The 72,089-nt window shown below is 43.9% G+C and overlaps 1 protein-coding gene across 1 annotated transcript; it reads right to left on the bottom strand.

Annotated features, from left to right (window-relative positions):
- Positions 1 to 23,186: 23,186 nt before the first annotated feature.
- LOC311137319 (RNA-binding protein, mRNA-processing factor 2a-like) lies at positions 23,187 to 47,490 on the bottom strand. The gene is made up of 8 exons (XM_084171755.1): positions 47,343 to 47,490; positions 32,398 to 32,475; positions 32,128 to 32,205; positions 31,807 to 31,869; positions 31,175 to 31,325; positions 29,997 to 30,133; positions 24,551 to 24,623; positions 23,187 to 24,287 (listed from the first exon to the last, which is right to left on the bottom strand). Exons 1-7 carry the CDS (start codon positions 47,397 to 47,399, stop codon positions 24,561 to 24,563), a joined length of 627 nt encoding a protein of 208 aa, XP_084027881.1. The 5' UTR covers positions 47,400 to 47,490; the 3' UTR covers positions 23,187 to 24,287; positions 24,551 to 24,560.
- Between the last annotated feature and the right edge of the window lie 24,599 nt (positions 47,491 to 72,089).

Below are 72,089 nucleotides of genomic sequence, written 5' to 3' on the forward strand. Positions count from 1 at the left end.
TGGCATCTCGTCCTGGTTCTCTCCATGACCCCTCAAGACAGTCCCTCCTTTCACACCTCCAACACCTTTGTATAATAAAAAAAAGAATAATAATTTTAAAAAAAAAGAATTGATAATGATTATAAGAATAATATAACACTATAATGAAGATCGAATCCTAGACATATGTCCTCTCCATGTCATTCCCTCCCAACTACTCCGCAGTTGGTGTTTGCCTCGTCGGTGCAACCTTAAGCCTGGATGCATGTATCCACTGTGGTTGACCTCCGACCTTAACCGCTGTACATGTTACCAGAAGAACCTGCGTTGGACATCCATAACGAGGCTCTCCTTGAATAACCACAGGTTTTAAACTTCGTACCAGTACATCATCTCCTGGCTGAGGGAAGGGAATCAATTACCTGTTGAGAATATTTGGAAACAAAAGAAAACAAATGTTGAACATAATTTTGTTGCAATTCCTGTAGCTGTGTTATATCCCCCACAGGATACTCTTTCATCAACGCACCTAGAGGAAAAGGTCTAGCCATTAATACTTCATGAGGAGACAATCCAGTACACGCATTAGGCATTGCTCTTATGGATAAGAGTACTAAAGGTAAGGCTTCAAACCAATTCATCCCTCTCGATAGTTGTATTTTCATAATCTTATCCTTAATCATCCTATTTGTCCTCTCAATTTGAGCAGAACTCTGTGGATTATAAGGAATGTGAAATGTCCAATTAATCCCCAACACTGCGGATAACTGTCTCGTTATTCTGGACGTAAAAAGCGTGCCATTATCTGAATCAATACCAATAGGAATTCTGAACCTAGGAATAACGTGTTCCATTAAACACTTCACTACTGTTTGAGCGTTCTCTTTTCTTGTCGCAAAAGCTTCTATCCATTTAGAAAATCTATCAACAATTACCAGAAGATATGAATACCACCTACACTTCGGCATATGCGTAAAATCAATTTGTAATTGCTGAAATGGACCCTCCGGCTTTGGTAAATGTTCCCTTTTAGGTGGATTGAGGCATGGATCAGATCTAGCACAAATTAAACATCTTTGGATAAATTGTCTAACTGGTTTTTCCAAACCTATCATAAAAAACACCTTATTTATATAAGCTGTCACGCCCTTGCACCCTACATGTGTTACTTCATGAACATAGGATATAACAGAATCATAAGCCCACTTTGGTAACGCAATTCTATCATCAGTAAATTTCCACAACCCTACATCCTCCTTCTTACAACACTTAATTTCCATAATCTTAATTCATATTCAGTCGCTTGATTCTGAAAAGACCGTAAATTGTCACAAGTGAACGGAGGATCCGCTTGACCAGTTAGTTGTACAGATACCAGTTCCCTTTCCATCCATGGTGGAAAAGATCCATTCAAAGCTGCATACTTTTTATTTATTTTTTATTTAACCAGGCAAGTCAGTTAAGAACAAATTCTTATTTACAATGACAGACTACACCAGACAAACCCGGACGACGCTGGGCCAATTGTGCGCCGCCCTATGGGACTCCCAATCACGGCCGGTTGTGATACAGCCTGGAATCGAACCAGGGGGTCTGTAGTGATGCCTCAAGCACTGAGATGCAGTGCCTTAGACCGCTGCACCACTCGGGAGCATATTTATCTGAATCTCAGAATCTTCCCTAGAATGACCTTTACATTTCACAATAGCAATGTTAGCTGGTAACATCATTGCCTCAATTAAACTCATTTATTATAAAAAAAATAATTTGGGGGGGGTAGATCAGCTTAATATTGCAGATAGATTGTTACTTCCATCAATGTAATTGTCTGCATCACTTCCAATCCCACATGTTTATACACTGCTCAAAAAAATAAAGGGAACACTTAAACACAATGTAACTCCAAGTCAATTACACTTCTGTGAAAGCAAACTGTCCACTTAGGAAGCAACACTTATTGACAATAAATGTCACATGCTGTTGTGCAAATGGAATAGACAACAGGTAGAAATTATAGGCAATTAGCAAGACACCCCCAATAAAGGACTGGTTGAGCAGGTGGTGACCACAGACCACTTCTCAGTTCCTATGCTTCCTGGCTGATGTTTTGGTTCATTTTTGAATGCTGGCGGTGCTTTCACTCTAGTGGCAGCATGAGACGGAGTCTACAACCCACACAAGTGGCTCAGGTAGTGCAGCTCATCCAGGATGGCACATCAATGCGAGCTGTGGCAAGAAGGTTTGCTGTGTCTGTCAGCGTAGTGTCCAGAGCATGGAGGCGCTACCAGGAGACAGGCCAGTACATCAGGAGACGTGGAGGAGGCCGTAGGAGGGCAACAACCCAGCAGCAGGACTGCTACCTACTCCTTTGTGCAAGGAGGAGCAGGAGGAGCACCTCCAGAGCCCTGCAAAATGACCTCCAGCAGGCCACAAATGTGCATGTGTCTGCTCAAACGGTCAGAAACAGACTCTATGAGGGTGGTATGAGGGCCCGACATCCACAGGTGGGGGTTGTGCTTACAGCCCAACACTGTGCAGGACGTTTGGCATTTGCCAGAGAACACCAAGATTGGCAAATTCGTCACTGGCGCCCTGTGCTCTTCACAGATGAAAGCAGGTTCACACTGAGCACATGTGACAGACATGACAGAGTCTGGAGACGCCATGGAACGTTCTGCTGCCTGCAACATCCTCCAGCATGACCGGTTTGGCGGTGGGTCAGTCATGGTGTGGGGTGGCATTTCTTTGGGGGGCCGCACAGCCCTCCATGTGCTCGCCAGAGGTAGCCTGACTGCCATTAGGTACCGAGATGAGATCCTCAGACCCCTTGTGAGACCATATTCTGGTGCGGTTGGCCCTGGGTTCCTCCTAATGCAAGACAATGCTAGACCTCATGTGGCTGGAGTGTGTCAGCAGTTCCTGCAAGAGGAAGGCATTGATGCTATGGACCGCCCGTTCCCCAGACCTGAATCCAATTGAGCACAACTGGGACATCATATCTCGCTCCATCCACCAACGCCACGTTGCACCACAGACTGTCCAGGAGTTGGCGGATGCTTTAGTCCAGGTCTGGGAGGCGATCCCTCAGGAGACCATCCGCCACCTCATCAGGAGCATGCCCAGGCATTGTAGGGAGGTCATACAGGCACGTGGAGGCCACACACACTACTGAGTCTCATTTTGACTTGTTTTAAGGACATTACATCAAAGTTGGATCAGCCTGTAGTGTGGTTTTCAACTAATTTTGAGGGTGACTCCAAATCCAGACCTCCATGGATTGATACATTTGATTTCCATTGATAATTTTTGTGTGATTTTGTTGTCAGCACATTCAACTATGTAAAGAAAATATGTATTTAATAAGATTATTTCATTCATTCAGATCTAGGATGTGTTATTTTAGTGTTCCCTTTATTTTTTTGAGCAGTTAGTCAGCCACCAATTGTGCAAGTTCTCCCACTTAAAAAGTTGAGAGAGGCCTGTAATTTTCATCATAGGTACACGTCAACTATGACAGACAAATTGAGGAAAAAAATCCAGAAAATCACATTGTAGGCTTTTTAATGAATTTATTTTCAAATTATGGTGGAAAATAAGTATTTGGTCTCCTACAAACAAGCAAGATTTCTGGCACTCACAGACCTGTAACTTCTTGTTTAAGAGGCTCCTCTGTCCTCCACTCGTTACCTGTATTAATGGCACCTGTTTGAACTTGTTATCAGTATAAAAGACACCTGTCCACAACCTCAAACAGTCACACTCCAAACTCCACTATGGCCAAGACCAAAGAGCTGTCAAAGGACACCAGAAACAAAATTGTAGACCTGCACCAGGCTGGGAAGACTGAATCTGCAATAGGTAAGCAGCTTGGTTTGAAGAAATCAACTGTGGGAGCAATTATTAGGAAATGGAAGACATACAAGACCACTGATAATCTCCCTCGATCTGGGGCTCCACGCAAGATCTCACCCCGTGGGGTCAAAATGATCACAAGAATGGTGAGCAAAAATCCCAGAACCACACGGGGGGACCTAGTGAATGACCTGCAGAGAGCTGGGACCAAAGTAACAAAGCCTACCATCAGTAACACACTACGCTGCCAGGGACTCAAATCCTGCAGTGCCAGACGTGTCCCCCTGCTTAAGCCAGTAGATGTCCAGGCCCGTCTGAAGTTTGCTAGAGTGCATTTGGATGATCCAGAAGAGGTTTGGGAGAATGTCATATGGTCAGATGAAACCAAAATAGAACTTTTTGGTAAAAACTCAACTCGTTGTGTTTGGAGGACAAAGAATGCTGAGTTGTATCCAAAGAACACCATACCTACTGTGAAGCATGGGGGTGGAAACATCATGCTTTGGGGCTGTTTTTCTGCAAAGGGACCAGGACGACTGATCCGTGTAAAGGAAAGAATGAATGGGGCCATGTATCGTGAGATTTTGAGTGAAAACCTCCTTCCATCAGCAAGGGCATTGAAGATGAAACGTGGCTGGGTCTTTCAGCATGACAATGATCCCAAACACACCGCCCGGGCAATGAAGGAGTGGCTTCGTAAGAAGCATTTCAAGGTCCTGGAGTGGCCTAGCCAGTCTCCAGATCTCAACCCCATAGAAAATCTTTGGAGGGAGTTGAAAGTCCGTGTTGCCCAGCGACAGCCCCAAAACATCACTGCTCTAGAGGAGATCTGCATGGAGGAATGGGCCCAAATACCAGCAACAGTGTGTGGAAACCTTGTGAAGACTTACAGAAAACGTTTGACCTGTGTCATTGCCAACAAAGGGTATATAACAAAGTATTGAGAAACTTTTGTTATTGACCAAATACTTATTTTCCACCATAATTTGCAAATAAATTCATTAAAAATCCTACAATGTGACTTTCTGGATTTTTTTCTCTCAATTTGTCTGTCATAGTTGACGTGTACCTATGATGAAAAGTACAGGCCTCTCTCATCTTTTTAAGTGGGAGAACTTGCACAATTGGTGGCTGACTAAATACTTTTTTTCCCCACTGTAGCTGTACCATGATATTTGCATTGTTACTAAGTATCCCTTCAATTGTTCTCCACTAATTCCCCCGCTAAAGCCCCTCCCCATTCCAAGTCATCCCAGTGATCGGCATCCCACCCACATCCCTCCGGATCCCTAAGGGCCCCGAGAGGCCAGGACCCATCCATCAAAAACAGCACACAGTGCCACGCTCAAAACAGAAGCAGATAAACCGCCAAAAGCATTTCCAATGCTGTCACCTCTATATATAACTATTTAAAAATATATATCTATTCAAATATCTTGCATATCTTATTTTCCATCATTATCAATTAATATGCGTAATAATTAAACTTAACTAAATCGGCATGCTGAATATGTTTCTCTGCAGTCATCACAAAACCTCTATTTTCCCAGATTTTACTAAAATCATGTGCCACTGAAAAATATATTTAGAACCAGTGTATATTGTGACTGTTTTATTCGCCGCATAAATACATGCCCTAGTTAATGCAACTAATTCCGCAGCCTGAGCTGATGACACTGGTATTTTATATGCTTCAATGCATTTTACTTCATTATCCACGACTGAAAATCCTGATAATATAGTTCTATCATCTGGTCTCATCGCTGAACCGTCACAATATAAAACCAGATCATTATTCTCTAATGCCTTCTGTTGTAAATCAGCCCTCACGCTAGATGTGGAATTAATGACTTCCATACAATCATGAGTGAGATCTTCATTATCTTGGTCATGCTCAACCCCATGTAATAATGCTTTTAGATTTAAAGCCGGGTTCATATGTGTTGCAGTAGAAATAGTCACATTTTGAGTTCCAGTCAAAATATGTTCGTAATTGCTACGCCTCTGGCTTGTCATGTGTTGTGTTGTCATATTCAGCAAAATTATATGCACTGTGTGTGAGGTGTGTAATATAATTGAATGCACTAACACAATAGTTTGGGATTTCTCTACCATTAATGCATCAGCAGCCACCGCCCTCAAACATGGTGCCATACCTTTAACCATTAATGGTAACATCTTACTATAATACGCAACTGGTCGCATGCCTTCCCCATGCATTTGAGCTAGAACAGCTGACACAACACATCCATCGTCGGTCACATTAGATGGTATGTTCGATTGTAATCCGGTAAACCCAGTGCCAGAGAATTGCATAAAAGATACTTGATGTGACGAAAAGAGTGTTTCATTTCATCAGTCCACAGAATATCCTCAGTAGCATCCTTCTTCGTTGCTCTGCGCAGTATCGAATCATACACTGCGTATTCAGCCAACCAATGTCTGCAATAATTCACAAGTTCGTCTTATTTCTTGGCCTGTCAATGTCTTTGATCGCTTTCACCCTGTCCGGTGACAAAAATCGGCATCCATTTCGCAGTATGTAACACAGATAATTGACAGCCTCCTTACAAAACTGTAGCTTGGTGAGGGACGCTCTGTGACCCCCATTAGCCAAATACGTGAGTAGTGCTATTGAATCCTGAACACACTCGTCCTCGCTTATAGAAGCCACTAGTATGTGATCAATGTACTGTAAAAGCGTGGAATTGCATGGGAGAGACAATTGAGCCAAATGCCTATTTACAGCTGAACTATAGACTGCTGCTGAATCAATAAATCCCATTGGTAGACAACGGCAAATATATTGTTCCCTTCGAAATGTAAAAGCAAACAAAGGCTGTGTGTTTTCGTGTACAGGGATGGAGAAATAGGCAGAGCATAAATCAACAACAGTATACCATTTAGAATTAGCAGGCAATGCCGTTAATATCGAATTAACATCTGGCACAATCGGTGATATCGGTATTATGGCCTCGTTAATTTTCCTGAAATCCTGTGTAAATCGATATTTCTTACTGCCTGGTTTTAAAATTGGGTTTATAGGGATATTATTTGGTGACATGCGATTGCAATTGTGGGGCTGTAGCGTCCCTGGGTGGGCATCCTCGTCGCCATTAATGTAGTGTCGAGAACTATGCTGAGATGCTGTGAGAACAAGAAATCCGCTGACACTGTCCTCGATTATAATTATTGATTACATTGAAGATCTCAGCGCCAATTTACAGACTTCTGCAGACATCTGGAGAACAACGGCCCAATCTCTTAATATGTTGTTCTCCCCTCCTTTGTCCCAAACCATAGTATATATATCCTATGTAACCTGATATGGGTGTTTTCCCCTACAGACCAATCCCAGGACTCCACATAACAGACTTCCTCTGTTTTAGGGTGCCCCTATAGAAATGCTCTCCAGATGCTTCCTCAAGCTGAGTCAACGTCCTCTAAGACACCATTTGCAGACGTCAGCAAAGTCATAAATTGTTTAGATACTACAGGGCATTAATCATGTATTTAATATTCTCCTCACTTATCGGTGTTGTATGTCGTTGTCCCCATAATAGATTATCTGGAGTCTCTTCTCTAGGTTTTTTCCGGGTATTAGGGTGCGGTTGTGCAGGACCACAACCACAAAACTACTGACCACAACTTCTGAACCACACCTACTAACTATAAAACTTCTGACAACTACTGACCAAAACGAATAACCACAACCACTGATCACAACCACACAGCTACTGACCACAACTACAGACCACACAACTACTGACCTAACCTACTGACCATAACCACACAACTACTGACCACAACTACTGACCACAACTGTTGACCACAACCACACAACTACTAACCACAACCACATAACATCTGACCACAAAACTACTGACCACACATCTAATCACCATAACCACTAACCACCACAACTACTGACCACAACAACAAGGCCACAAATACTGACTACAATTATGGACCACAACCACACAACTACTGACCACACAACTACTGAACCACAACTAAGGAACACATAACTACTGACCACAATTACTAACCACAACGACTTAACCATATACCTACTTACTAAAACGACTGACCACAAAACTACTGACCACAACTACTGACCACAACCACATAATGTCTGACCACAACCACACAACTGCAGACCACATCTAGTGACCACAACTACTAACCACTACCACACAACATCTGCAAACAACCATACAACTTCTGACCATATACCTACTTACTAAAACGACTGACACAAAACTACTGAACACAACTACTTAACCACATAACTACGGACCACAACCAAACAACTACTGACCACAGCTACTGACCACAACCACACAATGTCTGCATACAACTGCTGACCACATCTAGTGACCACTACCACACAACTACTGACCACAACCACACAACCTCTGACCCCATAACTACTGACCACACATCTAGTCACCAAAACTACTGACCACAACTATTGAACATAACCACCTGGCAACAACTACTGACCGTAATTACTGACCACAACTACTGACCACTATTACTGACCACAACCACACAACTACTGACCACAAGCACAAACCTACTTACTAAAACCACTGACCACTACTGACCACAACAACTGACCACAACTACTGACCACAAAGACAATAATACTGACCATAAATACTGACCACAACAACACAACTACTGACCACAACCACACAACGACTGACCACACAACTAGAAACCACATCTAATGACAACAAAGCTACTGACCACTACTGACCACAACAACTAACCAATACTACTGATCACAATTACACAACTACTGACCACACAGCTACTGACCTAACCTACTGACTACAACTACACAGATACTGACCACTACTACTGAACCACACACCTACTTACATAAACTACTGACCACAACTATTGAACATAACCACCTGGCAACAACTACTGACCGTAATTACTGACCACAACTACTGACCACAATTACTGACCACAACCACACAACTACTGACCACAACCACACAACGACTGACCACACAACTAGAAACCACATCTAATGACAACAAAACTACTGAACACAACTACTAACCAATACTACTGATCCCAACCACACAACCACTGACCACACAACTACTAACCTAACCTACTGACCACAAATATACAGCTACTGACCACAACTACTGATCCACAAATCTACTTACTAAAACTACTGACCACTACAGACCACAACAACTGACCACAACTACTGACCACAAAGACAATAATACTGACCATAAATACTGACCACATAACTACTGACCACAATCACACCACTTCTAAACACACATCTAATAACAACAAATACACACATCTAATCACCACACATCTAATAACCATAACTACTGACCACAACTTCTGAACCACACCTACTGACTATAAACTTTCTGACAACTACTGACCAAAACTATAACCACAACTACTGATCACAACCACACAGCTACTGACCACAACTACAGACCACACAACTACTGACCTAACCTACTGACCACAACCACACAACTACTAACCACAACCACACTATTACTGACCACACAAGTACTGACCACAACTACTGACAACAACTATTGACCACAACCACACAACTACTAACCACAACCACACTATTACTGACCACACAACTACTGACCACAACTACTGACCACAACCACACAACTACTGACCACAACCACATAACATCTGACCACACAACTACTGACCACACATCTAATCACCATAACCACTAACCACCACAACTACTGACCACAACAACAAGGCCACAAATACTGACTACAATTACTGACCACAACTACTGACCACAATTACTGACCACAACTGCACAAATACTAACCACAACCACACAACTACTGACCACTCAACTATTGACCACAACTTCTGACCACAACCACACAACGTCTGATGACAACTACACAACTACTGACCACAACAATATAACTTCTGACAAAATAAATATTGACCACACATCTAGTCACCAAAACTACTGACCACAACAACTACTGACCATAACCACCTGGCAACAACTACTGACCACAATTACTGACCACAACCACTGACCACAACAACACAACTACTGACCACAACCACACAACGAATGACCACACAACTTGAAACCACATCTAATGACAACAAAGCTACTGACCACTACTGACCACAACAACTAACCAATACTACTGATCACAATCACACAACTACTGACCACACAGCTACTGACCTAACCTACTGACCACAACTACTGAACCACACACCTACTTACATAAACTACTGACCACTACTGACCACAATCACACAACAACTGACCACAACCACACAACTACTGAACACACAACTACTGAACAAAACAACTGACCACAACCGCAAGGCCACAACCACAGGTCACAATAACTGACCATAACTATTGACCACAATTTAGGACTGCAACCACCCAACTACTGACCACATCCACCTGGCCACAATTACTGACCACAACTACTGTTACAATAATGACCACAACCAAACAACTACTGACCACATCTACTGAACCACAATTATTGACCACAAAATTACTGACCACAACTACTAAACACAACTACTGATCACAACAAAACAACTACTGACCATAACTACTGACCTAACCTACTGACCACAACTACTGACCACAAAGTCAAAACTACTGACCGCCACTACTGACCACACAACTACTGACCACACAACTAACTACTGACCATATCTACTGACCATAACTACTGGGAACTACTACTGACCACAACTCCTGACAACAACTACTAACCACAACCACTCAACTACTGACCTCAACTACTGACCACAAACTCACAACTACTGTGGTCCTCTGTAGCTCAGCTGGTAGAGCACGGCGCTTGTAACGCCAAGGTAGTGGGTTCGATCCCCGGGACCACCCATACACACAAAAAAAATTATGCACGCATGACTGTAAGTCGCTTTGGATGAAAGTGTCTGCTAAATGGCATATTATTATTATATTATTACTGACCACAACCACAAAAATATTAACCACACAACTACTGAACCACACAACTACTGACCAAAACCACAGAACTACTGAACACAAACACAACTACTTACCACCCAACTACTGATCACAACACAACTACTGACCACAACTACTGACCATAACTGCTGAACACAACTCCTGACCACAACTAGTAACCACAACCAAACAACTTCTGACCTCAAATACAGACCACAACCACACAAATAGTGACCACAAAAATACTGACCACAACCACAAAAATGGTAACCAGACAACTACTGACCACAACCACACAACTACTGACCACAATTACTAACCATAACCACACAACTACTGACCTCAGCTATGAATCACTCTTCACTTCATCTGTCAGTCCGATGGACAAATCTGGGTTTGGCAGATGCCAGGGGAAAGATACCTGCCTGAATGCACAGTCCCAAGCTTGGTGTAGGAGGAATAATGGTCTGGGGCTGTTTTTCATGGTTCGGGCTCCTTTGTTCCAGTGAAGTGAAATCTTTACGCTACAGCAATGACATTCTAACAAAATACTGTGCTTCCAATTTTGTGGCAACAATTTTGAGAAGGCCCATTCCGGTTTCAGCATGACAATACCCCCATGCACAAAGTGAGGTCCATATAGAAATGGTTTGACGGGATCGGTGTGGAAGAACTTGAATGACCTGCACAGAGCCCTGTCCTCAACCCAACGCCGACTGTGAGCCAGGCCTAATCGCCCAATACCAGTGCCTGACCTCACTAATGCTCTTGTGGCTGCATGAAAGCAAGTCCCCGTAGCAATGTTCGATCATCTAGTGGACAACCTTCCCAGAAGAGTGGAGGCTGTTATAGCAGCAAAAGGAGGACCAACTCCATTTTAATACCAATGATTTTGGAATGAGATGTTCGACGAGCAGGTGTCCACATATTTTTGGTCATGTAGTGTATCTAATCACCATAACTACTGACCACCACAACTACTGACCACCACAACTACTGACCACAACCACCTGGCCAAAACTACTGACCACAACCACACAACTACTGACCACACAACTACTGAGCACAACTACTGAACCACAACTACTAACCACTACTGATCACAAACACTAATCTACTGACCACAACTACTGACCACACAACTACTGACCTAACCAACTGACCACAACCACACAACTACTGAACAATACACATACTGACCAAACAACTACTGAACACAACTACTGAACACAATTACTGAGCACAACCACACAACTACTGACCACGCAAGTACTGAGCACAACTACTGACCACAATTACTGGCCACAACAACACCACTACTGACCACAACCACAAAATTAATCACAACACAACTACAGTACTGAAGACAACTACTGGCCACAACTACTAACCACAACCACACAACTACTGACCTCAACTACTGACCTTGTGGAGGGCAAAATAAATGAAGGATCCAGACAGTTAAAGTGGTAACTAAACTACTATAGTAGCTACGTGTACAAAGTTAACTAGCAGCGACAAACCCAGACAGAGCTAAACATGTCAGCATTCAGTAACGTTGCATTGCTGGTTGCATAGTAGTCTCGTATAGACATACCTCCAAATCACGTTGTTTTCACGCCTCCCTTGGGGGTCTGGAGAATTTCAGATGACCAGAAACGGCTAGAATGGTCCAACATTTCATTGGATTTCATGAACCCTCCCCCACATGGGTGCTGTGCTGTCACTGGGTGTTTCTTAATATGCATACTACCGTGCTCCACACTCCGAGGATGTTCTGTTGAGTACGTTCTTGTGAGGATGAGAGTGTGGCGAACGCATAAAAATGTACATTCCCATGCTACTGCATTACCTTTGACTAATACAGACGAAACAACATAACTATTACTGAACAAAAAAATAAACACAACATGTAAAGTGTTGGTCCCATGTTTCATGAGCTGAAATAAAAGATCCCAGACATTTTCCATACGCACAAAAAGCATATTCCTCTCAAATTTGGTGCACATATTTGTTTAAATCCCTGTTAGTGGGCCTTTCTCTCTTGCCAAGATAATCTCCTTTGCCAAGAATGTCCACCAGAGCTGTAGCCAGATAATTTAATGTTCATTTCTCTACCATAAGCCACCTTAGAGAATTTGGCAGTACGTCCAACCGGCCTCACAACCGCAGATCACGTGTAACCATGCCAGACCAGGATCTCCACATCCGGCTTCTTCACCTGTGGGATCGTCTGAGACCCAGCCACCTGGACAGCTGATGAAACTAAGGAGTATTTCTGTCTGTAACAAAGCCCTTTGTTGGGAAAAACTAATTCTGGTTGGGTGGGCCTGGCTCCCAAGTGGGTGGGCCTATACCCTCTCAGGCCCACCCCATGGCTGCACCCTGCCCAGTCATGTGAAATCCATAGATTAGATGCAAAAATGAACACAGTATGTATTTATTAACGTATCAATACAAATGTTGTAGTCAGGCAACATATGAGATGTGAGTGGGCAACTTTTCAATCAGAAGTCAGACTAATTTTTTTCTTGCTTCATGTTGTCGTGGAAATACATATCAAAGATATCTCTCAGACACTGGAACTTGTGAATTCAGTATAGACTTTTTTACAAAGTAACAAGCCGAGCTGGTCCATGAAGCAACTGCCCATCCTGACTCGGCGCTCTCCTTTTATACAGTTTCATTCTTATACAACATACATAGTCACTCAGGTTTCCCCCGAGCCAGCTCGAATTTGGCCCTAATTTTAAGTGCCAAGAGAAACGAGGCTAGAGTGTTTGGGGAGCGGTTCCAGTTTCATGGTCCACAGTGTGTTTGGGGAGTGGTTCCAGTTTCTGTTCCACAGTGTGTTTGGGTAGCGGGTCCTGGTCCACAGTGTGTTTGGGGAACGGTTCCAGTTTCTGTTCCACAGTGTGTTTGGGGAGCAGTTTCTGGTTCATAGTGTGTTTGTGGAGCGGTTCCAGTGCCTGCTTAACAGTGTGTTTGTGGAGCGGTTCCAGTGCCTGCTTAACGGTGTGTTTGGGGAGCAGTTCTGGTTTCTGGTCCACAGTGTGTTTGGGGAGCAGTTTCTGCTCCACAGTGTGTTTGGGGAGCAGTTTCAGGAGCACCATTAATAATTTCCTGGGCCTCTCTGGTCTTCTGGTGGTGCAGTGGTGTAGTGGTAGTCTTAGCTGTGGTCTTGGATAGCTGAAGGGCCACACTGTGTATAGGGACTGGTTCCTGGGCCGGCGTTTGAATCATTTCCTGGGCTCATTTCCGCACTGCCACTTGCTCGCAAAAGATGCCACCCTATGTGTGCAATATTGAAAAGTAATTTGGTTGCATATGTAACTGGGCATAATTGGCTGAGTGGTAACTCTCCCTGTTCACTACACATATCGACTCCCTATCAGAGACCCAGGTTCAATCCCTGATTTGACCCTTACAATTTTCTCCCCTCTACCTTTGTATCCCCTTGTAATTTATAATCTGTCTAAATAAAAGCTTGAAAATATGTGAAAGTGGAATTCCCCTCACCTAAATTATTTTTGTTTGGGGGGTGGGGGGATGTAAATAATTAGGCTACACATTTTGAATCCATAGGTGTCACCTTGTGTGAACATAAAAATCTCTATGCAACTGGCTTCAGTGAGATAATTTAGCTGCAAAAATGACTGGCCTGCTTTACACAATAGAAATAGAATTTCAGTCAATGAGCATTATGGGTAATGTAGTCATTTTACAGATTCAAAATTGGCCTACAAATGCTTACATATGCATTGTGTATGTACATTTTACATTTACATTTTAGTCATTTAGCAGACGCTCTTATCCAGAGCGACTTACAGTTAGTGAGTGCATATTTTTTTTTCATTCTGGTCCCCCGTGGGAAACAAACCCACAACCCTTGCGTTGCAAGCGCCATGCTCTACCAACTGAGCTACACGGGACAATATAAACACTAGTTGACTGACAGGGGGCGCTGTTTTGAAACCACTGTGCCACCATTTCTACCCCTCCACCATTGTTTAAAAGGTTTCAGATTATATAGAAAGGCATTTATTAATGTGTAAAATAATTTTTGCCAAGTATATTCTATTACAGACACCTTGGCCTAACGCAAACTGAACAAATGTAAATAGTTCGGGTGGCCATTTGATTAATTGTTCAGCAGTCTTATGGCTTGGGGTACAAGTTGTTAAGGATCCTTTTGGTAATAGACTTCGTGCTCCGGTACCGCTTGCCGTGCGGTAGCAGAGAGAACAGTCTATGACTTGGGTGACTGGAAAAAATGTTGGGCCTTCCTCTGACACCGCCTAGTACATACAGTTGAAGTCGGAAGTTTACATACACCTTAGCCAAATACATTTAAACTCAGTTTTTCACAATTCCTGACATATAATCCAAGTTAAAATTCCCTGTCTTAGGTCAGTTAGGATCACCACTTTATTTTAAGAATGTGAAATGTCAGAATAATAGTAGAGAGAATGATTTATTTCAGCTTTTATTTCTTTCATCACATTCCCAGTGGGTCAGAAGTTTACATACACTCAATTCGTTTTTGGTAGCATTGCCTTTAAATAGTTTAACTTGGGTCAAACGTTTCGGGTAGCCTTCCACAAGCTTCCCACAATAAGTTGGGTGAATTTTGGCCAATTCCTCCTGACAGAGCTGGTGTAACTGAGTTAGGTTTGTAGGCCTCCTTGACCGCACACGCTTTTTCAGTTCTGACCACAAATGTTCTATAGGATTGAGGTCAGGGCTTTGTGATGGCCACTCCAATACCTTTACTTTGTTGTCCTTAAGCCATTTTGCCACAACTTTGGAAGTATGCTTGGGGTCATTGTCCATTTGGAAGACCCATTTGCGACAAAGCTTTAACTTCCTGACTGATGTCTTGAGATGTTGCTTCAATATATCCACATAATTTTCCTTCCTCATGATGCCATCTATTTTGTGAAGTGCACCAGTCCCTCCTGCAGCAAAGCACCCCCACAACATGATGCTGCCACCCCTGTGCTTCACGGTTGGGATGGTGTTCTTCGGCTTGCAAGCAACCCCCTTTTTCCTCCAAACATAACAATGGTGATTATGGCCAAACAGGTCTATTTTTGTTTCATCAGACCAGAGGACATTTCTCCAAAAAGTGTGATCTTTGTCCCCATGTGCAGTTGCAAACCGTAGTCTGGCTTTTTTATGGTGGTTTTGGAGCAGTGGCTTCTTCCTTGCTGAGCGGCCTTTCAGGTTATGTCGATATAGGACTTGTTTTACTGTGGATATAGATACTTTTGTACCTGTTTCCTCCAGCATCTTCACACGGTCCTTTGCTGTTGTTCTGGGATTGATTTGCACTTTTAGCACCAAAGTACGTTAATCTCTAGTAGACAGAACCTCCTTCCTGAGCGGTATGACGGCTGCATGGTCCCATGGTGTATATACTTGCGTACTATTGTTTGTACAGATGAACGTGGTACCTTCAGGCATTTGGAAATTGCTCCCAAGGATGAACCAGACTTGTGGAGGTCTACAAATTTTTTTCTGAGGTCTTGGCTGATTTCTTTTGATTTTCCCATGATGTCAAGCAAAGAGGCACTGTTTGAAGGTAGGCCTTGAAATACACCACAGGTACACCTCCAATTTACTCAAATGATGTCAATTAGCCTATCAGAAGCTTCTAAAGCCATGACATCATTTCCTGGAATTCTCCAAGCTGTTTAAAGGCACAGTCAACTTAGTGTATGTAAACTTCTGACCCACTTGAATTGTGATACAGTGAATTATAAGTGAAATAATCTGTCTTTAAACAATTGTTGGAAAAATTACTTGTGTCATGCACAAAGTAGATGTCCTAACCGACTTGCCAAAACCATAGTTTGTTAACAAGACATTTGTGGAGTGGTTGAAATGATGACTCCAACCTAAGTGTATGTAAACTTCTGACGTCAACTCTAGCTAACAAACAACTGAGAGACAAGCACTCAATGTGCAAATTTGTGACCAACCGGCTCAATTCGGTCTTATGTAGCAAAATCTGAAATTGTGTTTTTTACATTGGATAAAAGTAGAGACTCAGAGCTAGAAAATGGTATATCATGCACTACAGTTGAGGAACAATGGGAAAGTAATTCTGCTTTGAAAGTTGATAAACTTGTAACCTCACTTTTGAGAAAATGGCCTTTGAATGTTTTGGTACTAGTACTGGAGAGCCCATATTTGTCTACACCCATTCAGCATCGTTCACACCCTCTTAAGTTTAACCCCACCCATTTCTTTAAGGGTTGATCCGAGTGTTCTGTCCTAACAACAGCAGTCAAGCACCCAAGCTAACTGACTAACGTTGGCTAGCTTGCTAGCTACTTCCAGACACAAATGAGAGAACAGCTCACTGACCATTTTACTCGCCCTAGCAGAGCTGGTTAGGCTGTTTTTATGTTATCCAGAGCGTTGGTGACGGCATCTGTGCTTCTGGAAAGAATTTACTCTTTTTTGCCAACATTTACTGACACCAGCCATATTCAACAGGTGTTGAGCGTTTGTAAATTCATCAGTTATTATGCAAATGTACCAGCTATCAGCAGTTTTTGCAGTGACATCATTAACATTCTATTGAAAAGGTTACTTGCATAGTGGAGTATTTGTTAAGATACAGTGGGGAGAACAAGTATTTGATACACTGCCGATTTTGCAGGTTTTCCTACTTACAAAGCATGTAGAGGTCTGTAATTTTTATCATAGGTACACTTCAACTGTGAGAGACGGAATCCAAAACAAAAATCCAGAAAATCACATTGTATGATTTTTAAGTAATTAATTTGCATTTTATTGCATGACATAAGTATTTGATACATCAGAAAAGCAGAACTTAATATTTGGTACAGAAACCTTTGATTGCAATTACAGAGATCATACGTTTCCTGTAGGTCTTGACCAGGTTTGCACACACTGCAGCAGGGATTTTGGCCCAATCCTCCATACAGACCTTCTCCAGATCCTTCAGGTTTTGGGGCTGTCTCTGGGCAATACGGACTTTCAGCTCCCTCCAAAGATTTTCTATTGGGTTCAGGTCTGTAGACTGGCTAGGCCACTCCAGGACCTTGAGATGCTTCTTAAGGAGCCACTCCTTAGTTGCCCTGGCTGTGTGTTTCGGGTCGTTGTCATGCTGGAAGATCCAGCCACGACCCATCTTCAATGCTCTTACTGAGGGAAGGAGGTTGTTTGCCACGATCTTGCGATACATGGCCCCATCCATCCTCCCCTCAATACGGTGCAGTCGTCCTGTCCCCTTTTCAGAAAAGCATCCCCAAAGAATGATGTTTCCACCTCCATCCTTCACGGTTGGGATGGTGTTCTTGGGGTTGTACTCATCCTTCTTCTTCCTCCAAACACGGCGAGTGGAGTTTAGACCAAAAAGCTCTATTTTTGTCTCATCAGACCACATGACCTTCTCCCATTCCTCCTCTAGATCATCCAGATGGTCATTGGCAAACTTCAGACGGGCCTGGACATGCGCTGGCTTGAGCAGGGGGACCTTGCGTGCGCTGCAGGATTTTAATCCATGACGGCGTAGTGTGTTACTAATGGTTTTCTTTGAGACTGTGGTCCCAGCTCTCTTCAGGTCATTGACCAGGTCCTGCCTTGTAGTTCTGGGCTGATCCCTCACCTTCCTCATGATCATTGATGCCCCACGAGGTGAGATCTTGCATGGAGCCCCAGACCGAGGGTGATTGACCGTCATCTTGAACTTCTTCCATTTTCTAATAATTGCGTCAACAGTTGTTGCCTTCTCACCAAGCTGCTTGCCTATTGTCCTGTAGCCCATCCCAGCCTTGTGCAGGTCTACAATTTTATCCCTGATGTCCTTACACAGATCTCTGATCTTGGCCATTGTGGAGAGGTTGGAGTCTGTTTGATTGAGTGTGTGGACAAGTGTCTTTTATACAGGTAATGAGTTCAAACAGGTGCAGTTAATACAGGTAATGAGTGGAGAACAGGAGGGCTTCTTAAAGAAAAATTAACAGGTCTGTGATAGCCGGAATTCTTACTGGTTGGTAGGTGATCAAATACTTATGTCATGCAATAAAATGCAAATTAATTACTTAAAAATCATACAATGTGATTTTCTGGATTTTTCTTTTAGATTCCGTCTCTCACAGTTGAAGTGTACCTATGATAAAAATTACAGACCTCTACATGCTTTGTAGGAAAACTTGCAAAATCGGCAGTGTATCAAATACTTGTTCTCCCCACTGTATGTAACTAGCTAGCTAGCTAGCTAGCTAAACAATTAACCATAATCCCAACTCATGACATTACTACCCTGCATGAATCTGCAGGTAGCTAACCAACCAGGTCCAATGTTAGCTAGCTAACATTAGGCTATAACTAGGAAAGCAAATGGCTCTGAGATACGAATAATATTACTACACAGATCATACACGTAACGTTAGCTAGCGAGCCAGCCAGCTAATGTTAGCTAGCTAGCTAACAGTTCACTTTAACTTGAAATGAAAACCACTTTCTGACTAAATTAGAAACATGTAATATATGAAATTGTAGCTAGCTAGACTATTTTACCCGTATACATGGACGGACGCTTCTCACTCTCTGTCACAGATGCCATGGTTGCCCTTAGTTTGAAGATGTAATCCGAAGACAGGTGTTTTCTCCATCTCCTTAGCTATCATACTCTAATTCCACTGATTTCAAAACTCGGTCCTCCAGAAAATTGAGAGCAACACTTATGCAGTTCTACTATGCAATATATATTTTTTAAAAGCCGCATTAGACAGGATTACCTACACATACTGACCAGCTCAAATAGACAGAAGCATGCAACATGGCAGACCAATCCGAACTCATCTCTCGGCATGTCCAGCCCACTCATTATCTCAGCCAATCATGGCTAGCGGGAAGGTTGCTGTCTTTTTCTGTGGCTAAACCAACTAGGCTAGTAATTTAACAATTTTATTCGTATTTACAGATGGCATACAAGTTTGTTATTAAGGCACATGAAAGTTCACGTTCCAGAAGGCATTTCTGCCAAAAAATGAATTTTACGTTCAAATGGCTCTCTTCTCACATTTATTGATGTTTTCAATAAACATTGGAGACGAAATGTAGCTTACATGTTGTCAACAATCTAAGCCAAACCCATCTGTTTTGCCCCATAGTTGCATACCCGTCTATGGGCTGCTCCGCTCCACAGAACCTCACAGTGAACCAATCAGACCTTCAAACAGTACGGGACAAACCATTCATACGCAAACAATGGGGGATGTGTAACTATTACACTATTACTGGTTGAGTCATTCATCTGGGTTAACCCTGGTTGTGGTGACAATTTTGTCATTACGTGTTGTGTAGGCCACCAGTAACCATGAAGGAGGAGCAGTCCCTTGAAAGGAAGAGAATGCAAAGATTCAGTGCAATGTTGTCGTTTGGTAAACTCCCTGTATGGCCCTCTTGTGGTTATAGAGGTGTACCACATAATTAGTCCATGAATTCCCAGTAAAATAAAACAGCTTTAACGTGCATGTAAAATCTGCCTTATGTATCACATGACATATAAATTATGAACCATCTACTCTACTCTACATCTACTATGTCAGAGATACTGTGTACACAAATGTAATGCCATAGGAAAACAACAAGAAGGCCCTAGACTTAAGTCAGCTGCAGAGTGATGTCAACACTAAAATGTATGGTGGAGAAAAGCCAGATGGCTGAGCTAGTGGGTCACTGTGAAGGTTATGCAAACGTTATATCCTTACCCATCTATCCTCATCGCTTCCCAAAGTTCTATGTCATAATACCAAGGCTGGGGTCAATTCGAATTGAAGGCAGTCAATTCAGGAAGTAAACTTAAACAACAATTAAACATTTGAAAAAACTGCATCTATTTTCAATGACTTCTCAATAAACTGAGTAGAAGCTATACATTTATTTATTTATTACTTCCTGAATTGACTTCCTTCAATTCGAATTGATCCCAGCCCTTGGCATTTTTCCTATTTTGATGCCCTACAACCTGGAATTAAATTGGATTTTTTTGGGTGTTTGTATCATTTGATTTACACAACATGCCTACCACTTTGAAGATGCAAAATATTTTTTATTGTGAAACAAACAAGAAATAAGACAAAAAAACAGAACACTTGAGCATGCATAACTATTCACCCCCCCCCCCCCCCCCCCTTTTGCAGCAATTACAGCTGCAAGTCTCTTGGACTATGTCTCTATAAGCTTGGCACATCTAGCCACTGGGATTTTGCCCATTCTTCAAGGCAAAACTGCTCCGGCACCTACAAGTTGGATGGGTTCCGCTGGTGTACAGCAATCTTTAAGTCATACCACCAATCAATTGGATTGAGGTCTGGGCTTTGACTTGGCCATTCCAAGATATTTAAATGTTTCCCCTTAAACCACTCGAGTGTTACTTTAGCAGTATGCTTAGGGTCATTGTCCTGCTGGAAGGTGAACCTCCGTCCCAGTCTCAAATCTCAAGTCTCTGGAAGACTGAAACAGGTTTCTCTCAAGAATTCTGAGCAGTTTCCCAGTCCCTGCTGATGAAAAACATCCCCACAGCATGATGCTGCCACCACCATGCTTCACTGTGAGGATGGTGTTCTCGGGGTGATGAGAGGTGTTGGGTTTGCGCCAGACATAGCGTTTTCCTTGATGACCAGAAAGCTCAATTTTAGTCTCATCTGACCAGAGTACCTTCAGAGTCTCCCACATGGCTTTTGGCGAACACCAAACGTGTTTGCTTATTTTTTTCTTTAAGTAATGGCTTTTTTCTGGCCACTCTTTCGTAAAGCCCAGCTCTGTGGAGTGTACGGCTTAAAGTGGTCCTATGGACAGATACTCCAATCTCCGCTGTGGAGCTTTGCAGCTCCTTCAGGGTTATCTTTGGTCTCTTTGTTGCCTCTCTGATGCCCTCCTTGCCTGGTCCGTGAGTTTTGGTGGGCGGCCCTCTCTTGGCAAGTTTGTTGTGGTGCCATATTCTTTCAATTTTTTAATAATGGATTTAATGGTGCTCCGTGGGATGTTCAAAGCCCCTTGCTTAGTGGTGTTGCAGACTCTGGGGCCTTTCAGAAAAGGTGTATATATACTGAGATCATGTGACAGATCATGTGACACAGATTGTACACAGGTGGACTTTATTTAACTAATTATGTGACTTTTGAAGGTAATTGGTTGCACCAGATCTTATTTAGGGGCTTCATAGCAAAGGGGGTGAATACATATGCACGCACCACTTTTTCGTTATTTATTTTTTTAGAATATTTTGAAACAAGTCATTTTTTTCATTTCACTTCACCAATTTGGACTATTTTGTGTATATCCATTACATGAAATCCAAATAAAAATCAATTTAAATTACAGGTTGTAATGCAACAAAATAGGAAAAACGCCAAGGGGGATGAACACTTTTGAACGGAACTGTCCACACACGGCATGGTTTTATTTCAGCTCCAAAACCCTACCCAATGAGCGCACAGATCTTACAGCACAGGTATAGGAATAGCTTTGTGAGATATGGTGATGGCGCCACCTCAGACTTCACTCTCCAAAGGGAGCTTCCACCGTGGGGCTTTAATACTGTAAAATATAGCTTGTGTGCTACAGTATTTCTTTACACTACACAGATGTAGAAGAGATAAATTATTAAGAGGATGAGCTTTCACAGTCAAATGGAGGTCCATGTTGGAACAACATCTTGAGATTTGACTTTGGAAACTGTGCAAAGCAGACAAAATAAACCTTTTTTAAATGAAAAGGGTAATGGGATACTTGTCTAATTTGGCATGAGGAGATAGAAGCAGGATTTCTCTCAGGTAACGCAGCACATGAAAATCCCCAAAAATACCAACATGCGCTTGAATGGTTCAGTCAAACCAGCACAATCCCCATATTTCAATTTTCTATTGCACACGAACAAAGTGGAAAATCACAATACAGGTTGGTCCAACCTAAGTGACTGAAAAATAAGAAGATGACACTATTCTTGAATTTTAACAGAATTAAGAACTTCCAAAGACTTGATTTATGGCAACAAAACTGGATTTGAATACATATGTTTATCAGAACAAACATTTAGTTGTACACTTTAGTTCATGTACATCTTCACTGGGAGGTCCAGAGCACTACAACCGCTCCTAGTCAGTTTTGGCATGCATTATAAAAAAGGCTGGATGGAAAGAAATACAATCCAAGGACATCTTGGGGGCCACCAAAAGCGCCAAAGTCAAAGTGTTAATTTATGCTAAGATCCATCATGTTCTATCATTCAGTTTTCAGAGGTAACATTTAACCATAGTTCCATCATCACAGTCCCTTGTAGTGTTAAAAAATACACGGCTTCAGATCAATCTGTTTATTAACCAGTTTTACATTTTGTTTTACAGCAATCTCATATTAGTATCCATGTACACTAGCAGTTCTGACTGCCACTGTCAGAATAGTTCAGTATTTAACACCAAGCCCCAAAAATAATAATATATACACTTCAAAAAGGATATTATAGACAGAATTTAACAGCCATCAAAAATAACACCAAATAAAAGCACAAGGGCAGACTAAACATCAATTTATACAGATGACTTATTTAATTGCACAAACATGCATAAATATTCATTATTACAAAATGTACAAAAATACATGTACTCACTTTTTTTTGTGTTTAAATATACTCTGAACAGACAGATATTTTGGCAAAACTGGGTAATTAGAGGATGCATTCAAAAGTTAGAGGTTACAGACAGCTTCAGCCATCTTGGACAGGTTTACAGATCAGAGAGGAAGGAAAAGAAAGCCCAGTGCATACACTATCCATTCCGAACAACAACAAAAAAACAGCAGAAAATGAGAGAAAATAAAATGACTAAAAAAGTAACAAGACTACTTCACAGGTAACATGGTAAGCAACTCAAACCAGGGTAATCTTCACAGAAGCGAGACAAAAAATTATGAAAACATACGTTAGGTGTCCACCAAGACCTTTCGCTATTATGACAACACAAGCGCTATGAAACGAGGACTCAACTTTTTGTTTTGCATTCTAATTCATGCCGGATACCTCAACATGCATATCGATTGATTGATTTTCTCAAGTCTCGCCCACCCTCCCTCCCACACCTAGGAGAGCAGCTAGATCGTTTTCTTCAGCATAGAGTTAGGTCCACTTCGAGTGAAGTCGGCTTGCACACAGTTTAAATAAATAAGTGCAGAGGCTGTAATGTCAAAGGTCAAAAGGTCAGCCGTGGGGAGGCCTCAGCTTTAGATTGTAGTATGTAAGATGTTTCCATGGTCTCAATATCCTCCTCTCCATTTTTCTGTGAGGAAAGCAACATCGGTAATGCACCTTAATGTCCATTAAATAAACCAGATTTAAATTAAATTGTTGAGTTCAGAATACCTTTACTCTGCTCAGAGGGAAAAACTTTCAGGTACTGAATGGCATCTGGGGAGAGCAAGAGTTAATGGATTAAAACATAACCATTAATTGTTTTGCAAGTCCATACAAATTAGCCAACTGAAGGCATCACGTGAAAGCTCAGGAAATAATGTCATGGGCTGAGTCTGAAAGGGCACCACATTCTCTATTGTGCACAAATTTTGACAGAGCCCTATGTAGGCCATAGTCTAAAGCAGTGCAATATATAAGTAATAGGGTTTCAGATGCAAACATGGTTAGCTAGGCTTCTTGGGGTGTGGCATACTTACTAAACACTTTTCAGAACTGACGGGATTTCCATCCTGGTTGTGAAGTTTCAGACGCGGATGGGTACCAACGCATCTGGGGAATACAAAGCAAACAGAGAGGGCACTCCAGCAGAAAAGCCCATGCTTGGGTCATGTTCAGTGTTGAGTGTTTCTTATTGAAAAAGGTAGTCCCTCCCTGTTTCTGTCAGTTTTCTTCCATTTGATGCCTAATGAACACCACCCAGGTGACATACTGGCCTAGTATTCTGCTTGTCACCTTCCCAGTTAGACAGTAAATGACTTTCAAAGATACCAAATGCTTGATTATGCGAATATTACTTCATAAGCTTTACAGGCATTTAATTGTTTCAGAGTAGCCACAAAGTATTGTGCTACTTTGAGCCTAAAAACAGGGGGATCCATTCTGGTGGATCTCCAAGTTTAAACAATGGTTTAAAAAAGTTTGGCTATACTTTCACTGACAATAAACATTGAACATGCAACTCCACACGTAGACAGCATTAGTGTCAGTATACTCTACAGACCACTGAGCTATACAGGAAAGCTACTGTATTCAGACCCAATTTCAATATCTTTCACCACATAGCCATTAGTCGTTTTCCTGTCCTCACACATCAGACCTTTATGTTCCAGCCAAGGGCACAGGGAGGAGAACACTGGACAATGCATTTGGCACTTCCATACCCTGTGGTGGTGTTGCATTCTATTCTTTCCCCCGGAACACGTCTAGCCAGAATGCCCCACATTCCTTGGGCCCCGCAGGGCTTGGGAAATAGACTTAACTATTAGTAGGGCAAATGCAAAATTAACCCAAGATCAGCATCCAGGTGCAACTTCACCCAATACCTAGCCACAGTAAGGGATGTGGTTTTACTAGAGTGGTTTTACTAGAGTAAACAGAGCTACAGGGTGTGCAGGCTTTTGTTTAAGCCAGCACTAAAAACTGCTGATCTACAATCAGTTTTGTCTTTTAAATCAAAATGAATAAGAGGGACCTGGTCCTAGATCATCACTCCTATTCTGAGACACGTTGTGATACGGGCACAGCACAGGAGGTTGATGGCACCATAATTGGGGAGGACGGGCTCGTGGTAATGGCTGGAGTGGAATAGGTGGAATGGAATAAAATACATCAAACACATGGTTTCCATGTGTTTGATGCCATTCAATTTACTCCATTCCAGCCATTATTATGAGCCGTCCTCCCCTCAGCAGCCTCCACTGCGGCACAGATACAATTTGGCTGACCCGGGTGTTTTGGTGCTTGGCTGGAACAAAAACCTTACGAAAACCCATATAGTTCTCCAGGACCAAGGTTTTTGACTACTGCGAAAATACAGCAAGGCACACCATCTTGTAAATCAACTTGTGGAATTTGGGGGCTTAGCTCTGCAGGTGCTGCACGTGACATAAAAGGGCCGTTGACCTCCCTCAGACTATATGATTACCTATGACCCTTGAGGGGAGTGACTGATGTATGGATCCCCACATTCATCTCTCTGGAACTGTACTGTTAGCAGTTAGTGAGATTTGACTGCACATTAACCATGAAGTCTCTTTTGCAACCACAAGGAGTGTGAGCATTCAGCCATCGACATGATATACTGTGGTTTCCAGGAAGGTTTCCAATTGGTGTGAATACTACAACTATTAAGGAAATAGTTGGTGAAAACCTCAAGCATTTGCATCACCAACAAGTCAACAATGCCATGGAACAATGCCATGGAAAAACTGGGATTGAATATGTGAGTGAGAAAAGACAACTTAATTCCCTTAACCAGAATATATCGAATAACAAAGGGAACAACTACAGTAACACATCAACATACCCGAGACTTCAGGTACACTGTAGCCCTGCAGTACAGCACAGTAGAGTAGGTTAACAGGTGTATAAAATCGAGCACACAGCCATGCAATCTCCATAGACCACCATTGGAAGTAAAATGGCCCGTACTGAAGACCTCAGTGACTTTCAACGTGGTACCGTCATAGGATGCCACCTTTCCAATGTCAGTTTGTCAAATTTCTGCCCTGCTAGAGCTGCCCCGGTCAAATGTAAGTGCTGTTATTGTGAAGAGGAAAAGTCTAGGAGCAACAATGGCTCAGCCGCGAAGAGGTAGGCCACACAAGCGCATAGCGCGTAAAAATGGTGTGTCCTCTGTTGCAACACTCACTACAGAGTTCCAAACTGCATCTGGAAGCAACGTCAGCACAAGAACTGTTCGTCAGGAGCTTCATGAAATGGGTTTCGATGGCTGAGCAGCCGCACACAATTCCAAGTGTCAGCTGGAGTGGTGTAAAACTCGCCGCCATTGGACTCTGGAGCAGTGGAAATACGTTCTCTGGAGTGATGAATCACGCTTCACCATCTGGCAGTCCGACGGACGAATCTGGGTTTGGTGGATGCCAGGAGAACGCTAATTGCCTGAATGCATAGTGCCAACTGTAAAGTTTGGTGTAGGAGGAATAATGGTCTTGGGCTGTTTTTCATGGTTCGGGCTAGGCCCCTTAGTTCAAGTGAAGGGAAATCTTAACACTACAACATACAATGACATTCTAGATGATTCTGTGCTTCCAACTTTGTGGCAACCGTTTGGGGAAGGCCCTTTCCTGTTTCAGCATGACAATGCCCCCGTGCACAAAGCAAGGTCAATACAGAAATGGTTTGTCGAGATACTGGCCTGCACAGAGCCCTGACCTCATCCCCATCGAACATCTTTGGAACGAATTGGATCGCTGACTACAAGCCAGGCCTAATCGCCCAACATCAGTGCCCGATCTCACTAATGCTCTTTTGGCTAAATGGAAGCAAGTCCCCGCAGCAATGTTCCAACATCTAGTGGAAATCCTTCCCAGAAGAGTGGAGGCTGTTATAACAGCTAGGGGACCAAAACCATATTAATGCCCATGATTTTGGAATGAGATGTTCGACGAGTGGGTGTCCAAATACCATGTAGTGTTTGTGCTGGGAGGCAGAACACGGTCAACCCCTTTACCTCTTTGACCTTTAGCACACATTGAGTTATTGCCATGGCAACTCGCATGAATGCCAGAGCCAGCCTGTGGATTGGTCTGCCCAGAGGGTTGGTTCTCAGGACAACCAGTCACAGCCGATTAAAGGTTTAGAATGAACAGCATTAAACATTTACAGTCATACCACGCTAGTCACCAGAGTGATGGGCCACATTCTTATAGGGCCACATTCTTATACTATAAGAAAAATAGAAAATATGATAGAATGCATAATATTTTACTTGAGACAAAGCCTGATAAATGCCTCAAGATGCATATCCAGAGGCCTTGAAAGCAACTTCATTTCAAGCATCAGATGGGCAGCCGCTGATGGGGATCCTTAATAAATACAAATACACCAGAAACAATGTGAGACAACACCCTGTATTTAATGAGATCTCCCATAACTCCATGTCTCATAGGGTCAGAGTTAATTGTGAATAAAACAAAGCTCTAACTGAGCAGTGCTGTCAAGACTGTCCTTGATCGATACTCGTTTTAAGAGGTTATAAAAACAGCAAAAACAGTGGAGGCTTGGCTAGCGTTTAACTGGACTTTATGGGCACCTGACCAATGCATAATCCAACCTGAGAGCCAATTAAAAACAGCTTCTCTCTGTTGTGATCTCTTAGCAACGATTCCCACACACAATTTTGAGGAATTTTACAATAGGAGTGAAGTGGACGGTGGTTGGACACATATTTTACGCCATTGCTGTGGTTTCTGACAGTATGCAAGGCAGGCATGTCTGTTGGCTTGGCACCAAGCCCCACACATGCACACAGAATGGATCCCCTTTGTAATGCTGACTGATAGTGTCAGGTTGTGCATCTTTAAGGATGTATAAGCACACTACTGGTGATTTGCCACATGCGCCGAATACAACAGGTTCAGACATTACAGTGAAATGCTTACTTACAAGCCCTTAACCAACATTGCAGTTTTAAGAAAAATAAGGCCAGTCGAGGCAATTGAGGTAATATGTACATGTGGGTAGAGTTAAAGTGACTATGCATAGAAAATGAACATAGAGTAGCAGCAGCGTAAAAGAGGGGGTGGGGTGGGGGGTGGGGTGGACAATGCAAATAGTCCGGGTAGCCATGATTAGCTGTTCAGGAGTCTTATTGCTTTGGGGTAGAAGCTGTTAAGAAGCCTTTTTGACCTAGACTTGGCGCTCCGGTACCGCTTGCCGTGCGGTAGCAGAGAGAACAGTCAATGACTAGGGTGGCTGGAGTGTTTGACAATTTTGAGGGCCTTCCTCTGACACCGCCTGGTATAGAGGTCCTGGATCGCAGGAAGCTTGGCCCCAGTGATGTACTGGGCCGTACGCACTACCCTCTGTAGTGCCTTGCGGTTGGAGGCTGAGGAGTTGCCATAACAGGCAGTGATGCAACCAGTCAGGATGCTCTCGATGGTGCAGCTGTAGATATTTTTGAGGATCTGAGGACCCATGCCAAATCTTTTCAGTCTCCTGAGGGGGAATAGGCTTTGTCGTGCCCTCTTCACAACTGCCTTGGTGTGTTTGGACCATGATAGTTTGTTGGTGATTTGGACACCAAGGAACTTGAAGCTCTCAACCTGTTCCACTACAGCCCCATCGATGAGAATGGGGGCATGCTCAGTCCTCTTTTTTTTCCCTGTAGTCCACATTCATCTCCTTTGTCTTGATCACATTGAGTGAGAGGTTGTTATCCTGGCACCACACAGCCAGGTGTCTGACCTCCTCCCTATAGGCTGTCTCATTGTTGTCAGTGATCAGGCCTACCACTGTTGTGTCGTCGGCAAACTTAATGATGGTGTTGGAGTCGTGCCTGGCCATGCAGTCATGGGTGAACAGGGAGTACAGGAGGGGACTGAGCACGCACCCCTGAGGGGCCCCCGTGTTGAGGATCAGTGTGGCAGATGTGTTGTTACCTACCCTTACCACCTGGGGGCGGCCCGTCAGGAAGTCCAGGTTCCAGTTGCAGAGGGCGGTGTTTAGTCCCAGGGTCTTTAGCTTAGTGATGAGCTTTGAGGGCACTATGGTGTTGAACGCTGAGCTATAGTCAATGAATAGCATTCTCACGTAGGTGTTCCTCTTGTCCAGGTGGGAAAGGGCAGTGTGGAGTGCAATAGAGATTGCATCATCTGTGGATCTGTTGGGGCGGTGTGCAAATTGGAGTGGGTCTAGGGTTTCTGGGATGATGGTGTTGATGTGAGCCATGACCAGCCTTTCAAATGATTGTAGTTCCATTTCAATCAGGTACAATCAATTTAGGATAATATTTTTATTGTGATTGATCCCAATCCTGATGTACGTTGTGCGTTGTGTATCCATGCATGTTCCTGCTTGGTTTGTGATCATATGCTATACTGGGAGCAAGGCATGGTGAGTGAGTGAGAGAGAGTGAGAGAGAGGCTGAAGAGGCGGCAGACCCACCGGTTGGTCCCTCACCTGGGCATGGAGGGCTGCGGCGGCAGCGGCCGGGTAGGTGAAGGCGGCGTGGGGGAGCCCGGGGGCCAGCTCTGTGGTGTACAGGGGGTAAGGTGCCCACGCTTCGGGAGAGGCCGGGATCAGTGCTGTCAGGTCATCTATATGAAAAATGATATGCTCAAATACATACTCATAGTACAGTAGTAGTAGAAGTACTTCTACTTTATTGATCTCAACTTGGGAAATGAATTTAATGCCACAAGCACCAGCAATACACAATGTACAGAGACCGGACAAAAGTCATCAACATACACATGGACAATGTTAAAAGACACAAAGGGTGGTTGGATATGGGTCAAATGTAATGTCTACTGCTCTGAGTTGGGGAGGGGGGTCATGTTCACTAGGCCACAGGGTATCAAAAATGTTTTGGAAATTAAAAGGACAATTTCAGGTAGTATCTCACCATTTTAAAGCATGTTCTCCCTTTTGATGCCTATTAAACATGCCCCAGGACTACAGTCATGTTTAAAAAGTTGGAAAATGTCACTTTCCCTCCGGATTAGTGATTTAACAGAATATGATGCATGAAATCAAGTTCACCACCCAATTGCTTACACCTGTGCAAATATGTTAGATCAGTGATCCATGAAGAAGGGCAGAAGGATGTACTTGTCAAATATTCAAAAACAGGGTCCATGTCCCGCTACTCTGAAGTGGCTCCTATCCCTGTGCCTTACTTCTCGATTAGTGGGGACCCGTCATGAAGGACAGGAACCGATATTGTTTCAAGTGTGGATTTCACAGTGTTTTTGGGGGAGCAAAGTGCAGATGCATGTGTGTTTGTGTTTGTTTGATTAAAAACCCTGGAGCTGCAGACCAATCAGTGCCGACGAGGACCCCTCTGTAAGTCCTGGGTCCGGCAATCGTGTTGAATTTAATTGGAAGTGGAACATTGTGCACTACATAGTTGTGCCTGACCAGCCTAGACAAACTACAGGGAACTGAAGAAAGCAACAGAACAGAAAAAAATCTACTTGAGGTGTAGAGGGGAATTAGTTGATTCAACATTGTCTGTAGGGTATATTCTAGAAGGAAAGGGAAAGCAAGAAAGAAAAATGGAGGGGGAAAGAGAGGACGGGAAAGGGTTAACCTATGTGCGCGTGGTGAGTGTTTCTAGGGTGCAGCCATACACTTACATGGGTCCCGTGCAATGAAGTGTGCTCCTAGAGCTGGGTGGATATTTGTGGGGTTCGGTGTGGCCATCAGCTTACTCTTTGCCATCTTCGTGTTGGCTTTAGCGAATTCTAAGCGCAGGGTCTGGGGACTCTCGGGGTCAAAACGGATCCCCTAGGGAGAGACGGGGAACACCGTAAGGGGAGTTGAGGGGACGGTGGAGGTGGGTGGAGGGACTATACTCTGCGAAGAGGTGCAAAGTGCTCTCTAGTATGTGCTCACATGCATGCGGGTAAACCCACTGTACCATGGTAACCCTTCACTAGAGCCCCATGAAGAAAGCGCATGGGGAGAGTGGGAGGGGTGTGTAGCGCTTCTGAACAATATGGAAAGGGAGGGCTTTCGGGTTGACCTGACTACATTAGTTGAACCATAGAGGTCAAATATATCACAGCAAAACAGCCATCCTGTCGCATTTCAACTGCATTATGATAAGTAGACAATTGAGTCGTCTTCCTTAGTGGGCAGTTGGGACCCAACAATCTTGCATATTGAGGTCACGTTCAACATTCAGTTCTTATGTAGAGGTTGAAAAGGACTAATAATTAAGTTGTAGCCCCCACGTCCGCCTACTGACGGCTGGATGGCTGCTTACGTTTAATGCGTTTTTCGCTGCTTCCGCGCCGGTCCGGTTGTCAAAGGAAACAAACCCGACAGGCTGGAAGAGAGAGAGAGAGAGAGAGAGAACAGAGCATCAGAGACAGTAAAGGGTAAGACAGATGGCCCTTAGGTTGGCTAAAGGGTATACTCTGTTACATTTCTATATTCAAACAACCTTAGTCTGTTAGTCGTAGTAATTAAGTAATAACCAAAGAAAAAATATAATATTTAGAGTAAAACATAATTTTAAAGGTCTGAAATGGCAAGTCTACGATATGTACAAACAACTGCAAGCATCCTGACCATCCTGACTTACCTTGTACCTCTCATACCTTGGATATGGACATAATCTCACCTGCTTTGATGTCAACTTGATGAGGGACCCTTCATAACCCTGCAAATGCAAGTCAAACCCAAAAACGGCTTGTAAGTCACCATAGAAATAGCAAGAAGGTAGTACAATATGAACACCAAGCTTGACAAGATGGACACTTATTGAGCATGTCAATAAGGTGCATTAGGAAAAAAAGATACACTAAACAAATCGTTCACTGACATTTCTTGACAATAAGAGATGATGGTCTACCTTGAATGGTCTGAAGAGTAGGTAGAGTTCCCTTGGCTTGATGTCAACAGGAAGGCCGCTGACAAAAAGTGTTCGTACCTTGAAACGAAAAAATGCAGACTTTGAGATGCATGCTACTAAAAAGGTCCAATTAGGTTAAGATAGTAGGGCATTAAAACCCAATTTTATTCAAATGTGAGAGAAGACTGGTTAGTTTATATAGACCGTAGTTAGTCAGTCAAGAATGTCCTTTAAAATGTATTTGTTTCGCCCAATATGAGGTCAAATCAAAGTTTATTGGTTACATACACAGATTTGCAGATGTTATCGCAGGTGCAGCTAAATGCTTTTGTTTCTAGCTCCAATACCTAGCAATACACACATAATCCATAAAGTAAAAAATTAAGAAATTAGGAAATATCAGAACGAGCAATGTCAGAGTCCAAAATAGAAATATATATATGATGGTGTGTATAGACAGTACGGACAGTATATTAATAGAAAAGGTGTGTACTGCACTAGTTATATAGAATGAGCCATGACTAGAATACAGTATAGACATACAAAGTGGGTAAAAAAGTATATAAACATTATTAAAAAGTGACCAGTGTTCAATGACTATGTACATAGGGCAGCAGTCTCTAAGGTGCAGGGTAGAGTACCGGGTGTAGCCGGCTAGTAACAGTGACTAAGTTCAGGGCAGGGTTCTGGGCAGAGGCCGGCTTGTGGTGACTGTTTAGATAGAAGCTGTTTCTTGATAAAAAAGAGTATAACAAAAATGATAACAATGACAGCCTGATTCAAATATTAATTCAGAATGATTCCATTATGACCAACGTGATGGCATGTGCTACCCAAATCCGCCTCAAAATGCCCACAGACAACGTGCCTGCTAGAATGCGCAGAACCGCAGCCCTCTATCGCCACACAATGGAGACCAAAGTCGTGACACCCGAAGCAGGAGAACTCAGGTGGATTTGCAAATTATTTTACGCAGTGGATCTGGTGTAATCAGAAGTGGAGAGAAGATTCGACCAGGAAGGACTAGGAAACACAACTCAACTGGATGCACAGTCCTTTGACCAACAAGCTCTGTCTCACTGCAGCGTTAAACGTTCATCCACGTTCTCCAAAGTTGCTCCAAACATCAAATTTCATGTTTTTGTTGCTCCTGCTCTGTATCGTTCAATTTTTCCAAGCGTCAAATTAAGGTTTGAGTTTAGGCACTCATTACGAATGGTTAAGGTTTGGGATAGGGTTAAAACGCCCCCCCAAAAACAATGTCCATGACTGGGATCAAATACGTAACCTTTTCATCCAGATTCATGGGATTACGTCTATCCAGGTTGCTTCAACTCTGGCCCAACTTCACCCACAAACGAGAGGTCTCTTCAGAGAAGAAACCCTTATCAAACGGTGTCCCTGTCTTCTCGGAGAGGACGTTCTCCACCCTTCGCCGCCTTTTACATTCCTAAAACAATCTTTCCTACGACATCCTTGTCAGATTGGCATACAGAAGGAGGCAAATTCATACATCTCAGATTTTTTTTAAATAAAGATGAGCATTATATTGTTAGATTATACGAGTAACTCTGATAGGCCTAAAACATTCTTCCTCACCTCAAGTTCAACTGTCAGAGTCAGGTAGAGCAGGGTTTCCCAAACTCGGTCCCCCTCGAGATATAATGGGACCCAGCAGTCTAACTTAGGAGAGTTCGAGCGCATAAGAGAGCAGCCAGAGATACAAATATGGTGCAAAATTACGGTTTTTATTTACACTGCACTCCAGTGAAAATAGTGCAGGTGAATAGTTCCAGAAATTGCACGGAATGAATCCAAAAAATAACGTTCAGGTAAGTTGTCGAACAAATGGACAAAAATGACAAACAGCAAAACAATAAAATCAGTAGCAAAAAGAAGCAACCAAATAGCTACAAAAGGAAGGCCGCTTATAAAGCATGTAACAGGCTATAGAAAAACTCTGCGAATTTGTTGGAGAACTAAGTAACACATGTTACCTCAGACAGCTCTACAGATTATGACAAAGAATGGGCATATACTGTATATACCCACAGTATCAAGAGCACCCAATTTAGGGGAAACCATACCAATGCGCACTTTCAACAGGCGCATCAATTGATCATTGTTTTAGACTAACGTAGACACAGGGAGTCTGGAAGCAAGTGCAGCGTGAGTTTAATGAAAAAGAACATGGAATGAATACAAAACAAGAGAAGCGTCTAACAAGGAAAACATAACCAATTCTACCTGAAGAGTGACGCTAGGGAGTGCTGGATAAAGGGGGAGTAATCAGGGTAGTGCTTGTGTCCAGGTGTGCCTCATGAGGCGCAGGTGTGCGTAATGAGAGTTGCCAGGTGTGCGTAATGGTGGGTTGCCAGGACCGGTGGTTAGTAAACTGCCAACGCTGAGCGCCGGAGAGGGGGAGTAGACATGACAGAATGTCGTCCAACGGAAAACACCACTCCTCTGGACCGTACCCCATCCAGGCCACCCCACCAGGTACTGGAGCCGACCCCCACGACGTTGGGAGACCAGAAGGGATACGACGGTATAGGCGGGACCTCCCTCGACGTCCAGGGGAGGCGGAGGGGTGTCGTGGGGGACGGCCTCAGCCAGAGACCAGGAACCACCGGCCTGAGGGAGACTCGGTAGTTAGTGGGGAGCTGTAATCTATATGTCACCTCGTTGACCCTCCGGAGAACCTTGAACGGCCCCACAAACCGGGGACTCAGCTTCTTACAGGGCAGGTGGAGTGGGAGGTTCCTGGTGGAGAGCCAGATGCGATCCCCAGGATGGATCACAGGAGCCCCACTGCGGTGGCGATCCACCTGCTCCTTCTGGCGGCGGATGGTGCGCTGGAGCCTCATGTGGGCATCGTTCCAAACTTCTTCTGTGCGCCTGAACCACTCATCCACTGCAGGAGCTTCGGTCTGGCTTGGGGTTCATGGAGCCAAGGCCGGCTGACAACCTAGAACACACTGGAAGGGAGTCAGCCCGGTGAAGGAGTGACGCAATGAATTCTGGGCATACTCCGTCCAGGGAAGGAATCGGGCCCACTCCCCTTGCCGGTCCTGGCAGTGACTCCTCAGGAACCTCCCCAGCTCCATCCTTTCCACCTGCCCATTAGACTGAGGCCGGTACCCAGAAGTAACGCTGACATTGACCCACAGCTTCTCCATGAAGGCTTTCCATACCCGTGACGTGAATTGGGGGCCACGGTCGGAGACGATGTCCTCCGGAAGGCCATAGTGCTGGAAGACCTGCTGGAACAGTGCCTCAGCGACCTGGAGAGTGGTAGGGAGACCAGAGAGGGGGATAAAACGGCAGGATTGAGAGAATCTGTCCACAACCACCAAAATGGTGGTGAAACCAGAGGAGGGGAGATCAGGGACAAAGTCTATGGACAGATGTGACCAAGGCCGCTGAGGCACGGGAAGGGGAAGTAGTTTAGAGGGCTTGTGGTAGAGGGCCCTCTGCTATTTGAAAGTGAATCCTCTCGAGTGTTGTCGAGGTGGTGGAGGACCTCATCCATAGTCGCACACAGTTGCGCCAGCTGATCGTGGTGTTGGTGGAGTAGGTGTCCCTGTTCGCGGACCGTCTGGTGTATAGGTATGTCTCTCTTCTGCTGCTTCCATATTTTTGAGGTAGTATTCTGTTACGTAGACACAGGGAGTCTGGAAGCAAGTGCAGTGTGAGTTTAATGAAAAAGAACATGGAACGAATACAAAACAAGAGACGCGTCTAACAAGGAAAACATAAACAATACTACCTGAAGAGTGATGCTAGGGAGTGCTAGATAAAGGGGGAGTAATCAGGGTAGTGATGGAGTCCAGGTGTGCCTCATGAGTCGCAGGGGTGCGTAATGAGGGTTGCCAGGGGTGCGTAATGAGGGTTGCCAGATGTGCGTAATGATGGGTTGCCAGGACCGGTGGTTAGTAAACCGGCGATGTCGAGCACCAGAGAGGGGGAGCGGGAATAGACAATGAAAGGAAATCAAATAGACAGACTTCGACACACTAAACACACCAAAATTGCTCCAGTTACTGGCTAAGCAATACAATTAATAGTTTCAGAAATATAATAATTAATCAGAGGGGGAACTAACCAATGCAATGACAAATTGCGCAATATGCAGGGAGGGGGGATGGGCGTGCGTTCTAGAAACACTGCGCGCCCGACACCGACAGAGCTCTCAAACAAACAGGTATTGTAATTCATGAAACTCGTAAAATAAAGCACATTATTTTATAAACAAATGAAATAATCCTTGAGTCTGTATTGCCGTTAGCAGTACAAACAAATGGTGCACTCAATGTTAATGCAAAAGCAGTAATGGAGTTTAGACATTTACATTTTTTAAATTGCCGCACATGGGGAATGGAGAACGGTGGTTTGACATGATGAGAGAGCAGTAGAGAGCTGCATCATCGCACAAGCCATTGTTTATAGGGAAAATACGAGCAGGATATTATTTAAGTGATAATGCCCGAGAAGCTGTTGTTTGAAGGATATATTGGCATGGGTGTTGTTAGGCCCGAGACGAAATCCAAACACCGCCTTCAAGGGCATTATCACTTTTATACAACGGGTTACCAACATATTCAAATAATGATTGACATATTTTCATTAAAAACTTTATTTTGATAAATCTATTCATACCATTTCATCCTTCCACAAGATATAGTCCCGACACTAATCTAGAGTTGCTACCCAAACCGGCTGGTCGTTCATTCTATAGGTTCAGTTACCAGAGACGTGACCCAGTCTTTCAGTCTATTTGTTCTGTATCTATGGACAGATACAGTCGTTCGTTCTAAATGTTCCATTGCCATACTGGCTGGCAACATTCTTATCCCTTGCTTGCTAGCTAGACAACTATGGCTAACTTACAGTCACGTTAAAAAGAATAACAGCAAAGTAGCTGCATTTGCTTAAGCTGTTTTCTAGTGACATTTACTTGGATACATCCATAACAATGAGCTAATGAGGCGCAATTTTGCCTGGCATAGAAAATGTGCTCACTCATCAGGACACTGTAATTCAGAGGAGCTAGCCAACAACACAGCTACAGTGACAAAATCACTTCAAACTGAAGTTGGAAAGACTGCAAACTAGCTGCCTGCCTGTCTGTCTCGTCCCAACACGTTCATTACTATGGGACAGCAGGAGATCGAATTTGAATATTGAAACAATGTTGCAAATGTCGGAGAGACATATAGCAAGGTTTATACAAATCTCCGCTGTTGAAAACTAAATGTTAGTCTAAAAGAAATGTGAGATAATGTCTAGATGCTTTTATAATGGAGATCAAGTTTATAAGTTGCCTGGCTGGGCTGATGAGACAGTGGATTACGCAGTCAGATGGAACAGAGTAAATAGGCATTTTAATGTCATAGATTTAGCCGGTGGTAACTTGTGGAATAGACACCAGCTGGAATGTGTTTTTAACCAATCAGCATTCAGGATTAGACCCACCCGTTGTATAATCACGGCAAACACAACATTACAGTTGGAACTTAATTTGGCCAAAGAAAATGGCTCAACAGAATGAAACTTAACACCTGCGAACTGGTTTAAACATTCACAAAAGTTTTGAATAGGCTATATTGCAGCAATTACCAAGAAATGCTAGTGCCTACCTTACCCAACAAATGACAGCAATTATAGGCTAATAATGTTTATTTTACAACAGGCCTACTTTATATACCATGTTAAATTTGGTAGTGCCAACGTTCCTCATCTTTGTCCATACAATATTAAAACTTGTCCATATGGAGGACATTCCCCTTGTAGGCTTTTCACTACAGGCCTATTCTCCAACATTTGTTTTAATTCAATGAAATAAACAATGAGTATACCAAACATTAGGAACACCTTCCTAATATTGAGTTACGCCCCCCTTTTTGCCCTCTACTACCATACCCTGTTCAAAGGCACTTGAATATTTTGTCTTGCCCATTCACCCTCTGAATGGCACACATTCATACAGTGAGGGAAAAAAGTATTTGATCCCCTGCTGATTTTGTACATTTGCCCACTGACAAATAAATGATCAGTCTATAATGTTAATGGTAGGTTTATTTGAACAGTGAGAGACAGAATAACAACAAAAAAATCCAGAAAAATGCATGTCAAAAATGTTATCAATTGATTTGAATTTTAATGAGGGAAATAAGGGGAGTGCTCCTAATCTCAGCTTGTTACCTGTATAAAAGTCACCTGTCCACAGAAGCAATCAATCAATCAGATTCCAAACTCTCCACCACGGCCAAGACCAAAGAGCTCTCCAAGGATGTCAGGGACAAGATTGTAGACCTACACAAGGCTGGAATGGGCTACAAGACCATCGCCAATCAGCTTGGTGAGAAGGTGACAACAGTTGGTGCGATTATTCGCAAATGGAAGAAACACAAAATAACTGTCAATCTCCCTCGGCCTGGGGCGCCATGCAAGATCTCACCTCGTGGAGTTGCAATGATCATGAGAACGGTGAGGAATCAGCCCAGAACTACACGGGAGGATCTTGTCAATGATCTCAAAGCAGCTGGGACCATAGTCCATGCATTTGTTACTTCTAGGTTAGACTACTGCAATGCTCTACTTTCCGGCTACCCGGATAAAGCACTAAATAAACTTCAGTTAGTGCTAAATACGGCTGCTAGAATCCTGACTAGAACCAAGAAATTTGATCATATTACTCCAGTGCTAGCTTCCCTACACTGGCTTCCTGTTAAGGCAAGGGCTGATTTCAAGGTTTTACTGTTAACCTATAAAGCGTTACATGGGCTTGCTCCTACCTATCTTTCCGAGTTGGTCCTGCCGTACATACCAATACGTACGCTACGGTCACAAGACGCAGGCCTCCTAATTGTCCCTAGAATTTCTAAGCAAACAGCGGGAGGCAGGGCTTTCTCCTATAGATCTCCATTTTTATGGAACAGTCTGCCTACCCATGTGAGAGACGCAGACTCGGTCTCAACCTTTAAGTCTTTACTGAAGACTTATCTCTTCAGTAGGTCATATGATTGAGTGTAGTCTGGCCCAGGAGTGTGAAGGTGAACGGAAAGGCTCTGGAGCAACGAACAGCCCTTGCTGTCTCTGCCAGGCCGGTTCCCCTCTCTCCACTGGGGTTCTCTGCCTCTAACCCTGTTACAGGGGCTGAGTCACTGGCTTGATGGTGCTCTTTCATGCCGTCCCTAGGAGGGGTGCGTCACTTGAGTGGGTTGAGTTACTGACGTGATCTTCCTGTCTGGGTTGGCGCCCCCCCTTGGTTTGTGCTGTGGTGGAGACCTCTGTGGGCTATACTCGGCCTTGTCTCAGGATTGTAAGTTGGTGGTTGAGGATATCCCTCTAGTGGTGCGGGGGCTGTGCTTTGGCAGAGTGGGTGGGGTTATATCCTTCCTGTTTGGCCCTGTCCGGGGGTTTCTTCGGATGGGGCCACAGTGTCTCCGGACCGCTCCTGTCTCAGCCTCCAGTATTTATGCTGCAGTAGTTTATGTGTCGGGGGGCTGGGGTTAGTTGGTTATACCTGGAGTACTTCTCCTGTCTTATCCAGTGTCCTGTGTGAATTTAAGTATGCTCTCTCTAATTCTCTCGTTCTCTCTTTCTCTCTGAGAACCTGAGCCCTAGGACCATACGTCAGGACTACCGGGCATGCTGACACCTTGCTGTCCCCAGTCCGCCTGGCCTTGCTGCTATTCCAGTTTCAACTGTTCTGCCTGCGGTTACGAAACCCCTACCTGTCCCAGACCTGCTGTTTTCAACTCTTAATGATCGGCTATGAAAAGCCAACTGAGAGACCTGAGCCCTAGGACCATACGTCGGGACTACCGGCCGTGGTGACTCCTTGCTGTCCCCAGTCCGCCTGGCCTTGCTGCTATTCCAGTTTCAACTGTTCTGCCTGCGGTTATGGAACCCCTACCTGTCCCAGACCTGCTGTTTTCAACTCTTAATGATCGGCTATGAAAAGCCAACTGAGATTTATTCCTGATTATTATTTGACCATGCTTGTCACTTATGAACATTTTTGAACATCTTGGCATGGTTCTGTTATAACCTCCACCCGGCACAGCCAGAAGAGGACTGGCCACCCCTCATAGCCTGGTTCCTCTCTAGGTTTCTTCCTAGGTTTTGGCCTTTCTAGGGAGTTTTTCCTAGCCACCGTGCTTCTACACCTGCATTACTAGCTGTTTGGGGTTTTAGGCTGGGTTTCTGTACAGCACTTCGAGATATTAGCTGATGTACGAAGGGCTATATAAAATAAAATTGATTGATTGATTGATAGTCACCAAGAAAACAATTGGTAACACCCTACGCCGTGAAGGACTGAAATCCTGCAGCGCCCGCAAGGTCCCCCTGCTCAAGAAAGCACATATACAGGCCCGTCTGAAGTTTGGCAATGAACATCTGAATGATTCAGAGGAGAACTGGGTGAAAGTGTTGTGGTCAGATGAGACCAAAATCGAGCTCTTTGGCATCAACTCAACTCGCCGTGTTTGGAGGAGGAATGCTGCCTATGACCCCAAGAACACCATCCCCACCGTCAAACATGTAGGTGGAAACATTATGCTTTGGGGGTGTTTTTCTGCTAACGGGACAGGACAACTTCACCGCATCAAAGGGACGATGGACGGGGCCATATACCGTACTGATCATGTCTTTGTCAGGGGGCAAACGTACAAAATCAGCAGGGGATCAAATACTTTTTTCCCTCACTGTAATCCATGTCTCAATTGTCTCAAGGCTTAAAAATCCTTCTTTAACCTGTCTCCTCCCCTTAATCTACACTGACTGAAGTGGATTTAACAAGTGACATCAATAAGGCATCATAGCTTTCACCTGGATTCACCTGGTCAATCCATGTCATGGAAAAAGCAGGTGTTCTTAATGTTTTGTATACTCAGAATTCAATGAATATATACTGTATATTCCTCCTAATATTGTACAATCTGTGTCTTTTCATTGACCTGGGCTATTGTTTACATTAATAAAGAACATGTGGTTTGTATTGCTCATATTTTGTCACTGTCAGAGTAGCCACTCATTTCGGTCAGTTGTGTCATATAAAAAAAAGTTTAATAACACACAGACCCTGCTAAAAAAAAAAATCCCCATGTGTGTAAATCGTAAAAATGCGTCTGCTCAACACGCAAATGCGATTATAGATGCATGCAATGCTTTATTATGAAGGGGATTTTTTCTCTCTCACCCCAACTCAAAACATCTTCCCGCAGCCATGAATGTGTAATGCTGAGGTGGTAAAGTAAAATACATATGATCTCATTGCGGTTTGTGAATACATTTTACAAGTGATTGGTATGTGCAATATGGTGAAACTTTCACCTAGCAGGTGGAGCTATTACAATTTCTTACACTTGTTAAATCCTCCCAGATCTCCACAAGTGCGTAAGGTCTAGGGGTCAATTTGGGATTGGCCCGTGGTAGACTACAGGTACTGAAGCCTTATCGAGATTGTCCCCCACTCTACAGGTATTTACAACAGTAAGCCCAATCAAACAAGAGCAGTAACACTGGCTGACTTCATAGCACCTCTTCAGGACAGGTCAGAGGATATAATACATTATCACAGGAATACGGAACTTTGTTTCACCATTAAAACACAAGCATAATGAACTGAAATGTAGGTCTTAACTTTGAAGTAAGAACATGAAACCCACACCAAAATAAAGAGTTGTATTCATCCAATTATTCTATAGTCACTACATTGGCTTTTGACACAAAGATCCAAAATGCATATAGGGCCTATAACATTTATTTGAGCAATGTTGCAACAGCTTCAGCACAAGCGGTAGCTTGGACTCAAGCTGAAAACAACAACATTGTTATACTGCCTAATACTGGAGCAGTGGTATTCAAACTTTTTCACCAGGGACGGCATTTTTTTAACCAGAATTTCTGGGGACCCAGTTTTTTGGGCCAGAATTTCTGGCAGCCCATCCCACCCCAGATCTAAACAATCTTAATATGTACATTTTGATTTTAACATGAACAAATAACCTTTAATTCATTACATTTTTATAACTTTAATACCACTGTACTGCAGAGCTGCCATTGGTCCAAAGCAGCGCAGTTGTATCACTGTAGGTTATACGTTCAATGGCCCAGACCGGGCAGTAAACAAGCTGATTAAACAATGGTACATTTTTTACCATAAATGATCCCCCCTCTGCTAGATATATATATATATATATATATCCCCCTTACTGTCATATCACATTAAAGCCACCATCTGTAATTCATTTTTATCCAAACACAAGTCGCACCACTTTTATGCTATACAGCTGAGGAATGGGGCTGGAGAAACTACTCAAATTCATAGATATAGCTATGGATGCAAGCACTGATAGTCCATGAGGTCATTTTGAAGCTATATATTTATATAAAATGTTACTAAGGCAATGTTTACAAACAATGGAGTAAAAACTTATAGTCCAGTTTTTCATGGGGTAATAGTTGTACTATTTTAAAGCTCATGAGGCACACAAATTATATTATTCAAGAATCGATGGGTATATTTTTTCCCCCAAAAGTGCAGTAGCCTCGAAAATCCATAAAATATGCAGTATGCAGCCAACTCATGCTTTAAAATGAAGTAGGGAAATCAACATTCAGCAATTAAGCTCTCAATTATGAAGGGAAGACTGAACATCCCACAAAGGATATCGAAATCCAACCTTTTTTTCTGGAAAGATCCAAAGGTCAAAGGTGACGAGTAAATCGATGGGATTCACACAGAGCCCTACTGTTTGTAAACAAGATTGTATCTCATTAAGAGACAATTAAGTACCTTACTGTAATAGATTTCCATTTAAATAGGCAAAAATTGCTTTTTACCAAATCAAATTTTATTTGTCACATGCACTGAATACAGTAAAATGCTTACTTACAAGCCCTTAACCAACAATGCAGTTTTAAGAAAGAATACCACCAAAACATTTAAATAAAATAATACGACATAAAAGTAACAAATAATTGGTAAAGCATGGCGCTTGTAACGCCAGGGTAGTGGGTTTGAACCCCGGGACCACCCATACGTAAAAATGTCTGCACACATGACTGTAAGTCACTTTGGATAAAAGCGTCTGCTAAATGGCATATTATTATTATTATTATTATTATTATTATTATAGTAAAAATAACAATAGCGAGGCAATATACAGGGGATACCGGTACCGAGTCAATGTGCGGGGGCACCGGTTAGTCGAGGTAATTGGGGTAATATGTACATGTAGGCAGAGTTATTAAAGTGACTATGCATAGATAATAAACAGAGAGTAGCAGCAGCGTAAAAGAGGGGTGGGGGGGCAATGCAAATAGTCTGGGTAGCCATTTGATTAGATGTTCAGGAGTCTTATGGCTTGGGGTAGAAGCTGTTTAGAAGCCTCTTGGACCTAGACTTGGCGCTCCGGTACCGCTTGCCATGCGGTAGCAGAGAGAACAGTCTATGACTAGGGTGGCTGGAGTCTTTGACAATTTTTAGTGCCTTCCTCTGACACCGCCTGGTATAGAGGTCCTGAATGGCAGGAAGCTTTGCCCCAGTGATGTACCCTCTGTAGTGCCTTGCGGTCGAAGGCCGAGCAGTTGCCATTCCAGGCAGTGATGCAACCAGTCAGGATGCTCTCGATGGTGCAGCTATAGAACCTTTTGAGGATCTGAGGACCCATGCCAAATCTTTTCAGTCTCCTTAGGCGGAATAGGTTTTGTCGTGCCCTCTTCACGACTGTCTTGGTGTGCTTGGACCATGTTAGTTTGTTGGTGAAGTGGACAGCAAGGAACTTGAAGCTCTCAACCTGCTCCACTACAGCCCCGTCGATGAGAATGGGGGCGTGCTCGGTCCTCTTCTTTTTCCTGTAGTACACAATCATCTCCTTTGTCTTGATCACGTTGAGGGAGAGGTTGTTGTCGTGGCACCCACAAGGCCAGGTCGATGACTTCCCTATAGGCTGTCTCGTCGTTGTCGGTGATCAGGCCTACCACTGTTGTGTCGTCGGCAAACTTAATGATGGTGTTGGAGTCGTGCCTGGCCATGCAGTCATGAGTGAACAGGGAGTACAGGAGGGGACTGAGCACGCACCCCTGAGGGGCCCACGTGTTGCGGATCAGCGTGGCGGATGTGTTGTTACCTACCCTTACCACCTGGGGGCGGCCCGTCAGAAAGTCCAGGATCCAGTTGCAGAGGGAGGTGTTTAGTCCCAGGGTCCTTAGCTTAGTGATGAGTTTTGAGGGCACTATGATGTTGAACACTGAGCTGTAGTCAATGAATAGCATTCTCACATAGGTTTCTGGGATAATAGTGTTGATGTGAGCCATGACCAGCCTTTCAAAGCACTTCATGGCTACAGACGTGAGTGCTACGGGTCGGTAGTCATTTAGGCAGGTTACCTTAGTGTTCTTGGGCACAGGGACTATGGTGGTCTGCTTGAAACATGTTGGTATTACAGACTCAGACAGGGAGAGGTTGAAAATGTCAGTGAAAACACTTGCCAGTTGGTCAGCGCATGGTTTGAGTACACGTCCTGGTAATCCGTCTGGCTCTGCAGCCTTGTGAATGTTGACCTGTTTAAAGGTCTTACTCACATCGGCTACGGAGAGCGTGATCACACAGTCATCTGGAACAGCTGATGCTCTCATGCATGTTTCAGTGTTACTTGCCTCGGGTATGTACGTACAGTGACTGTGGGGATGACGTCATCGATGCACTTATTGCCAGTGACTGATGTGGTGTACTTCTCAATGCCCTCGGAAGAATCCCGTAACATATTCCAGTCTGTGCTAGCAAAACTGTCCTGTAGCTTAGCATCTGCTTCATCTGACCACTTTTTTATTGACCGAGTCACTGGTGCTTCTTGCTTTAGTATTTGCTTGTAAGCAGGAATCAGGAGGATAGAATTATGGTCAGATTTTCCAAATGGAGGGCGAGGGAGAGCTTTGTACGCGTCTCTGTGTGTGGAGTAAAGGTGGTCTAATGTTTTTTTCCCTCTGGTTGCACATTTAACATGCTGGTAGAAATGAGGTAAAACGGATGTAAGTTTCCCTGCATTAAAGTCCCCGGCCACTAGGAGCGCCGCCTCTGGAAGAGCGTTTTCCTGTTTGCTTATGGCCGTATACAGTTCATTGAGTGCCGTCTTAGTGCCAGCATCGGTTTGTGGTGGTAAATAGACAGCTACGAAGAATATAGATGAAAACTCTCTTGGTAGATAGTGTGGTCTACAGCTTATCATGAGAGACTCTACCTCAGGTGAGCAAAACCTTGAGACTTCCTTAGATGTCGTGCACCAGCTGTTGTTTACAAATATACATAGACCGCCACCCCTTGTCTTACTAGAGGCTGCTGTTCGATCCTGCCGATACAGTGTATAACCCGTCAGCTGTATGTTATTCATGTCATCGTTCAGCCACGACTCGGTGAAACATTAGAAATTACAGTTTTTTATGTCCCGTTGGTAGGATATTCGTGCCTGGAGTTCGTCCATTTTATTATCAAGCGATTGTAAGTTGGCCAATAGTATCGATGGCAAAGGCAGATTCGCCACTCGTCGCCGGCTCCTTACCAAGCACCCCGATCTCATTCCGCGATATCTCCTTTTCTTTCTACTGTGAATGATGGGGATGAGGGCCCTGTCGGGTGTCTGGAGCAAATCCCTCTCGTCCGACTCATAAAATAACAATTATTCGTCCAGTTCAAGGTGAGTAATCGCTGTTCTGATGTCCAGAAGTTATTTTAGGTCATAAGAGATGGTAGCAGCAACATTATGTACAAAATAAGTTGCAAACAATGCGAAAAAACACACAAAATAGCACGGTTGGTTAAGAGTCCATAAACCGGCAGCCATCCCCTCCGGCGCCAAAAACGATCAAGCAAGAATTTTGCTAGGACTGTCTGGGCGTGGTCTGTGTGGGGAGGAGAATACTGAAAACTAGCTGTTATTGGCAGGGAGGTTTGGAACTCTTTCTTATTGGTCTATTAACCAATTTACCGCATGGTGATGTCACCATGGAAAGCCGAAACTTCCGCCCTTGCAAACCTGCTGATTAGAAGGTCCCATTTAGATTGTATTTTCAACCAGCAACTAACAGGAAATAATACTGATAAAAATTTTTCACACTTTTACAGTGTTAGTTTCGTCAGCTGTTGTACAATATGATACAAAACACAGTAAAACATTGAATTTGGATGCACTGGTCCTTTAAGTATTGTTGCCTTTACAAGATGGGTAAATTGTAACTCACATTGAAGCAATTTAGACAATATTTGGAGTTATTGTGCACGCCTTTCCCAAAAGGTAGGTAACAACAGGTGTGTCAATCCACTGACAGCCCTAAACAAATGTGATTCTAAAAGTCAACACGCTTTAGGTTACTTGCTCAATAATATCGTTATCCAATACTGACCTGATCAAAAATAAATAAACATCAGGCTTGTGTTAAAGTGTGTGAAGAGTACGTTCTGAGCAAATCAAGAAAAAAAACGTAGCTTCATTGCCTACTATCTAAACCAACATTTGGATTTATATCGCAATATGCCAGGCATACAGAAGTCTTGTTTTCAGAAGTTTCACTTTTTATTATGGCACAACAATTTACACGACTCGGAAGGCTTTAGAAAATAGTGGGCAAAGGTATGCCCAATGGCCATGACGCATGAACCTGATATCCGCAAACTCTGGGATATAATGAATATGAAGACAGGACCTCGCAGGCAAGTTTTTACAATTGAACAAACTATATAGAATGCAAAGTAGCTGGGCTACAAAGGAAGATCCATGCGTTACAAGTTTACACCCTATGCAAAACATCAAAGTCTGAAGTTTTAACATGTAATGTAACTTCTTGGAATCCTCAGACCTGGACAAATAAATCAATGCCACTGACACGCTCAATAGAAATGTGTTTAACAAAACACCAAGGACTAATCTTCCCCTTACCTCCTCTTCCAAGGATACAACATTGTTGTTCGGCTCAGAATCAGATTTGAGATTCATTGTGTCACTTTTGCGCTTCTTTGTATAATAAAAATTTATGTTTTCCCTGTCGGTGGATTTTCCCCTGAAGTGCTTTAAAGTGGCAGAAGAAATCTTGGTGCCGTTTCCTGAGACTTCAGAAAGGGCTGGCCAGGTGAAGCCGTGCTTGAATGCCAAAAGTATCCGAGGAGGTACTACAAAATAAAAGTAAATAAACTAAAGGTGAAATAGTGGATGGGTGCACTGTGAAGGTGAGAGAAAGGGAAAAAATAAGTGCTCTTGTTTCCCACTTGCTCACATCAGGCACATTTGAGTTTAAATGAAATAAGGAGGAAAATAATTGACCTAGTAAAAATGTAAAGGTGAGGCATCCACGCAGTTGTCCTCTGCTTTCCAATTTGCTCATCAATGACATGAAAATCCAAAGAGAATGAGTTGCAATCATTTCTGATAGCTTTCAGCTGGTCCAAAAAAGCCCAACCCCCTCTACGACTTCATCCCCGTCTCTATGGGAAACCTCCTGGCCAATCCAAACTGTTGTCCAAATTTCACTCAGGTTTTATTGAGATTTCATGTCTTTTCATCACTTGGTTCAAGTAGAAACTTGAATAACGCTTATCATTTCACTCATACTGTGTTTTCAAAGCCTACACATGGGATAAGGCCTACAAATGTTTACTGAATGATGCCAAAATTATAATCAATCATTGGGCTACTGTGAGCTTTTTTTGCACAAAATGATGAAATGCTTCATCCAAAATGGGAAAATAATCATCTCTCCTATATTATTGAATACTATTACCAATATTATAACAAATGAATATTTACTGTAAATAATAATGATAATTATAATGTTGATATTAATATTTTAGACAACTAACTACTTTGTGCTGAATTGTTAAATTGTCCCCTTTCTGATGGCAGAGTAGGCCTTTGTAATATGTGTATGTGTTCCTCTTAAAAAGAATAGCGCTTAGATTTAAAGAATACTGTAGCTAAATTTAAGTTTTATCTTTTGCAATTTGTTTTTAATGCTATTCACAAAAAGTAATGCTCTAATTGTATAATTCTATACTATGTTAAGAGGAATTTGCCCAAGAATATTAATACATTTTTCTCCCCTATTTATTAAAAAAGACTAACATATCAGTTAAGAGGTTATAATTGCTGCCCCATATTTTCTTTGCCTGTGATTAACCCTGTCCTGGGCTGTGCCCTGCATGCTGCATTGTGCAGAATTAGCTGCTAATGAAGCAATCAAGGGGAGGCTCCATTTCTGATGACGAATGCCAGACATCCGGAGGACTTGAGACGGAGCAAAACAATGGCTCGGCCAAAAGGGGGGAGAAGAGAGAACTTCTGCCCTGCGTTACCTCCCTCCACTAATCTCATGTTCTCCCCAATGCTGGCCCCTGGCCCTGCCTCAATTCCCTCATGTGTCGATGATTTCTGCACAGAGCTCTGCCCGGCCCGCTGTATCTCTGCAATCTCTGATGCAAGCCGGAGCGCTCATCGTAAACTGCCCTAGTTCCTCAATTAAAGAAGAATGCCACAGAATGTTACAGAAACAGGCGGTCAAATAACATTATTCGGAGAGTTTATGTTTAATTAAAAGGAGAGATTAGCCTATGTTTTCGGCATCAGAGAAATGGGAGGCCTTGTTGTTTTAGTGTGTGAGACCCCGTTGGAGGCTGTCCGTTGATATATAAAACAGTGTTCTTCTCAGAAGTGTGGAGCTAGCTTGTCTTCACAAGCAGACCGTTTCCTGACTTTGTGTGGGAACACAATTAGGGAAAGGCCGGACTCTCGAGCGGGGGAGGCTCTGGAAATATTTGGTTATTTTGTAATCATTGACCCAATGTTGTTTTATACAGCCAGGCTTATAAATAGACACCAGTGCCTCTTTCGTTTCTCCCTCCCTAACTTTTTATCAAACTTGGCAGTGATGCAAAATATTAGCACTCCTAAGTAACTGCTGCAGTGATTTTTTATCTTAGTGTGAAAACATTGCTAGTTGAGGGAGGGAGTCATTGATAAAGGAGGATGTTAATTTGAGACAGTTTTCTGAGAGAAGCCTTACTAGACATATAGACTAGATCTATGAGAGAAAATATAGTACTTACGGGTATCCAAGAAAGAGAAGGAGAAGTTCCCGAAAATGTAGTGAAGGAATTCTTTCTTACAGCACTTCAAATCCCACTCGATGCTGTCGATAAAATCCAACTCGAACGTGTACACCGTTTCAGACAAAGAGGACAGAGATATGAGCGTCCAATCGTTGCCAAATTTGCTTTCTTTAAGGATAAAGTAATGGTTAAAAGCCTGGGTTACAGACTCGCTGGCACGAAAATAGGCATGAATGATCAGTTCCCAAGGGAGATTGCAGAACTGCGCAAAGTTCTGTACCCAATCTTCAAGGAGAATAGATTTAAAGGGAAGCTCTCGTAGTCGATAAACAGTATATTGACAACCAAATGTTCCGAGACACAAAGACTACTCCATGGCTATTCAAAAAATGACAAAGTTCTCATAGAGGAGTCGAATAATGGAACATCCAATACTAGCCATGGTAGGGATGCAAAAATAAAACAAGTATAGATACAGTAGAAAAGCAATAAAATAAAACAATTGTTAAATAAAACATAGTACAACTATACTGTACCTTTCAAGATAGGGAATGATGTAATAATTAGTATTCAATTTTCCATTTGTAGTATTTTATAAATGGATAAGACGGCATTAGAAGAAAGGATAACTAGCAAAATAATACATCTTCAAAAACTAATTGGAACACAAAAGTACTCAATCAACATGGTGGAGATAAAACACAGCAAACAGAAGACATAAAAGGCACAGTATGTGGGTATGTGTGGATGTATTGTGATGGAAGGTGTGGTGTGTGTTTTTTTGTTTGGAAATGTGTGGCGTTAAGTGAGTGAGAAAGGAAATGGTTGCATATCCCAAAACCAATGTGAGTCTGTGAGCAGGGGTTGTGAGAGAGAGCTTTCAATTTTGTACAGATGAGGGATATACATTTTATAATAAAGTATACATCTAATAAAAAATTGTATTGTCCTATCATGATGGAACAGTCCCCACCCTATACCCTAGACACCCACCTGAGCAACCCATACACCAAAGAGAAGTCCCTATCTGTTGGGCCTGCTGTAAGTTGCCTATATGCAGCCAAAACAGAAAGATAAATGCGGTCAGAGAACTACTAGAGCATCACCGCCCCCTCAGGATTCTGAGCCTGCCTGGCAGAGTTGGTCCTACAAAGCCAGAGCCCCCTGATGGGAGAGCATAATATACAAGGAAATTCTCAAAGCTGCTAATGAGAACCTTGACGACCTTGTACCTAGCCGGTGGGGATTCCGGTGGGGTACCCCCACCCAGGTTAGTGGCAGTGCTGGCAACACTGGCTGCAGTAACCCATGGGGTGGGGGTCACACTCGGACAATCAGAGAGGGGGCATATTATTGTGGCCCTGGTGGCACAAAATAATCAAATGTCTGACTGCACAGAGATGCTGGGGAAAATGGTCGCAACGGGGGACCAGTGTGTGTGTGTTTCACTGGAAGGGGGTGGATCTGATCTCCATCACCAAGGACTTGACATTGGTTAATCAAATCTAACATTTTTGCCAATTATTGCTCAATCTTGCATGCTTTCTCAAACAGCTGTAACTGTATATGCATTCGTAAATCAGGTTCTTTCTTGAGTTAAGCTCTGGAATGTAACAACCGTTGAGCATCTGAGCTTATGGTTGATTGTGGCAGAAAAGGGTTGAATGTGTAAGAGTATGTGTGTGTGTGTGTGTGTGTGTGTCTGTATTTATCCCACATCTGTTGCAAGGGGGTAAGGATGTTAGGAACAATATAGGATGAATCACAAAACTTGTTTGCTAAAATAATAATTGCTTGACAAAAATGTAATGCAATGCAATGGCAATCCTGGTTATAGGTAACAATCCTTTGAATGAACTGCCGACATTATTAAGCATATTAATTGTTAACGATGGAAATTAATGTACACAAGATATTTGAATAGATGTATATTTTTAATAGCTATATATAAAGCAAATTGAGGTGAGAGCATTGGAAATACTTTTAGCGGTTGATCTGCTTCTGTTCTGTGGGTGGCACTGTGTGCTGTTTTCGAAGGATGGGTCCTGGGCTCTCGGGGGGCCTAGGGATCCGGGCGGATGGGGGTGGTCTGCCGGTCACTGGGATAACAACCCTATATAGATTGCAAAATAGTTGTGACGAGATTTTTGACGTACCGATTCCATGGCATAGTGTTTATGAACTGATACGCAAAATGACACCGGATTCAAAACTTAGAATTTTTCAATTTAAATTATTATACAAAATTCTTGCTACCAATAAAATGTTATTTATATGGGGGATACAACCTTCCCAGCTCTGCAGATTTTGCTGTAGCTTGTTTTTGGTCACAGGTCCAGGAATGGCTGAAGAATTGCAATATTTACCTGGAGCTAACCCTGCAGATAGCACTACTGGGTGATCTGAAAAGTCATAGTCAATCGATCAATAATATAATAATACTTTGAGCAAAAATGTTTATTTTCAATTTACAATCTGGAGAAACAATGAGAATAGAAAGGTTCAGAACTTTTGTGAAACATTACAGCACAGTTGAAAAATATATGGCAAATAGAAATCCAATATGGATGCTGTTAACAGATAGATGGGAGGGGTTGAATGGAGCTGAAGGTTGGGACTAATAACAACTAATAACAGCAAGATAACTAATGTAAAACATACTGTGTCCGTAAAACGTATATAAGTTATGAACTTTTGTGAAAGAGCAAAGTTTAAAAGATATGGCAAACAGAAATCAAACCAGATGGACATCAGTAATAGATAGGATAAGTTGAGGGTAGAGGAAGGACAGGAGTAAAAATAAAACAAAATAGAACTATTGTAAAATAGACTGTGTCCATAAAATGTATATAGTATGTATAAGCTGGAAGTAGAGGCCTAAGCGTTGTTGTTCACTAGTTTACTATTTTTTTTAAAGGATATGTATGTATATGTATTTATATTTATGTATGTATGTATGTATTTATATGTGTATGTATATGTGTGTATGTACAGTTGAAGTCGGAAGTTTACATACACTTAGGTTGGAGTCATTAAAACTAGTTTTTCAACTACTCCACAAATTTCATTCAAACATCATTTGAGTCATTTGGAGGTGTACCTGTGGATGTATTTCAAAGCCTACCTTCAAACTCAGTGCCTCTTTGCTTGACATCATGGGAAAAATCAAAATAAATCAGCAAAGACCTCAGAAAAAAAAACATCCTGCAGCAACAGGAAATGTGAATTATTATGTGGATTATAATTATTGGACATTCTTTGTAGGGGTTGATACATTCAAGTCTGACATGTTAAAGTGCATACTTTAGAAGCCATTCTAAACCTTGAATACATTACACATTTGCATTTCCTGCTGTGCAAGGGACATTCTCAGCAACAAAGGAGTGATCAAATTAAGATCCCACATCTGTATAGTGATATGATATAATACTTGTGGAATGTTACAATTCCTCAGTTATTATTTCTGTTAATTCATTACTTATTTTCCCTATTTGGTTTGATATGCTGTTTATGTTATAGTTTATGTTACTGTTTATGTTAGGAATAACCATATTCCACAAGCGGCCTGAGACATTACTCAATTAACACAAAACCACATTCTACTGCAGTTGATAAACTTTACACATAAACTTTACACAAATGTTGCATAAAATCTTTAATTCATGACATTGGTTTCACTCCTCCTAAGACTGTTATGATTCGATATCATTGTTGCAGGAAAATACTTGTACAACTAAATGCTTGGTATTGTTTCAGGGATGTCAATGTTAAACCCCTACACAGCTGTTAAATGCAGAGGCATGGCATCTTGGTTAATATTCAGGCCAAAGTGATGAAAGACGAAACTTCCGTTTCCTCTGATGTTCTACGCTGGAGTCAACACTGGAATGAAAGAGTGACCATTTCCCCAGAGGCAACTGTTTGCAGAGCCTTTCCTTGATTCCTGGAGGGCTTTCCAGAAGTAAATAATGTATTGTGTCATTTTGGAGTCACTTTTATTATATATCAGAATAAAATATGTTTCTAAACATTCTACATTAATATAGATGCTACCATGATTACGGATAATCCTGAATGAATCGGGAATCATCAAAGATCATACCCCCAAAACATGAGAGAATACCATTACCAATAAAAGGGGAGGTTAGCATGTCTTGAGGGTATGATCTTTGACCCTCTGTAACTTGAGCATACAATATTGCTCAGTATTTGAAATATTTCTTTTATACAGTAATTATTGTGGTTCAGCAGCAGCTCTGTTGACCATGAGGTCAACCTCTGGCACAATGCTAAGCATATACCCATCCCTCCCACTGGGTAAATCTCTGTGATAAAGATGTCTCCAAGCGCCTCTGCTCTATCAGCCACTCAGGGTTTTCTAGATAACGGCCCTTGTCGTATCACATCTCCCAAAACTCTGGAAGAGGACCTAGGAGTCTTTCCATGTCATTTCAGCAAGCCATGACAGATTGTTCTGAAATCGTTTCTGTATTTAGAAGATTGGCATTAAAGGACAAACTGAATTTATTTCATGGAGGACTGGCTTGAATTGTGAGGATGACCACACAATTTATTTTCATCATGAGAAAAAGTTATTGGTTTTCTACCCAAAGTTGTAAAGGAAATGTTGTGATATACAGTACCAGTCAAAGGTTTGGAGACACCTACTCATTCAAGGGTTTTTCTTTATTTTCACTATTTTTTGACATTGTAGAATAATAGTGAAGATATCAAAACTATGAAATAACACATATGGAATCATGTTGTAACCATGGGGGGGGGATATACTGAAGATAGCCCTATTACCAGCCTCAGAACTTGCAGCCCAAATAAATGCTTCACAGAGTTCAAGTAACAGACACATCTCAACATCAACTGTTCAGAGGGGACTGTATGAATCAGGCCTTCATGGTCGAATTGCTGCAAAGAAACCACTACTAAAGGACACCAATAAGAAGAAGAGACCTGCTTGGGCCAAGAAACATTAGACCAGTGGAAATTTGTCCTTTGGTCTGGAGTCCAAATTGGAGATTTTTGGTTCCAACCGCAATGTCTTTGTGAGACACGGTGTGGGTGATCGAATGATCTCCGCATGTGTATTTCCCACTGTAAAGCATGGAGGAGGAGGTGTTATGGTGTGGGGGTGCTTTGCTGGTGACACTGTCTGTGATTTATTTAGAATTCAAGGCACACTTAACCAGCATGGCTACCATAGCATTCTGCAGAGATACGCCATCCCATCTGGTTTGGGCTTTGCGGGACTATATAATTTGTTTTTCAACAGGACAATGACCCAACACACCTCCAGGCTGTGTAAGGGCTATTTTACCAAGAAGGAGAGTGATGGAGTGGTGCATCAGATGACCCATGGGGCGGCGCATAATTGGCCCTGCGTCTAATTATATCTGCTAGGACATATTTCCCCTGACACACAGAGAGGAAAATATATACATTTTACTGCTAAAAAGATCTGGTACTGCACATACCATGTTTTCTAAACACAGTGTCACAATGAAATTCATCACATTTGTTAATAAGAATGAGTTGAACAAGAAGACCCAAGTATGTCAGGCAAAAGCGTGTTTCACGTGTCACATGTTACTTTATCTGGCTTCTGGGTTCACGTGTCACATGTGTTACTTTATCTGGCTTCTGGGTTGCTCCTGTAATACTGTTGTTTGTCAGTATGCACTTCCCAAGAAGGGCTGAAAGCCAGTGGCTATCATTCCACAAGATGGATGCACCATTCTAACACCTTTTCTATTATTTCCTTTGATTATATCTTTTTATATTAATTAACAGCTGGTACAGTTACAACCTTGCCGAAGTCTTTGGGTTTGTCTCGTCAGTTTCCACTTTATCAGAAATACTTTAGTGCAGCGATAACATTTTCAATGTGTTTTATAGGAATTTCATGTCAGTGAAAAATCACACTGGAGTTAATCATTGAAAGTATCAAGTACTTTGATTCTTTCATAATAATTCTCTCATAATCCAAACTGATTTTGTTCACCAAACCCCTCCAAAAGGTTTCAAGGTTCCCTGGGTTTTGAGAAATGTCTTAATTCATGAGCTTTGAACTAGCTACAAATGCATTTTTCATAGGCTTGTCGGCATTCTCTCCCATGGATGTTCTCGGGGTTTGGATGAACTAAAATGAATGAGTAAAATAATTTAGATGTAAGTGTCGATCATGCTGTCGTCCAGAAATCTAGCTCTTTCCCCACTATATTTGGTAGCAGATATACTATTAGTTTACATTCACACTGCAGTGTTTGTTAGAGATAACAGTGGTGAAATGAAACATAATAAATGTATCAGTGTCCAAACAGGAAGAAAAAACCCTTGTGTTGTATATCTATTTAGACTTTTGTGATATGTGATATGTCAATCTGATATCTAGCTGAGGCCTGTATATTGACAGCTCATAATCAAAGGATTTTACAAAAGATGCTTGTTGATTGATAGCACAAATATGTTGTCAAATATTTTATCTCAAGTAACATTTCTTGGAGGGTTTATTTAGGCCTTGATGGATAGATACTCAGGTGATTTTGTATTGAGTGGTCCCTCACAAAACACACACAAACACACACACACACACACACACACACTACACCCTTGACTCACACCAATTGCAGACAGTAAAATCACAGACGAGTAGACAACTAGTCAAACAGAACAGAAGCTACATGTACCACAGCAGAGTGACTACAAACTGTTGTTTGAGGCGGAACCATCGGGGGTAGAAGCAGTTCCTTTCGTTTATGAACAGTGAAGAGTCCCCTCCTTTTATGGTGATCTACTAGATGCATTTTGCACAGGCCTAACGCTCTCTGCAATGGCTGCCAGGATCAGGGTGAGCGGTTCTCTGTGACTCCTCAAGGTCTGTCACTGGGATATTCACCAGCCCACCATGTGTTTTAACCACACTAACAACAAGACTGTACATGTTTTCTGGTCTTAGTAAACAGCAACTTACTGTACAATAAGGTGACCTGTGTGTGTGCGTGCGTGCGAGCAAAACATTTAGAGAGAAAGAAATTGATAGACCGTGTATCACACAGCATGTAATAATCAAACACATAAGTAATTATCATTAATGTACACAGGAGCTAAAATGTGCCTCGCAGCCCCTAGAAAATAAATCACGCTTTCAGAATAATGAACTATGTAAACATGATTGCTCCAGTACCAGGTCCTTTTATGGTTTCCTGTGCAGGCCCACTAAACCACCTTCACTGTTTATTTTCAGAAGCATTTAGGAGTAGAGTTAACCCTTAGTAAATCCCAATGGCAAATCTCTGTTAAAACGAACCCACACCCCCTTAAAATGTATATTCATACATTCATCTAGGCCCCCATTCATATTCATTAGGATCTAAAAGCCACAACTGACCCTAGATCAGCACTCCTACGGGCCCTGGAAGTCTGCAATCAGAAACCTTGACAACTGACACCAAGCAGAGAGACAATGACAAGAATAAAGATTTACTGAGTCAGTTTAGACTTATCTGGATAGAAGAGCTCTCTCTCTCTCTCTCCCAATTGAATTGGTTACAAACCTGTGTGGTCCAATGGCTTTGTGGCTTTTATTAGATACCCAGCTAAATGAATGAGCCTGGACCCTATTTAGAACGATCTGAGCTATTTTGTGTTTTCCAGTTCTTGTAGGGAAGTGAGGCGGTCAAGGAGATGAAGAAAGAACACATCTCCTCCAGCTATTGTTCTTCTCTGACCTCCGCGTGAATGTGTTTCAGACCAAAGTCAGGAGGGGGAACAGAGTGCTCTGAGGCTCTGAGTGCATTTATGTTTGGTTTACGTGCCAGGAACTCTGGAATGACATCACAGCGACTTGTGTGTAGTGTTTCTCTGTGAGTCTGATCTATCGCCCCGCTCTGCGACTCTGAGGTCCATGGAGTGTTTGTTCAAGAAAAATGTGTGTTCAAGAAAGGCTCGTCCGCTAAGGCTACATGGTTATTTTGCCTGACATGAATTGACATAACTTTAAATATGAACATCTCTATGTTTGACAGACAGAGAGACAGACAGAAACACAGACAGACAGACAGACAGACAGACAGACAGACAGACAGACAGACAGACAGACAGACAGACAGACAGACAGACAGACAGACAGACAGACAGACAGACAGACAGACAGACAGACAGACAGACAGACAGACAGACAGATGGCGTGTGTTTGTGTGTTTGCGTGGGTGTTTGTGTTTGAAAGAGGGAAACTGAGTAATACACTTGTGTTGGTGAGTGTGATTGTTTGCTTGTTTGTGTGATGTGTTAGCCTATCATGTGTGTGTAGTGTGTAGCGTCATTCCTCCACATTGCTGAGCCAGCTGATGGAAAATCTCGAGGCTCACACACCAAGAATAGGCTCTATGAGTGGGAGAGAGGGAAGAGAGGGAGGAATCAAAGGAGAGCAAGGGAGCGGACAGGGAGATCTGGGACAGAGAGGGAGATAAGCATGATCTCCTGTTCATCTTCTCACTTCCTTAAAAGGGCCTGTCTGTTCCTGAGGTCCTTATCTCTAACTGGTGGAAGCAGGAGGACTGGGCTCGCTCCCTAACACTCAGCACATCCACTACCCCTTAAGGAGGGGCCCTGATAAGAATATTAGGGTTGACACTACGCTGTCCCAGGCCTGGCTCCATGAGGGGCACTAAAGAGATGTCTGGGCCTGGGGGGGTGAGGTAGTGGTTATGGAGCTTGATTCACGGCTACAGGGTTGAATGGTCAGTTTCACTGTGGGAAATCCATGTGAAACTAATACTACCTTGGGATTTTGTTTGGAGTGGGTGGGTGGGTATATTCTATGTGTGGAGAAGAGGACTTTTGGAAGTGAGCACTTGACAGAGATCATTGTTGATCCTCATCGCAATCATCATCATCATCATCATCATAGTCACAAGCAAGCACAGTGTAATTGTATAGTACCATGACATCTCATGTAGATTCAGGCTTTCTATAATAGTGTGTATACAAAACTGAGGACCTTATCAAGTATTGACCCCTAATCGCTCAGTACATACAGCAAACAGCAGGTAGCTTAGTGGTTAAGAGTGTTGTGCCAGTAACCAAAAGGTCGCTGGTTCTAATCCCTGAGCCGACTAGTTGAAAAATCTGTCGATGTGCCCTTGAGCAAGGCACTTAACCCTAATTGCTCCTCTAAGTCGCTCTGGATAAGAGCATCTGCTAAATGACTAAAATGTCAACTATTGTACACTTTATAGTGAAGATTATTTATGTTATGCGGTTTCTTTTCCAATCTGACTATCACGTAAATATGGAATGTCATTTCAAATTGCAAGTTGATTCAACTTACAAGTTGATTTAATTTACCCTAACCCTAGATTGTAAATCACATAGCAGTTGATGTTCAAGAAGAAAATGATGGATGGAGAAATGGTGGGGTATAACCACCACAGGCAGTTGGTGGCACCTTAATTGGGGAGAACGGGCTCATAGTAATGGCTGGAATGGAATAAATTGAATGGTATTGACACATCAAACACATGGTTTCCTTGTGTTTGATACCATTCCATTCACTTCATTCCAGTCATTATTATGAGCGTCCTCCCCTCACCAGCCTGCTGTGATAACCACCACCCATTCCTCAGTCAGTCAGTGGTGGCCAGAGCCAGCTAGAGCAGTGCAGACAGCAGGGTTCTGCGAACAAGAGTGGCCCCAGGACAGAGCACCAAAGGCAGGCTTTTAGCAGTCCCCGGAGTTCCTGTTTTCTTCTCGCTGCCTCTCCTTCCACACAGTCGATTCTTCTGCTTCATTAACCAGGCAAGATAGTACCTCTCTTCTATCTCACATGTTGGGCCTGCTTTTACAAACAGCAGCAGACCAAAGAGATGGACTGAAAATGAAAAAGAAATGCAATGTGTGCACTGGGAACATAGCAAAAAAAAAAGGGGTGAAAGGAGAGAGGAAGAAGGGAGGAAAGAGACAGTTTCATGTAGAGTAATAGGGAAAGTGCAGAGTGGCTTGATTTAGTGGTAAGCTAAGTAGTTGAAAATGAGGAGCATACACTACCGGTCAAAAGTTTTAGAACACCTACTCATTCAAGGGTTTTTCTTAATTTTTACTACATTGTAGAATAATAGTGAAGACATCAAAACTATGACATAACACATGTGGAATCATGTAGTAACCAAAAAAGTGTTAAACAAATCAAAAGATATTTGAGATTCTTCAAATAGCCACCCTTTGCCTTGATGACAGATTTGCACACTCTTAGCATTCTCTCAACCAGTTTCACCTGGAACGCTTTTCCAAAAGTCTTGAAGGAGTTCCCATATATGCTGAGCACTTGTTGGCTGCTTTTCCTTCACTCTGCCGTCTGACTCATCCCAAACCATCTCAATTGGGTTGAGGTCGGGGACCAGGTCATCTGATGTAGCACTCCATCACTCTCCTTCTTGATAAAATAGCCTTTACACAGCCTGGAGGTGTGTTGGGTCATTGTCCTGTTGAAAAACAAATGATAATCCCACTAAACCCAAACCAGATGGGATGGCGTATCGCTGCAGAATGCTGTTGTAGCCATGCTGGTTAAGTGTGCCTTGAATTCTAAATAAATCACAGACAGTGTCACCAGCAAAGCACCCCACACCATAACACCTCCTCCTCCATGCTTTACGGTGTGAAATACACATGTGGAGATCATCCGTTCACCCACAAAGCGTCTCACAAAGACATAGTGGTTGGAACCAAAAATCTCCAATTTGAACTACAAACCAAAGCACAACTTTCCACCGGTCTAATGTCCATTGCTCGTGTTTCTTGGCCCAAGCAAGTTTCTTCTTCTTATTGGTGTCCTTTAGTAGTGGTTTCTTTGCAGCAATTCGACCATGAAGGCCTGATTCACACGGTCTCCTCTGAACAGTTGATGTTGAGATGTGTCTGTGACTTGAACTCTGTGAAGCATTTATTTGGGCTGCAATTTCTGAGGCTGGTAACTCTAATGAACTTATCCTCTGCAGCAGAGGTAACTCTGGGTCTTCCATTCCTGTGGAGGTGCTCATGAGAGCCAGTTTCATCATAGCGCTTGATGGTTTTGTGACTGCATTTGAAGAAACTTTCAAAGTTCTTGAAATGTTCCGTATTGACTGACCTTCATGTCTTAAAGTAATGATCGACTGGCGTTTCTCTTTGCTTATTTGAGCTGTTCTTGCCATAATATGGACTTGGTATTTTACCAAATAGGGCTATCTTCTGTATACCAGCCCTACCTTGTCACAACACAACTGATTGGCTCAAACGCATTAAGAAGGAAAGAAATTCCACAAATTAACTTTTAAGAAGGCACAGCTGTTAATTGAAATGCATTCCAGGTGACTACCTCATGAAGCTGGTTGAGAGAATGCCAAGAGTGTGCAAAGCTGTCATCAAGTTTTGATGTCGTCACTATTATTCTACAATGTAGAAAATAGTAAAAATAAAGTAAAACCCTTGAATGAGTAGGTGTTCTAAAACTCTTTTGTAGTGTAGTTCACAATATAGGATAGGATACAGGAGCTTGGCATTAAAATGGCCACTCAATAGGAGAAGAGTGAGATTGTGTACTATGAGATACTTACAGTTGAAGTCGGAAGTTTACATACACCTTAGCCAAATACATTTAAACTCAGTTTTTCACAATTCCTGACATTTAATCCTAGTAAAAATTCCCTGTCTTAGGTCAGTTACGATCACCACTTTATTTTAAGAATGTGAAATGTCAGAATAATAGTAGAGAGAATGATTTATTTCAGCTTCTATTTCTTTCATCACATTCCCAGTGTGTCAGAAGTTTACATACACTCAATTAGTATTCGATAGCATTGCCTTTAAATTGTTTAACTTGGGTCAAAAGTTTCGGGTAGCCTTCCACAAGATTCCCACAATAGGTTGGGTGAATTTTGGCCCATTCCTCCTGACAGAGCTGGTGTAACTGAGTCAGGTTTGTAGGCCTCCTTGCTCGCACACGCTTTTTCAGTTCTGCCCACACATTTTTGAGGTCAGGGCTTTGAGGCCAGGGCTTTGTGATGGCCACTCCAATACCTTGACTTTGTTGTCCTTAAGCCATTTTGCCACAACTTTGGAAGTATGCTTGGGGTCATTGTCCATTTGGAAGACCCATTTGCGACCAAGCTTTAACTTCCTGACTGATGTCTTGAGATGTTGCTTCAATATATCCACATCATTTCCCTTCCTCATGATGCCATCCATTTATATCCCAAACATGGGAGTTCGACAGGACATCTGCTCTCTGCCAGGGATTCCTCCTCCAACTGGAGCTCTACTTCTCCAGCATCAGCCCAGCCCCATCGGAGCGGGAGAAGATGTCCGCCCTCGTCTCCTGCCTCTCGGGGAAAGCCCTGGAGTGGGCCAACGCAGTCTGGAATGAAGGAGGAGCAGCGTTCGATCACCCGCCCGAGGGTCAAGAGGCTGGCGAGTGGCTTGTCCACCTGAGGCAGGGGACGAGGGCTGCGCAGGACTTCGCCTTGGAGTTTCGGACTCTAGCAGCTGGGTCCGGGTGGATCGAGCGGGCCCTTATCGACTACTTCCGGTGCCATCTGCGGGAGGACGTTCGAAGGGAGCTAGCCTACTGGGACACCATGTTGTCCTACATGCAACTGGTGGACATGGCCATCCGTTTGGACAACCTGCAGGCGGACAGAGGACGTCCTGGAGGGGGTCTGCCTGTTCCAATCCCGGCCAACTCAGATCACAAGCTGATGGAGCTGGGTGGAGCCGCGATCCGAGAGAGCGGAGGATGACAGCGCCAGTGTCACTCTGGTGGCACGAACGGACATTACACCGCACTGTTGTCAGCGTTCTTTTGGGTCTGGAGGCGACAGGCAGGGCATTCTCGCATCACACCAGGTATCGAACACCCACACTCGTTCAGAGCCCTCTGCTGCGCACTGTACCCTACCATCTACTTTCCTGATCACATTGTAGTTCCCCAGTGTAAGGCTCTAGTCGATTCAGGCGCTGCTGGGAACTTTATGGACAGGGCATTCTCACACAGTTTAGGCATTTCATTGGTTCCCCTATCCATTCCACTCCCCATCAGAGCACTTGATAGTCGACCATTAGGGTCCGGGTTTGTTCAGGAAGTTACTGCACCAGTCACCATGATTACCCACGAGACTCATTGCGAGCAAGTCACATTTTTTATTATTGAGTCTCCTGCTTTCCCTGTGGTATTAGGTATCCCTTGGTTAGCACTCCACAACCCCACCTTCTCATGGTCGCAGAGGGTTCTCGCGGGGTGGTCGCGAGAGTGACAGGGTAGGTGTCTAGGTGTTTCCGTTGGTTTAACTACAGTGGAAAGTCCAGACTGTACCTCCACCGTGCACATTCCCCCCGAATACCTCGATTTGGTGCACGCGTTTTCTAAAATGCAGGCAACCAAGTTACCACCTCATCGGGTGGGGAATTGCGCAATAAACCTCTGGGTAGATGCTGTGCCTCCCAGGAGTCATGTGTATCCCCTGTAGAAGGCTGAAACGGAGGCTATGGAAACATACATCACCGAGTCCCTGCGCCAGGGGTATATATGTCCCTCCCCTTCACCCGCCTCCTGAAGTTTATTTTTTGTGAAGAAGAAAGACAGAGGTCTGCGCCCTTGCATTGATTAACGACCACTGAACAAGGAGACGATACGATTTAGGTATCCTCTCCCCCTCATTCCTTCAGTGATCGAGTCAATGCATGGGGCGCGCTTCTTCGCCAAATTAGATCTCAGGATTGCGTACAACCTGGTGCGTGTTCGAGAGGAGGATGAGTGGAAGACAGCATTCAGCACAACCACGGGGCATTATGAATACCTGGTGATGCCAGACGATTTGATGAATGCTCCATCCGTCTTCCAGTCCTTTGTGAACAAGGTGTTTTGGGACATGCTTGGTTGCGGTGTAGTGGTCTACATCGATGACATTCTGGTGTATTCCACTACGCGCGCCAAGCAGGTGTCCCTGGTTTGCAAAGAACTGACCTGACTATTGGAAAATGACCTTTATGCCAAGGCAGAAAAGTGTCTGTTTTTCCAGCAGTCCGTCTCCTTCCTCGGATACCGCATTACCACCTCAGGTGTGGAGATGGAGGGAGATTGCATTTTAGCCGTGCGTAACTGGCCGACTCCAACTACGGTTAAGGAGGTGCAGCACGTTCTTGGCTTCGCCAACTACTATCGGAGGTTTATCCGGGGCTTTGGCAAGGTCGCAGCTCCCATTACATCGCTGTTGAAGGGTGGGCCGTCCCGGCTCCGCTGGTCTGCTGAGGCTGACAGGCCATTCAGTAACCTGAGGGGTCTGTTCACCTCAGCCCCGGTACTGGCCCACCCCGATCCATCACTACCGTTCGTAGTGGAGGTGGATGCATCCGAGGTAGGGATAGGCGCTGTCCTTTCTCAACGCTCGGGCACGCCACGCAAGCTCCGCCCCTGTGCCTTCTTCTCTAAGAAGCTCAGCCCGGCGGAGCAGAACTACGACGTTGGTGATCGGGAGCTGTTGACTGTTGTCCGAGCCCTGACCGTGTGGAGGCATTGGCTTGAAGGGGCGAAACACCCTTTCCTCATCTGGACGGACCACCGTAACCTGGAGTACATCCGGGCAGCGAGGAGGCTAAATCCTCGCCAGGCCAGGTGGGCCCTATTCTTCACCCGGTTTGATTTCAAACTATCATACATCCCGGGTACGAAGAACGTGAATGCAGACGCATTGTCACGGCTGTATGACACAGAGGAGAGGCCCAGAGACAACACCCCCATACTCCCGGCCTCCTGCATTGTGGCGCCGGTAGTATGGGCGATGGACGTGGATATAGAGCAGGCGTTAAGCACAGAGCCATATCCAGCTCAGTGTCCAGCTGGGCTGCAGTACGTGCCTGCTCTTATCCATGACCGTCTGATCTACTGGGCACACACGTCACCCACCTCTGGTCACCCAGGTATCGGTCGTACAGTGCGCTGCCTGACCGGAAAGTACTGGTGGCCTACCTTGGCTAAGGACGTGAGGGTGTATGTCTCCTCCTGCTCGGTGTGCACCCAGAGTAAGACACCTAGGCACCTCCCAGCAGGTAAGTTACAACCTTTACCAGTTCCACAACGACCATGGTCTTACCTGAGCATTGATTTCTTTTACATTTACATTTAAGTCATTTAGCAGACGCTCTTATCCAGAGCGACTTACAAATTGATGCATTCAACTTAGGATAGCCAGTGGGACAACCACTTTTTTTTCTTTTTTTTTAAATGGGGGCCTGGGGGAGGGGGCGGGGGGGTAGAGGATTACTGTTTTACTATTCCAGGTATTCCAAAAAGAGGTAGGGTTTCAAGTGTCTCCGGAAGGTGGTCAGTGACTCCGCTGTCCTGGCGTCGTGGGGGAGCTTGTTCCACCATTGGGGTGCCAGAGCAGCGAATAGCTTTGACTGGGCTGAGCGGGAACTGTGGTTCCGTAGAGGTAGGGGGGCTAGCAGGCCAGAGGTGGATGAACGTAGTGCCCTCGTTTGGGTGTAGGTTCTGATCAGACCCGTAAACCCGGAATCCAGCGAGTCTGTCAACCAGATCTCTCTGTGTTTGTAAAATAAGTCCCGCAACTGATGTCTTTCAGTGTCATTGACAAGTGCGTCTGCCTCAGTGAGTAGCTGTAGTACCTGTGCATGGAAACCAGGACATGGTTCAGCAGCATTGTACAGGTCTTCATCAGGTGGTGACGGCTTGTGAATGGTGGGGGAATCATTAGCTGTTATTTCATCAGTGTGTACTTCACATGCAGAAGAAGATGCGGTATCATCCTCCGTGATGATGGAGTATATCAACAGGTCGTTGTCAGAATCGACATCCATCCTGAACGTTGATGTGTCGTCCAGTGGCAATACAGGAGTTATTGCCTTTGACGGACAAGTAAAAAACATCCCTTCCTCACCACATAGGTCTAGGGAGGAAGGAAGAGGCCCAATCACGGGAACAACAAGTTCAAAATCATGGAATGAGTAATCAATCAAAGTTCCTAGCTGAGTGTGCCAAGGAATGGAGATATCCGCTTGAGTCTAATTCTGCACCAAGAGGTAAGTGGATCTAGCGTTTAGCTCCAACAGCGGGTTACCATTGATACTTAGCCCCAATTCGAATAATTGTGGCGAGGGTTGGAAGAACGCAGTGGTGCCTTCCATCCGGTAGCCGGGCGCCGGGCGACAGGTTCAGTCTTATAGAAACCTCTGTGGTTCTTCCCGGTATCACCACAGCGGACTCCGTTATCACGTTGCAAGCTTCAGGAATAGTCGGCCCGGATGCCATTCGCACAGGGTCGAAAGACAAGGCATGTTGAGCTGGCTGCGCCAAAGACCAAAGTTCAGTTTTAGTAAGATACTGTCACGACCGTTGAGAGACGGGTCGGACCAAGGTGCAGCGTGAAAAGCGTACATGTTTATTCACCCAATAAACATACAAACCAAAACAAGAAACAACGTAACGTGAAGTCCAAAGGGCTATACACATACCAGCCTAACCAGAACAAGATCCCACAATACACAGTAAGCAATAGGCTACCTAAGTATGATCCCCAATCAGAGACAACGAGCGACAGCTGCCTCTGATTGGGAATCATACCCGGCCAGACATAGAAATAGGAAAACTAGAACCTCTCAAGGCCAGGGCGTGACAGTACCCCCGCCCCCCCCCCCCCCCCCACCCCCAAAGGTGCGTACTCCGGCCGCACCAACCTGAATCATTAGGGGAGGGTCCGGGTGGGCATTCAGCCTCGGAAGCGGATCCGGCTCCGGGCGTGACGATCTCTCCCTCTCTCCCCGTTGCGCCCCTGGTCTGGTCTGGACCTCGGCGCGATGCTTCCCCTCTCCTTCCTCCCACGATGCACCAAGCCCTGTCTGGACCCTGGTGTGGGAGACCCCGAACCTGGAGAGGGGCTGACGTCTGGGCCTGGATCCACAATATTCCCACGATGCACCAAGCCCTGTCTGGACCCTGGTGTGGGAGGCCCCTACCCTGGAGAGGGGCTGACTTCTGGGTCTGGAGTGGAGCCGCTGACCGGAGCTGAACTGGACCCCGGTGGAGCGGACTGCTCTGGCTAAGGAGTGGAGCCACTGACCGGAGCTGAACTGGACCCCGGTGGAGCGGACTGCTCTGGCGCCGGAGTGGATCCGCTGACCGGAGCTGAACTGGACCCTGGTGGAGCGGACTGCTCTGACTCCGGAGTGGAGCCGCTGACCGGAGCTGGACTGGGCTCCGGTGGAGCGGACTGCTCTGACTCCGGAGTGGAGCCGCTGACCGGAGCTGGACTGGACACCGGTGGAGCGGACTGCTCTGACTCCGGATTAGCGCCGCTGACCGGAGCTAGACTGGGCACCGGTGGAGCGGACTACTCTGGCTCCGGAGTGGAGCAGCTCACCGGAACTGGACTGGGCACCGGTGGAGCGGACTCCTCTGGCTCCGGAGTGGAGCCGCTGACCGGAGCTGGACTGGGCACCGGTGGAACGGATTGCTCTGACTCCGGATTAGAGCAGCTGGCCATTGCTGGACCAGGCACCGGTGGAACGGGCCGGACTGGGGACACGCACCACTGGTCTGGTGCGAGGAGCAGGATCGGGCCGGAACGGACTGGAGACACGCACCACAGGTCTGGTGCGAGGAGCAGGAACGGGCCGGGCCGGACTGGAGACACGCACCACAGGTCTGGTGCGAGGAGCAGGAACGGGCCGGGCTGGACTGGGAACACGCACCACTGGCCTGGTGCGGGGAGCGGGTACGGGGCGTACCGGGCTGGTGACACGCACCACTGGTTTGGTGCGAGGAGCAGGGACTGGCCATACCGGACTAGGAACACGCACCACTGGCCTGGTGCGGGGAGCAGAATTGGGGCTTACCGGGCTGGCGACACGCACCACTGGCTTGGTGCGAGGAGCAGGGTATGGGCCGCACCGGACTGGATGCACGCACCACTGGTTTGGTGCGGGGAGCAGGCACTGACCTTACCGGACTGGGAACTGGCGCTGGAGGTCTACGACTGTACCAGTTCTTTACTCTCCACGCCCAATCCTCCTCCAGTGAGGACTCCTCCGGGAGCCCCCACGAGTTAGGGAACAGAAACTCATCATCGTCGTCATCCTCCGACTCCTCAGTGTAAAATGGTTCCCATTCCTGTTCCCATGGAGGGACTCCATGGAGGGACTCCAACTGGAACCCCCCCTCCCCGGGGTGCAGTGCTCGGGGCTCTTCTCTCTCAATCCCCGACCACCCCTTTAGCCCCCCCCCCCCCTCCCAAAAAAAAATATATATATTTGGGCTGCCTCTCTGGCTTCCTCCTCGGCCAGCGCCGTCGGTGTCGCCGTTGCTCCTCTCTTACCCGGGCTTCCTCTGTCTGTTCCCAAGGTCGGCGATCCATCCCAGCCTGGATCTCCTCCCATGTCCAAGATCCCTTACCATCCAGGATCTCCTCCCATGTCCAGGATGTCTGCTCCTGGCCACGCTGCTTGGTCCTCGTTTGGTGGGATCTTCTGTCACGATCGTTGAGAGACGGGTCGGACCAAGGTGCAGTGTGAAAAGCGTACATGTTTATTCACCCAATAAACATACAAACCAAAACAAGAAACAACGTAACATGAAGTCCAAAGGGCTATACACATACCAGCCTAACCGGAACAAGATCCCACAATAAACAGTAAGCAATAGGCTACCTAAGTATGATCCCCAATCAGAGACAACGAGCGACAGCTGCCTCTGATTGGGAATCATACCCGGCCAGACATAGAAATAGGAAAACTAGAACCTAAACATAGAAATTCTAACATAGATACTCACGCCCTGACCAAACCAACTAAAGACAACCGGCCTCTCCTGGCCAGGGCGTGACAGATACTCTTGGTAAAAACCTTGAAGTTTAGTGTCACATCGTTCCGTTTTTAACCAACGTTTCGCTAGGTCCACTGCCCTTTTGAGTTCATCCAGCAAAGTTTGAGTATTGAGGGAAATAGTCTAACCCGAATCTATCAGTGCATCACAAGTCAAACAGTCCTCTAAGACAGCTTTGAGGTATGGCCTGTTTGAGTCATTTTTTTATTGTCATATTGCCAACAAATTGGAGCGGCTTGGCAGAACGGAGTGGTGAGTTATCTGTTTCGATTTTTAAGACAGATTGCTGTACTTCGTGACCCAGTGGGTCCTCTATCGGAATGGGAGAGGAATCAGCTGTTGCAACGCTGCTTACCTTGTGTGTCGCAACATCTGTGTCATGGTCTCTAGACAAAGCATGGGCTTGTGTCTAGATCGAGCGGGCCCTGGACTGGGATTTGAGTGAGGTTAAGGTGAACGTTTCCGACCTCGCAAATGGTGTTAATTTCGGGGGACCCATTCTCTGGCAATTTCACACCTAGTCATGATGACTTATCTTTTCCCCCTTTCTCAATATTTTTTCACTGCAGTACATCTCTTATTCGAGCTTTGGGTTACGTTTTGGTCGTCATCGAACCCTTTGTTACTCTTGTTGCGCTTGTTACCCTTGTTCCCTGACCATTTGTGAGGGTTAGATGTAGGAACGTAGCGGCCCGATCGACCTCTGCGGGGCCTGTTTGGTTGGGGACATTCTTTGTAGCTATCGTTATTGCGGTGGTCATCGGTGTGGTATGTACGTGGTAGCCGCCCACCTGGTGAGTCATCTTTTTCCGCTCCTGTCCCTGAAGTCACATCCTCCAACTGGAGTGATTGTACCCCCCCCCCCCGTTGAAGGACGGGTCAGACCAAGGCACAGCGTGAAATGCGTACATGTTTATTTCACCGATAAACACACTAACAAAACAACAAACCAATGAAACGTGAAGTCCTAAGGCTAAACACAAAACAAGCCTGCTCACGGAACAAGATCCCACAACTAATGATTGCCAATAGGCTGCCTAAGTATGATCCCCAATCAGAGACAACGAGCGACAGCTGTCTCTGATTGGGAATCACACCCGGCCAAACATAGAACTACAACACCTAGAACGTAAACATAGAAAATACAACATAGAACTCCACACCCTGACTCAACATACTAGAGTCCCATGAGTCAGGGCGTGACAAAATCGAGTTGTTCTTGTAGAAAACGGATTTGTTTGGGAGTTTGTGCTTGTTCTTCGTCATAAGTGTTTGCCAGATCTTTTAATTGATCCGTTCTCAAATGCAGCTCCTCGGCTAGCAGCATCTTTTCTTTGTCGGCTTTTGTCATTAGCTTCCTGGTTCTCTCCACTTGTCCCTTCATCTCAACAGTTTCTTGCTCGTGCTTCTACTGTGCACAGCGGTATTGGTCCTATAGACTGAATTCAACAGTAAGGCCTAGTTCTATCTTAGACTCCTCGCACGGGGGCTCCAATACAGTGGCTTGCGAAAGTATTCACCCCCCTTGGCATTTTTCCTATTTTGTTGCCTTACAACCTGGAATTAAAATTGATTTTTGGGGGGTTTGTCTCATTTGATTTACACAACATGCCTACCACATTGAAGATACAAAATATTTTCTGGGGTGAAACAAACAAGAAATAAGATTTAAAAAACTGAAAACGTGCATAACTATTCCCCCCCACAATTAGGGGCTGTATTACCCAAAAGGGCTTCCAAAATTCCCTAACACTTTTTTTTGCTTTGTTTTTACACTGGGATGGCATGCTTCATTGATTTAAATAGTTGGGCTAGAGGTAGACCTGCCAAGGTCAGAAAATACATCATTTTGACCACTTTGTTTGTTAATAGCTGTCACCCACAAAAAGTCCATGCTCTTTCAGGTGCTGGTGAGTGTGGGGCTCTCTGCTAAGTAATTACATGTTAGTTAGTGTTCCGTGGCATAGGTTAGTACAGAAGTGGAGCAAGGTATGGCGAGCAGGTCTCTTCAGGCTGAAGAGAATGTGGTTTAAGGGCAAGTTAAGGTTGTGTTACCAAAAGCTGGGTCTCAATGGGTTGAGTCTGGGGCCTATCGTGGGTTTAATTTATGAAAAAAAGATGTATGTTTCTATTGTCATATACTATTGATCTGATTTGTTGATATGATAGAGGATGGCATTGCACGGAGCTCAAGGAGCCTGACAAGAATGACGAAAAGCCTGAGAAAGGTGAGATTGTTTGTGATTGTTACAGTTGTCGATCAACACAGAATTATGAGCAAATGTTACTCTGAAAAATCCACCAGCTTTGTTTACTTATATTCACTCTGAGGACATTTTTGCTCACTTATAAACTGTATGTAAAAGGGTGTTTTTTAATAATCAGGCTTTTGGGATATTTAATGCATTATTTACTGGGCAGCTTAAAGGGGCACACCAAGATTTTCAACATTTAGCTTGCTTTGCCACCCATCTTGACCAGTGTTTCCCACAGGTATTTAGGTTACTTGTCGTGGTGGCAGGCCAGGAAGGGCAGCATGGCACGACTGGGGAGGCTTGCACCACTGCTGCTGCCCTAATGTATTATTCTTCTGAGCCTACACTATTCAGGCAAATGAAGTAAAAGCTGTTACAAATGTGTTTTGAGTACTGTTTTTAGAGCTGCAACTAACAACTATTTTGATAATCAATCTGTCAGTTATTACTTTGATTACTCAATTTGTTTGAATTTTAAAAAGCCTGTTTGCTGACTGAATATAGGCTGAATGTTTTATCAAATATAAAATGTTTACAGTGCATTACAGTGCAAATAGCAACAACAGACAAACTCAAATTCAGTTATTTTGTGATGACTTCCATGATACAGAAGCAGTGTCAGCTTAAGACAATTTGGGACCCTAAGTGAGATTTGATTTCGATGACCCTCCTATAGAAGTTGATGGTCATGCTTCCCTGGGACACTCAAGTCTTCTCATATCACTAACATTTGTATTACCTTTCATTATTGAAGGTCTCCAACAAAGCCCTGAGGAGGATAAGAGGAGGAAGAGTTTCCAAATTGCGTCAAGTTCACTACGGAGATTGGTGGTGATAGATGAATCCAAGTTCTTGCACAAGAGAAAGGTATAGCATTATCCATTTTCATGTAGTAACATTCATTATCTGGGCTTGGGAACTGAGAGATAATTTGTTGATATATTTAACTTATGGTAATCAGTTGCCTTTTTAAAGTATTCCTCAGTAGATATACTGATATGGATTTTAAAAAATGGATGGCTTGACCATTTCATATACTAAATTATTTGATAAATACATGTGCTTTTGGACACATCATCAGTGATGTTTCCTAGGATCATGTTTCAGGTCTTTCAACATTATGCAACTTCACCCATCAGACCTTGGCTTGTGTCATAAGTGACATTATGCTGGTTCCCATGGATTTACTGATTCCCCGCCATTCCAAGGCGTGACTAACCACTGGCCAACTCCCTGTCACAAAATAACGATATGCACTTGTTCCTATATTTCAGTACAATCGTGGAAGGATGGGGTCAACGTAGAGAAGATAGGGTTGTGTGTTTGGGATGATGGAGGTCAAATACAACAGACGGCGCCCAGTTCTTTAAATGGTGGAAAACCGTTCACAGGAAACCTTAATCCCTATCATCAGACGACATGTGCGAAGAGGTTCCACCAGTCTGAGTGACTG

Source organism: Coregonus lavaretus (genome assembly GCF_964263955.1).
Source record: "Coregonus lavaretus genome assembly, chromosome: 11".
Taxonomy (NCBI): domain Eukaryota; kingdom Metazoa; phylum Chordata; class Actinopteri; order Salmoniformes; family Salmonidae; genus Coregonus; species Coregonus lavaretus.

Excerpts from the sequence above, each read along its gene's own strand:
- LOC311137319 (XM_084171755.1), bottom strand. The coding sequence starts at position 47,399 with ATGAATCTCAAATCTGATTCTGAGCCGAACAACAATGTTGTATCCTTG. Across the intron at positions 31,326-31,806 it reads CAGCGAAAAACGCATTAAAC|GGGATCCGTTTTGACCCCGA; the intron begins GTAAGCAGCCAT and ends GTCTCTCCCTAG. Across the intron at positions 30,134-31,174 it reads CTTCATTGCACGGGACCCAT|ATGACCTGACAGCACTGATC; the intron begins GTAAGTGTATGG and ends TTTTTCATATAG.